The sequence below is a fragment of the Carassius gibelio genome, chromosome B9, assembly GCF_023724105.1.
Source record: "Carassius gibelio isolate Cgi1373 ecotype wild population from Czech Republic chromosome B9, carGib1.2-hapl.c, whole genome shotgun sequence".
In the NCBI taxonomy this organism is placed as follows: Eukaryota; Metazoa; Chordata; class Actinopteri; order Cypriniformes; family Cyprinidae; genus Carassius; species Carassius gibelio.
Window position 1 is genome coordinate 14,040,452 of NC_068404.1, and position 72,089 is coordinate 14,112,540.

The 72,089-nt window shown below is 37.8% G+C and overlaps 3 protein-coding genes across 4 annotated transcripts in view; 1 reads left to right on the forward strand and 2 right to left on the reverse strand.

Annotated features, from left to right (window-relative positions):
• nepro (nucleolus and neural progenitor protein) overlaps positions 1-2,351 on the forward strand; it is a 4,374-nt gene extending 2,023 nt beyond the window's left edge. For both annotated transcript variants that reach the window (XM_052566238.1, XM_052566239.1), the window contains exons 6-9: positions 95-462; positions 584-648; positions 1,129-1,361; positions 1,481-2,351. In XM_052566238.1, the coding sequence (XP_052422198.1) occupies positions 95-462; positions 584-648; positions 1,129-1,361; positions 1,481-1,850 (1,036 nt within the window). In that variant the 3' untranslated portion in view covers positions 1,851-2,351. The remainder of the gene's footprint in view (positions 1-94; positions 463-583; positions 649-1,128; positions 1,362-1,480) is intronic.
• Positions 2,352-2,718: 367 nt separating this feature from the next.
• On the reverse strand, positions 2,719-5,811 carry slc10a2 (solute carrier family 10 member 2). The gene is made up of 6 exons (XM_052566240.1): positions 5,225-5,811; positions 4,600-4,718; positions 4,421-4,509; positions 4,155-4,330; positions 3,849-4,006; positions 2,719-3,733 (listed from the first exon to the last, which is right to left on the reverse strand). The coding sequence occupies exons 1-6, from the start codon at positions 5,605-5,607 to the stop codon at positions 3,561-3,563; spliced, it is 1,098 nt and encodes a 365-aa protein (XP_052422200.1). The 5' UTR covers positions 5,608-5,811; the 3' UTR covers positions 2,719-3,560.
• A 17,808-nt stretch (positions 5,812-23,619) lies between these two features.
• LOC127964448 (membrane-spanning 4-domains subfamily A member 4A-like) lies at positions 23,620-43,850 on the reverse strand. The gene is made up of 7 exons (XM_052564661.1): positions 43,548-43,850; positions 26,580-26,760; positions 25,886-25,996; positions 25,720-25,788; positions 25,329-25,519; positions 24,960-25,116; positions 23,620-23,767 (listed from the first exon to the last, which is right to left on the reverse strand). The coding sequence occupies exons 2-7, from the start codon at positions 26,733-26,735 to the stop codon at positions 23,753-23,755; spliced, it is 699 nt and encodes a 232-aa protein (XP_052420621.1). The 5' UTR covers positions 26,736-26,760; positions 43,548-43,850; the 3' UTR covers positions 23,620-23,752.
• Positions 43,851-72,089: the final 28,239 nt, after the last annotated feature.

Consider the following 72,089-nt stretch of genomic DNA (forward strand, 5'->3'; position numbering starts at 1 on the left):
ATATATATATATATATATATATATATATATATATATATAATATTTATTTATTTATTTATTTTTATTTTATTTTTTACATTTTATCATTTCTTAGGGTGTTCTTCAGAGGTATTTTGAGAGCCCTCATCCCAGTGTACAGAAGAACCACTCACCTCCTCCAGAAGGTGTCTCAGTCTCAGCCCATGGCTTACCTGACTGACTTCACCCTTCCTGGGGAGCTGAAAGACTTCCTCTGCCTCTCATACCCAGATCTACTGTTGGAAGAAGGCACCAAAGACACTTTAAGGGCCAAAAAAGGGAAACAAAAGTCCAGCTTTTCTCTCCTTTCCAGGTTGTTTGAGGGTAAAGGGCATGAAGAGGGTAATGAAGAAGAGGAGAGAGAGATGATGCCAATAATAGCTGCTGGTTATGATGAAGGTTCTAGTCTGGACCTGGGGGCAGCAGTTTTACAGCGACGGCCAGGTTATTATTATATATATATATTTTTACCAGTTATGTTCTTGTGTAATTTATACTGCTTTGCTTTTATATGCATACATTATATGTTAATGTTATGTGATCATACTTGCTTGTAATTCTCCAGATATCTCATCCTGTGGACTGAACATTAAGGCTGTGCTTCAACAATCTTGTAAATCCACCAAACAGGTATTTAATCTTGATTTGTATTATGTCATTGACTATTCCTGGGTGTTACCATTTCTGAGATCTCTGGAAGCCCATTTACACCACGTAAGGAAACACACACACACACTTTGGTAACTTAAATCCTTAAAAGTATGAATTATGGCATAAAAAGTTGAAAGTATGACATATGAGATAAATTAAAATTGTCAAAATTTAGATTTTTTTATTTTTAAATCTCATAATTTCAATTTAGTATGACATTTTGGTTTGTTAACTGATTTTTCTTTTACATAATTTGTACTTTAAAAGTCATTGTTCATCAAAATTTGACTTTACATCTCATATTTATTGACTTAGAAAAGCATGTTTCTTAGTTTTATTTTGTGGTGGAAATGGGCTTCTGTACAAATCAAACTGAAGTACATTTTTGAGAAAAAGATAATATGCTGCATTATTATAGAAATGCAATCACTGGTTAATTTGGATACATTCTTCCCAAAGTTGTCTCTGGAGACAGAGATGAAAACGGACATCTCAAGTCAAGCTGCAGTCTTTCAAAAGAGGAAGTTCTTGAAGTCACTGAAGAAGGTGTCTTCTTTCAGAAATATGGCTGCCCATCTGAAGGAAATGATGCACTGGTGCCGGAGCTGTAAGTTCATCCAAAAACGTAAGCACCTGGCCTTCTTGCACCTGAGATGTCTGAGAATGGAAAGTCTGGAAGCTGAAGGTGTCAGGTACAAAAAGATACTCTTAAATTCAATTTGTGTTTCTTAGTCAAAATATCAATTATTTCAGCAGGGGTGTATATTACAGTGTATATCATATCTAATCATATATATGTTTTTAAACTCAGGTTGGAGAAGAGATTGAAGAGGTTTAAGTTAAAAGTTCAAAAGGCATTGCTGCTTCAAAACACCTTGCCACAAAAACATTCCAGTTCCTTCATTGCACTTTGGAGAACTTGGAGGCATCATGGAAGCTTCATGGCACGCTACAGAACTGCCAGACGTAGATTTACGTTGTCCAGGAAGTGTTCTAGACCAGTTAAAGGCTTGTTTGTTTCATTGAAACCCAGGCCACTGCAGCAGACTTCAAAAGAAGAGGTATCAGGACACAATAAGGTACCTGGAGCTGAGGAAAAAATGGACTCACAGACTGCCTTGCAGAAACCTAATGTGCTAAACGATGATATTGATGATATTTTTTCATCGTTAGGATTTTAAGTGGTTCATAGCCTTGGTTGAATGCATGCTTTTTTTTTTTTTCTTTCTTTTTTTTTCTTTTTTTTTGACAAACCTGGGCACAAAAATTGACCACATCACTGTAGTAAGATACATTTAAATAAAATGGTGTACATTGTAATTTTATAGAAAAAAAAGTTTTTTAATTTTGGATTGACAAAAAAACACATGATTGACAATGAAATGTGAAAATCCAAAGAAATAAACAAAGAATAAAACAAGTCAAAAGGAAGTTTATGAATAGTTTGAAAATCACTCGAATTTGAGTTTTACTACATAAACACAAATGTTCGGTTACACTTTATTTTCATAGTCAACTTTTGCAACTACATATCTACTAACTCTGAGTAGACTCTTAGGTTTCTGTTTGCAAATTATATTAATGTGTGATTAATGTATGAGGGCTTAAAGGAAAGCTGAATCATCATTTGTTATTCAATGTCTTGTCTTATATCGATATTAAAATGACACAATGGAAATCAATAGGCAACATTATTCATCAAAATATCTTCTTTTGTGTTCCACAGAAGCACAAAAGTCATACTATTTTGGAACAACATGGATGTGAGCAAATGATGACAGAATTCTCTTTTAGGTTAAAGTTCTGAAAGAACATTTAGCCATTCTGAGCTGATTATTATTTAACATAATTTTATCAAATTCCAACAATTTGTAATATTTATTGGACGAAGGCTAATGAAACCTTAGCTGATTTAAGAGCAATCTCATAAGAATTCCCCTTTATGGAGGGTATAACACATGCCCAACATAATCAGCTTCTGGTGTAGTAAAAAAAAAAAAATACAAATCATGACATTTAAAAAATGCTAGGATCAAGATCTGACAACACTTTTTGAATATTCATTTTTTTTATTTATGGTGTTTTGCATATAAATATAACCAACAAAATAAAAAAGGGAAACGCACTGCATGAAATGCCAGTTTGACAGTTTTGAGAGCTTGTAAGCAATGTAATTTAAAGCTTAATTTGAAATAATTTGTGCTTGACCAGGGGAGTTCTCGCACTCTCTCCCCACAACTTTGTTACACTTCTTTCCTGCCCCCAGACTAGAAAGTGGGAACATAAAAAAAACCCATAGAAATCCCTACTGTTTTGATCCCCATTTATGTAGAAAAGTACCATTGCTCAAATATGGTTAAAAGTTTACAATTTCAGTATACATTTTCTGTATTATACACATTTTAAAAAGAAAAACATTAGAAGTCCATTACAATGATCTGTATACAAAAAAAACATTTAAATAAATTAGCTTACATTCCACCTACTAGACATATGTAATATATGTTTCCTTAAATTATTAAATATTTCACTTTTATTACATTGGTGTTAGAATTACTAGCATTTTTAGGACATTTGAAAAGACTCAGCGTATTTCAGTAAATATGCTGAAACTAAGGTATTTGAACTGAAATTTGCAGACCAAAGAAAAAACATAACACATAATACTCAGACAAAATACAGTGTTGCGTTAGTAAACCTGTCAGCATACGCATCGTAAAAAAACTTGTTTGAAATATTTTTATATAATGTGGGAAAGTGCATCCACTTGTCTTGACGGGTTGAGTTTATCCATACTCTGGTTGAGCTTGAATAGCATATTCAAAGTTCCTGCCTCCAGAAGGTCGGTGCTGACCGCTCTGGTCAAACAGGCTAGCAGAATAAAGCTTTGCTCACAACTTTGTACCTTTGTCCTTATTCTCAGTGTTGCTATTCTCATCACAGTTGAAGCCACCATTCTCCAAGGTGTAATTCTCCTTATCCTGATCCTCAACTGTGCTCCGTGCGCCTTCCCCATCCTCCTCTTCCGATGTCCCTCGCCTACAGCGCTTCATTGAGTGATAAACTGCAAATACATAAAGGGACATCATGATTTAAAGTAAAATGAATGATATGATTTCCAAAACAAATAATCATATTCCCAGTGAGTAAATGCAGAGTGAACAAGAGTTTCTTCTTACGTCCTATCGCAATCCCAGCTACAACCAGTTGGAAGATACTGTAGATTAAGGGGAAAGCGAACATGAGCTCAAGCTCCGCAGGACTGAAGGACAGCTGGGTAATAGTACTGGCCAGCTGGGAGTTCTGCATGCCTGTTTCTAAAGCGATGGTGCGGCACCTGCAACACATTCGTGAGAAATAAACCATCACAAAGTGTTTTTCTAAATACTTTTTGCCAGATTTATTGATCCCTTACAGGATGTTCTCTAACTGTTCCAACAAACCATCTAATGCCTTGTGGAATGACAAAATTGACAGATTATGACCTGTTCCAAGGTTGTCCCACAAAGCGTGCCAGGAGAAAGCCCAAACTAAAGCCAATAACTGGATAAATGGTACCGATGATCCAAAGTGAAGGAGCAATAGTCCATGAGGACTGATACAAAACACCACCTATGACTGCAATGATGACGATTAAGAGGATTCCTACCACAGATCCCACCTATAAATACAAAACAAAGCACACGTGAAGCTACATTGAATGCATAAGAGTTTACAATATTAAACACGCAAACACACAAAAAAAACTTACCTTGAGGATCTTTTTGGCTGCTTTGGGCCACCTGTGTTTTGTGTACATCCCAATACAGACAGGCACAAGTAAAGACACTAGTGTGATTCCTGTAAAAATCATCAGCAACATAAGACTTAAGACTTAATATATACATAAGACGTAAAATCATGAGAACAGGTAATTTGAGGCTGGTTTACCGATGCTGTTGTAAGGGATCTGGATAGCATCGCCTGAAGTCCAGACTGTGGTGTAGATGAACAGACAAAGAGGCATCATTCCCAGAGCCAGAATTGAAGAACATGCTGTCATGCTGATGCTATAGGTGGCAGAAATCAGCATTTAGTTGTGCTCTAAAAATTCTCATTCTGTCTTTATAAAAATGCATAAATGGATTAAGATAAATCTAATCAATTTGCAAGTGCTGTTGAAATAATTTGGGTCTAGTTATGCAAAAGGAAAACAAAGTATTTTAAAACTTTCTCAGATATACTATAAATTACAACTTCTGTATTATTTTACTTACTATTATACTAAAATACTAAACACAAAAATATTACAAAATAAAGAACCTGAAAATGATTTTGAAATTCTACATAATTTTAGAAACAAGTTTCATCTATAAATATAATTTACTAAGCAGATAAAATATCAAACAATCTAGTTCAGCCTAGTAGACGTTTTATGCAAACTATTAAGTAAATCTACAAAAGATACTTTTACATTTATTTAAAACCAAAGAGCTGGTGTTTACAAAATCTAGAAAGCCTTCAGTGTTACAAGAAACATAATGATATCAAAAAGTGAACAGATTGATAGTCTTACCTTAGGTCCATGTCTCCATCAAGCCAGTAGCAGAACACATTGGAGCTGGAACCTCCAGGGCAACAGCCCATGACTATGATAACTATAGCTTGGACTGGAAGCACGTCAAAAATCATAGAAAGCGCAAAGGCTGTGAAAGGCATGATGCCAAACTGGCACAGGAAACCAATGATAATACCCCAGGGCCTGCGGATGTGCTTCCAGAGCTTTCTTGCTTCAACAGTGCAACCCATTGAAAACATGACCAAAGCCAGCATGATGGTAAGCGTGGTGCTCATCACCAAGTTGAGGATGTCATTGAACGGATCATAGGGCACCAGACAGGACGTGCCCGTGCAGATGGTGGCATTTACGGGGCAGACGGGTTCTGGTTGCTCGCACATGTTGACAAAAGTGATTTTAAATGAAGTGGTGATGATATAAAAGTAGGATCCTGTAGGGAAGATGGTTATAGATTCCAATCGAAAGGTTTCTTCTTTGAGAAAATGAGCTAAGATTACAGATTGTTTCTATACATTTTCTGAAACACCTTCTTTTCCCCTTCAGTTCCCTCTTTCCTGCAATCCAGGGTCACAAAAAGTGAACTTTTACCTGTCTCTAAGAGCTTTAATATATGTCTGTGGTCTATAAAATTCAGAGAAAAAAAAAAAAAAAAGTGTTGAAAAATAATTAACTTGCTGCAAATGTTTTATGGGGTCAGTGTCCAAATACCAACACATAAAAGAAAGAGAGAAAAAAATGTTGAAACCAATTGGCGAAACCAATTGTGGTTAAGTTTAGACACAATAAATGCAATTGCACCATCCTGCCATTTTATAACACTGTGGCACTTAAATTTTATTGTTTTTCTCCAGGTATGGCCCTGTACCATCACCACACCCACTTTGTCTAAGTGGAGAAGACAGGATGCCTACCTGACCCAAAACTGTATGTGCGTCATATGAAAAAAAAAAAGTCATAAACTGTATGATTCTTTTTAAAGGACCCTTTATAGATATAGGAGACGATAGGAATGCATGATACCTCACTCACTTTTCTTTCAATACAAAAATGCACACACACATACAGTATACCTGTACCTTTGGTCACAGCATTAAATAAAAATAACTACATAAACAGTATAACATCTGTAAGCACACTTAGGTGCAAAGTACATTGATGGAATTGGTACGTACTGCTCTAACAGGGTATGTAAAAAAATAAAAACATAAAAACATTAGCTTGTTTAAGGCTCTTTCAGCTGAAGGTCCCTTTTAATTGCTTAATTCTATGTCCCAATTGTAACTTTAAAAAAGGTCTGATTGGTATTCAACCTTGCAACCTTCAACCTTACCTTAAATACCAAGCAGTTATTACAATAAGAGATGAATAATCTCTTAATCTTTTAAGATAATGAAAATTCTAAACATTTTCAACTTTGATTTCTAAAGGTAAAAAATGTATTAAAAATCCCATTATTTGAAAATAAATAATATGAATAATAATAACAATAATATGAATAACAATAATAAACACTTCCTGAATATGTATGTAGAATACTTGGCAAATTTAATGGATTTTAGTGTATAAGCAGCAATTGAAAAACCAGCTGTGATATGCTTTAATCAATGATAATGACCTTCTATGCAATAAAAATGTTAAACCTTGGGTGAAATGGCACCCCCCACCCCTTACCACAATTAATCTAGGAAGAGTAATGTCCAGAAAGTGTATAACATAGACCACAACACACCAGGTTTACAACAAACAAGGGAGAGATCAAATTCAAGAAATCTTTTTGTTATCCATTCACTGGGTTTTACCCATTCACTGGGATTTAGGCACACTCACGACTGTTTAGCGTTAAACTGTAGATTGCCTGTTAAATGTGCTACAAAACACCTGAGCCGATACATCCCAGAGAACTGGACTGAACTGCAAGTAAAAAGAAGGAAAGAGAGAGAAAACAAGCTATGTGTCTATATGTTATAATGTATGCTACTTATCACCTTATCTGTAAAAAAGTGACTTCCTGTATTGACACACAAAGCAAATGCAACTGTTTCCAGAACTCCTAACCTTATCTTATCAGCAAGCTGATAACCATCTGATCACATTAAAAGAGAGAACCTTTCTCGTTTTTATAAAATTCCAGGCCAGATGCACTGATATATCTGTCTAACAGGATTTATCTTATTGCTGGTGATGATCAAGAGTACCTCAGCTGCACACTCACATAAAACTTAAAGAAGTGACGAAGGATGAGTGTGCATTATAAACTCATCACCGCTCATATGCACATCAGAAATATGGCATGTGGAATATCTTATTACATTCCAGTGACGCCGTAATTTTGTAACAATCCATGAAATGGCTGATGAGGCCGAAATGCAGACACCCACGGCAGTGTCACTTTCAGCAGCTATTACTCAGTAAACATTTCTTAATCTTATTACAAAAGAGAGTGTGTGTCTGCACATCTCACTTTACTAGAAATGGCTGTGGGAAATGTGTGCTGGTTTGATCTTTAATAAAGTCCTGAAGCTGTAGAGCAAGAGCCAATAAAGTACCCAATCGGGTTTTGTCTATTTTAGTTAACACCAGCTAAAACATGACAGAGAGAAAACAAAGGTTATAAAAGACAATAAACTCATTTGGGAACACAAAGAGGGAGAAATCTTTGAAACAAGTACTTTTGGCTTTGTTCACACTGTAATCAATATATATGTATATATACAGTGCTGCTTGCTTGTTTGTGAACCCTTTAGAATTGTCTATATTTCTGCATAAATATAATCCAAATATAGATGAGATGAAAATATACCCTTTGTCATTTATTTATTCAGGAATCCAATATTACATATCTGTGAGCGGCAAAAATATGTGAATCTCTTAGCTGTCAATTTGAAGGTGAAATTAGAATCCATCTGTTCAGAGGTGTTTTTAATCAGTGAGATGAGGGTATCAGTGCAGGGATCTCTCAAAGTCTGATCATGATTCATGTTGAAGAAGTGTTATCATCATACAGAAAAGAGTTGCTGTTGTTCATCGGGCTAGAAAAGGTTACAAAGTCATCTCTAAAGAGATTGGACTCCACCAATCCACGTTAAGACAGAGTGTGTACAAATGGAGGAGATTCAAGGCTGTTAACCTCCCCATGATTGACTGACCAGCAAATAACACTCTAAAAGCAGGACATGTAAAAGTCCACTAGGTTTCAAAAGACTGCAGGTTAACTTCTAAGCAACTAAAGGTTAATTAAAGGTTAATGATTATGAGCCCATCGTCGGGAGAACACTGAACCACCATGGTGTTTCCATGGCAGAGTCGCAAGAAGAAAGCCAATGCTCTCCAAAAAGACATTGCTGCCCATTTGTAGTTTGACCATGTGGACAAGCCAGAGGAATACTGGAGAAATGTTTTGTGGATGGATGAGACCAAAATAGAATCTATCTACTGTATATATCTATCTATCAAATGCATTGTTTCCAATGAAAAGACAATGAAAAAGTAATTTTGGTTTTGTTCACACTGTAATAAATTCTGATTTCTTTAAAACTCCTTCATTAGGACTGACTCTCCTCATAGGTATTTTACAAGAAATTATTATTATTTTTATTTCAGTCAGTGACTACATCTGTTGCCGTATTAAAACCAGAGGCCTCGAAACACATTGTCAAGATACTTTCTCTTGCGCTCACTGTCAAAAGTACACAGTGAATTTTTGTATTTAAAAAAATCTGACTTTGAATGGAATTGAAATCAATGTGTTTTGGATCAAGCTTGTTGTTGTGGTGTTTTTTTTTTTTTTTTTTTTTTTTTGCTGTTATTTCCTACAAATAAATATATATATATTAACTATCTTAAACTAAACGTAAAATTGTAAAAATTTAAATTCACAAAGTCATAAGATTTAATTAAATAACAATTAATTACTATTCTAGGTCTAATCTATGTCTAATCACACTTTAGCCAGGTTACCTCAAAAATCTAGGTTTTCTACACAGTGTTAACCCTGGTTCTTAAATAAAACAAGAACTGTTGAGGAGGTGAATAAGAAGAAGAAGAAGTGTTTTAGCTTATTTTGATGCCTTTTATTTGAGGCCTTCTGATTGCAAACCACTGATCTAGCAGAGATGTTGATAACAGCATACTGTATAGTACTCTATCGACCTCTGTTGAACAGTCACAGTAAGAGCATAAGAGACAAACTCACCAGCTAAGGTGAATTGAACTCCTCACACATCTTCACAGCAACTAAATCTTCCTTCTGCAGACCTGCACCTCCATCCACCAGCAAGAACGTCCTCCAGGACACATAAATGAGGCTGAGAGCCCTTATGAAACAAAAATATATTGCAATATATTGGAAAATATCATGTAATATATAGGCATATATTCTTATATATATTTATATTTTTCCAATATATTGCAATATATTAAAAGCGGCAATCATTTGTATATTTTGCAATATATTATATAATATATGTATCATCAATATATTATTAAATGTATTCAAATATATTAAATATTAGAAAATAAAAAGGGAAAATGATATATTACAATATATCACAATATATTTTAAGAAATATATTGGTAAATATATTTTCCTTTTGTAAGGGAGTAAGTCATTTCTGAGCATGGAGGACTGAACGGCAGAGAACATCCATGACATACAGACTCACCCAGGGCCGTGCACAGACCTTTGGAGGGGCAGGTGCTCAAAGTATAAACGGGGCACATGGAACAAGGTTTTAAATGGCGCTGTTCAAAATATCAATACAGCTATATATTGTGATGCATTCCTTGCGGATTCACGTATTGATATGGATGGTTATGTATTGATACAGCAGCAAATGCTTTGAAGCAAAGAAACAATAGAGAAGACAATTTTAAGTTTAAAATAATAACAGCTCTGGGATTAGAAACTGAAATGTCTTAAATTGTCCCAACCTGATGGCTTTTTCTTCTCTGTTTCAGCATGAATCTATTATTTTAACCATCACTACTACTCTTGCACCTAATCAATAAGTCCACCTTAAATATTGATACTAAACATAAAAAACTGATCCACTGGAATATAGTGATTAATATTATTATTACTGTTGTAGTTGTTATTGTCTACAATTGAACACCTTTGCAACGTAAACAAATGACAGGCTACATTTGTTATTCATATCCTTCACACTGCACTTTGATGTCAGGTATATCATGCATTTTTTTATTGACATTGATATTTTTACATTTATTTCTAGAGATATATTATTGAGTTTAAAGGCTAAAGTGGTCTTGCTGTTGTAAACACTGTTGCTATTGTAGAAAAAAATATATATATATATTTGCGTCACATTTAAAATATAATTATATAATTAATTCCTGAATTTTTATAATGATAATTCAGAGAATGAGAAAATCTTAATAATCCTTACCAGTGTTTTGATAATTATTTTTAAGGCACTCAACGTGTTAAAAAAATAAATAAGTACTGTAATATAATAAAAGTTTAGTCAAATAACATAAAAAAGACCAGACCCCTCGATGCCTGTGAAACCTTTCTCCCTCAAACAGCACGCTAGTGTTACTACTACAGGCTACACACAGCAACTTATCTGCATGTTCTCACATCATATCGTTCTTGTAAAATAATAATAAGTAAATAAACATCAAATTCACTTAGCTGAGAATGAAACACCACTTACCAGCTGCCACGGTTCTGAAAATACAATTAAAAATGCGCGTGCGGCCTGAAGAATTTTCCCGGTCAGGTGAAAGGTCATCATATTGGTCATTTATTTACGACTAAATTATTATTAATAAATTGTAATAATATTATGATTGGGCGCTGGCAGGCATTCACAAAAGGGTATGTTATTACAAAAAAAAATTCGAGGAAATTTTGCTTTGACAAAAGGGCACTTTTGGGGCAAAGGAGCAGGTGCTCAAGTGAACCGGTTCTTTCGGACAATTCGATCAAATAAACCATTTGAAAAAAAAAAAAAAAACGGTTCACCGGTTCTTTTGCGCTCGATGTAATGTCATTAGCGATGACTGCCCTTAATTCAAGCCTTCAGTTTACACGCGCTTATAACATAAGCACAGAATCAGTTCAGAATCAATCACCAAAAGAATCAGTTCGGTTCAGACGAGCTGTGAGTCAGTCTGCTTCACACTGAATCACACATGCGCATTATCATCAGCTCCTCGGTTCTCGACGAATCAGACGCGTCTGACAGAAACGGTTCTCAATGAGCGCTTGAGAACTCCTGACCTGATATTTAGATATACTATTCTTCAATAAATATATTTGTTTGACAGGGAAGCTGTGCGCAAACAGGAATATATATTATTTAAAAAATAAAATAAAAAAACACCCCAGAAAAAAGGGCACTTTCTCTCCAGGAATAAAAAGGGCAGGTGCTCAAGCCCCCTTTGATGTCTATGTGTGCACGTGCCTGGACTCACCGGAGTTTTAGAGCCCCGCACATCTACCTCTGGTGCAAGAGAGAACAAGGCATGGATGAGAGATTTCCCCACAAGACTTCTGCCCATAAAACACACCTGCAATACAAAAAAGCACTCAACGCAAACTTGAGACACACTTTAAAATGTCTAGTGCAGTGGTTCTCAACCAGAGGTCCAACGGAGGATCTCTCGAATTATTTAAAATAAATATTATAAATGTAATTACACGTTTCCTCTGAGACCTCCAGTACGGTCCCGTATTCCCCCGTGGGACTTGGTTGTGGTATCAGAGGCTCTCTGCAAAACTCCATTCGAGCCAATTCAAGATATTTCAGATAGACATCTGACCCTTAAGACTGCCCTGTTACTGGCGATTATGTCTCTAAAGAGAGTTGGAGACCTTCAGGCCCCCTCGGTGACCCCTAACTGCCTAGACTTTGCCCCTGGTATGGCCAAAGCATTCTTATATCCTCAAGCGGGTTATGTTCCTAAAGTTCCCTCTGTTACACCACAGCCACAATCGTACTGCAGGCCTTCTGTCCTCCTTCCTTTCGGGAGCGAGACTAGCAGAAGCTAAACTGTATGTGTCCAGTGCGAGCAATTGTTTGTTCGCTACGGTCCTCCTAAAAAGGGTTCCTATGCCTCTAAGCAGACCCTTAGTCGTTGGATAGTCGAGGCTATCAACGTCTCCTATGAGTCCTCTGGTCTTCCCCTTCCTTTGGGAGCCAAGGCTCACTCTACTCGGAGTATGGCCGCCTCTAAGGCCTTTCTAGCAGGCGTGTCCATCTTGGACATCTGCAACGCTGTGGGATGGTCCACGCCTCTACATTTGCCAGATTTTACAATCTTGATATGCGAGCCGCTCCTGGCTCTTCTGTCCTCTTGCCTCAGCTGTGCTCTTCGGATACACACTAGGCAGGGGTTTGGTAGTCTGGCAGCGTTGGCACATCGTTCCCCAAAAGTGCTCGACGTGGCTCGAGTTCCTGAAGAGGAACGTCCTTCCTGGTCGCTACTTCACCCCGGCTGTGATGTCACACTCTTCCATTGGACTGACTGCACACGATATTCAGAGTTGCTCTTGCCAAAGGCATTCCCCAAAAGCGATCGACGCAATGTCTCATTCCTTCAAGGAACTAGGGTTACATTTGTAACATAGGGACGTTTTTCATAATTATATTACTTGTAGAAAAACTTTAAACACAATTGTATATAAGTATAAAGAATGGCATTGGTTTTATTTTTTGTTATAAAAAGTGTGTGTCTTTTTTTTAATTAGCATATTTTTGTGTTTATCTTCGATACCGCAATTTGTACTGAGAACCGATCTTAAATTTTGGTACCGTGACAGCACTAGTCACAGCCAACATATAATAATTCACTATTAGAAACATATCTAACAACACAAACAAATATGAATAAGACATATGCATGTCTTTACCTATTGGACTGTTCTCAGCATCCAGGCCACCCTTTTCATTGGCCTCTTCCACTGATGTTCCTGCTGGGTCGCTCAGATCTTCAGACACCAACGTAGGGCTCTTCAACTCTGAGATGCTGTCGTTCCTGTTCATCTCTAGCTGCAAATCATTCACTTTACAGACTGAGATGTTGTCACTAGCATTAACCTCCAGCTGCACACACATCTCTCCTGGACTGTAGTTTCTGCCTGAGACATGATCCACTGTTACAACCTCCAGCTGCACATCTAACTCTCGAGATGCTCTGCCGCTGATAAGGTCGTAGATGTCACCGGTGATCTCAAACTCCAGCTGCACATCTTTATCATCTGGTGATGCCCAGTAGCTGTCACCGAAGTAGAAGGTGTCGTTGACGTAAACCCCCCAGAAGGACCTCTCTCACGTCTGTGGACATTGTGTCTGTGGTTCTCATAATGACAGATAAGCAATACGTATCTGGTAATGTCAGATTAAACTGTAATGTTATCTGATACACACTGTCTGTACAGATTTAATATATCTTGATCTATACGGACTGGCGTTTGTACAAGTGTTGCTAAGTTTGTATTCGCAGAATTCACTCTGTCTCACGTCTCAGTTGTGAACATCACTCAAATACAGAGATTGATTCTGCCAGGGTGAGACCTTTTATACAGACTGGGTCTGTGACATCATGAAACAGTGATATATATAATAAATAAATAAACATAAATGCATAATGAAGGGTCATTCCCATCTTGAACGCATTAGTGTGTGCACTCTCTCTCTCTCTCTCTCTCTTCATCTCTCTCTCTCTCTCTCTCTCTCTCTCACACACACACACACACACACACACACACACAGTAGGCTATTTTCATTTTTTAAGTGATCTTTGGTAAATATTCTATTCAAGACAGTATTGTGTGACTGTTTATAGTGGATCCTTTCATATTTAACATTGCGTGATGAACTTAAAGTGGTCAAACGCATCCGTCAAGCGCTATTCAACAAAAACTCAGGGCAAACATGCATGGGGGGGGGGGGGGGGTGGTTGACTGGTATGTGTACTGTGCTAGGCTAACTTGTATACTCAATGATCATGTAAATACAGGTGTTATTTTATTATATATATATATATATATATATATATATATATATATATATATATATATATATATATATATATATATATATATATATATATATATATTTTTTTTTTTTTTGCATATTTTGTATTGAATAGCTTCGTCTAGAGAGTATTACAATTCTTCCTTTGTATCAAGAGTCATTAAAATGTTAAATGTTGAACAACTGATTTATTTGAAGGCTACAGTCTAAGTTACGAAACCTCTACTGAAAAAAAAAAAAACTGACTCTTGTGGGGTTTTTTTTATTCAGCAATGGAAAAAAAATGTGTAAAGTTAAATAAAGTGAAATAATAAAATAAAAATAGAAATAGCCTAAAAGCTACTTATAGTTGTGCTGTTTGTACTGACATAAATCTGACCACTAGGGGGCAGCAATGTATATAAAACGAGTTTCTCTTCTCAGCACTTTATACAATTTCTGAAGCCCACGTCTTGTTGCATTCTACAGCACACCTAAAACAAATATTTCATATTAACATTCATACTGGCTCTTGTAAATTACGTATTTTGTAGAATTCAATTGTTTGTGCATATCTTTACAGTGCATGATTATATTAATAGATATATATCACAAACTAATTTCTTTATGCTAAATCTCTGGAACTCAGCTAGGTTTATTGCTGGACTGAGTTCAGCAAGGTGTCAATCTGACAGTCACCCTGACGTCACCCTGCCCGACCTTTCACTGCCAGAAAATGAATGGGTATAGTTGTGAATTTATCCCTGGTAAGAATGTGAGCTGTAATGGCCTTTAAATCAGTATAGGGCCGGTGAACATACCACAGACAGTTGAAGGGAGCATTTATGGGGACGGTTATTGCCCACAATCTAAAATATTTATAGAGCTGTAGGAAGACAACAATAAAGCCGATCCTGGAACACCCTTCCATATCATAATTCAACCATCAGCCATTTCTGGATAAACAAGCATACTGACATGAGATCAGCCGGTGTGAGCTGCATAACCTTAGAAGCATTTATAGCTTTCTTACAAAAATGATTAATAAGTGATACACACATTAGATTAAGCTTTTTTTATTGTCTGAACTGACCTCTTTGCGATCCTTCCAGAGTGACAGAGATTTTTTGTGTGTGTAACTGCTACAGAAAAGCGCTAAAGAGATGCAGCATTTAATACCCCATCACGGAACAAGCACTTGTTATATGACAATGAGTGATGTCCACCCTGACCTCTCCTTCTCTCTCGCCTCATTTGCATGTTACGCACAAAAGGACACACAAAGGGACGTCTGCCACCCTTAATGCCTCTGCTTCACCCCTGTTCTGCTCCGTCTCCGAATAATGAAGCCATGTGCAGTTAATTTCAGATGACTTCACACAAATCAGAAGGGTCAGTCGTTCAAACAGCTTAATAGACTGATAGAATGTAACTTATATCTGACATACAGGCTTTAATGACACCCTGCTGACAATAAAAATGAAATAGTGACACACAAGACAAAGACTCGGTCAATGCAATGAACACCTATAACACAACTTAAAAAGGAGCTTCTGCTCCAGCCATGTCCTCATGGTGTGTTTTATAAGAGGAGAGGGAACATTGAGGAAGATATTGGGGGAAGCATCTTATCCCTATAACTACAAGGTGTTCAAAAGTTGACCACAGTCTGGCTATGTTCAGAATGGAATAATGGTAAAAACTGTGCAACACTTTTTACCATTATTCCATTCTGAACATAGCCAGACTGTCTGCCTGCTCTTTTTGTAATAGTATGTGAAACACAACACATGAATATGCCTTTATAAATATTTTACACTGCAGTAAATTGTAGATACATGACCTCATTGAGTATTGTCTATGCATCATCCTGGATACCATAAATATAGTATCTTAAATTCAGTTACTGATTAATTACAGTTGAGAAGGATATGTTGCATATTTTGGCTAAAAAGCCTCCTAATGTGATATGATATAGTCTTCCAATACTACTACTAATACACTACTACTACTACTAACAACAACAATAATTTTCCAGCAGTCATTACCTTCTTTTCAGTATGCAGAAATGAGAAATGAACAGTGTTACTTTAATATTTAGTCTTATAGTTAAATACTTGAATTTGAATACTTCTAAATAATTTTATTTCAGTTTCAACTTAATCTTTATTCAGTAGGCATGGCAACATTTCAACATTTACTTTTAGATTAATTTTCATCTAATGTACTTTTTTTTTTTTTTTTTTTTTTTTTTTTTTTAGTTATAGTTAATAATAACAACAATGTAAAAAGAAGAACATATTCTCTGGGTGATGTATCTACATGAAAAGACAGAAACAAAGGATGGAAAAGGGGCAGAAATAACTATTTGGAACATCAGCAAAATCAGATTAAGGTTTATCGTCTCACTGTCTCCCTCAGTGTTTTTGAGACATGGTAGCATAAATATTTTGGCAGGTGGTGTTTAGAGGGTATTAAAGCTCAGTGTTTGGGATATTGATCAGGGACTGTGTGCCAGGATCTGCAGAGAGAAAGGGAAGAGGAGAAAGAGAGAAAGAATGACCTTGAAGCAGGAGGGTTGACTGGATAAATAAATTACAGGAAGGAAATGCTTGAGAAAACTAATTTTGTGCCACCCAGGAACACTAAGACTGTCCCACATATACTTGCTAGATGAGAGTCCTAACCTTTGTGTGTGTGTGTGTGTGTGTGTGTGTGTGTATGTTAACACTTTAGTAGAGGGACCAATTCTGACTATTAACTAGTTGCTTATTAGCATGCATATTATTCATATATTGGTGGTTTATTAGTACTTCATATATTCTGTATGACCACATGCTACATCCCTAAACCTAACCAAAACCTAAATTTAACAACTACGTACTATTGGAAAGCAGCAAATTAGGAGTTATTTAGGCAAAAGTTATAGTTTATGGTTTGTTGCATAAAGAGGCATACATAGGTAAATAAAGGATCACCTGCAAGTGAGTGTGCGGTCTTAGGACTCTTAAACAAATCAACAAAAGAGCAATGATATGCAATTGCGATATCAAGTCTAAGTCAGCTTAATGCAGTAAAAGTAGCAATTTTTTTTATTATAATAAATAAAAAGAAAACTGAATAGAGAAAAAATAGAGCAAGCTACTGTTAGAGACCTTTTTGCTTTTGCTAATTTTATAATAAATAAAAAGATAACAAATAGATAGAATACAAAAGATTGGAGAAGCAAGTGTTCTTGAGGTTTTTTTTTTTTTTTTTTAGAAAACGTCTAAGGTTATGTATGTAAACCTGGTTCCTCGAGGTAATACATTTAACATTTAATCATTTAGCAGAAGCTTTTATCCAAAGCGACTTACAAATGAGAACAATAGAAACAGTCAGGTCAACAAAAGAACAACAACAGTATACAAGTGCCATGACAAGTTTCAGTTAGTCTAGTATAGAACGCATAGCCAGGTGTTTTTTTTTTTTTTTTTTTTTTTTTATAAATGAAAAGACAAGAAAAGGAAAAGTGCTAGTATTAGTTGGTTAAGTGCAGGCAAAAAAATATGAGTCATTAGATGTTTCTTGAAAATGAGTAAAGACTGTACGAATTGAGATTGGGAGGTCATTCCACCAGCTGGGCACAGCCAAGGAAAAGGTCCGTAAGAGTGATTTTGAATTTCTTTGGGACGGCACCACAAGGCGCCGTTCACTTGCAGAGCGCAAACTTCTGGAAAGGCACATAAGATTTAACCAGTGAGTTTTGGTATTTTGGCGCCATGCCAGTGGTCGTCTTGTAGGTAAGCATCAGTACCTTGAATTTGATGGGAGCGGCTACTGGTAGTCAGTGTAACCTGATGAGGAGAGGAGTAACATTAGCTTTTTTTGGCTCATTGAAGACAACCCTCGCTGCTGCAATCTGGATCAATTGCAGAGGCTTGACAGTACATGCAGGAAGGCCCGCCAGGAGAACATTACACTAGTCCAGTCTGGAGGGAATAAGAGTGGGCGCTTTGTCTGAGAATGCTTTGGAGACCACCTCTAGCATGATGACTCTGAACTACATGTGTAATCAGTCCAATGTATGGGCGAGATGTCATAGGCGGGTGACATCAGAGACCAGTAAGCATAAAAGCACAAGCGGCGAAGCTTGCATTTAGTCTCAAAGGATGAAGCAAGAGCATGCCAGAGATTCCGGAAGTTTGGCACTGCCACACAGCGTCTCGTAATGACTTCAACAAAAAACGCTCGATCATGGCTGCCTCCTAGTACCTGTCAACGACAGAATTAACAGGGTCATGAACAGGCCCGAAGACACTTTTTTCTTATGTCAGACAGGGTGAGCCACAAATGTCTCTCTGCTGCTACCATGGCTGCCATAGACCGACCAATAGCACGAGTGGTCTCTTCGGTAGCACGGAGAGACAAATCAGCAGTCCTCCTGAGCTCTGTGATATCCTCAGATCTCATGTGATCTTCCGCTTCAACGGAAGCGGGACCAGCACCGCGGGGAACGCTAGCAAAGGCTTCCTCGGTGAAGAGAGCCCTCCGGGACCAAAGAAAATGCAGGGCAAGCCGCTCACAATGCTGTATAAAACTGTATAATCCCCACCTGAAACGCTGCTTTTTTTTTTTTTTTTTTAGCCCAGGTAAGACGCTGTAGAGCATCACTGTGATCCAGATTCCTAAATCGGCTCTTTAAAATGCTGAAAGTATGCTTGACTAAACTGTGTGCCTGGATATGTGCCTAGCTATAATAGACTACTCCATCATTTGGCATTATCACTAGAAAATGAACACAAACATCCCTTTTAAATAAAATTTTGTTAACACGCAGCTTGGTGTGGGTGGTAATAGTAGAGCGTTAATTGCATCAGGCAAACAACACTGACAGTTGAATTCAGAGCATTTTATAATGATTCTAATTTGCATAGAAATAGCCAATAGCCTTTTGGTGCTTTTGGCAGTGTGGGTAGGTGCCAAATCCTAAGAGGTGGGTAGTAACGAGTTACATTTACTTTGTTACATTTACTTGAGTAATTTTTTTGGGGTAACTAATACTTTTTGGAGTATATTTAAAGATGGGTACTTTTACTCTTACTTGAGTAAATTTTTTTGGAAAAATCTGTACTTTTACTTTGTTACTGTGGGCTACGCTCCTCTCGTTACTTTATCTTAATGCAATAAATGTTAAAAATGCTTTAGTTTATTCTAAACGCGCCGTCTACTTTTCTCTGGACAATGAGCGATGCCCATTCGCGAATGATTCATTCTTTTGAGTCAATTCTGTTCAAAGGCTTGATCAAACCAATTGGCAAACGAGTGAATTGGTTCATGAATCAGTTTGAATGATTCGTTCAGTTCCCTACCGCACGCGCTGAGCGTCTGAAGTGGTTCAGCTGTAACGTTTAAGAATATCAGCAGCGTTGAAAATGTCGCTATGGAACTGCATCGTATTGAAAGCAAATCTACAAAGGCTATTATTTTCTTGCGATGGAGATACTTATTAGATGAACACCGCATGTGCTGTTTAACTGGTAATAACTTGGGCTACATTCGATTAGAGTACACGATACCACTGTGACATTAGTTTGTTGTGTGTGTGGCTTATAACAAAGGGGAGTCAAGTTGAATGCAGCTTCCAAAAGACAAAAAAATAGCCGGTTTAGAGTAAAGTAGTAGTAAACAGACAGGGTTTATAATAAATAACATAAATTGGAGTAAAGGCTGATGAAATGTATACATTTATACACGCACACATACATTACATACATTTTATCTATACATCTAAATAAAAATAGGCTCAGTATATATGACCCAAAGTAACTAGTAACTAACTACTTGAGTATATTTTTTTTATCATCTGATACTCTTTTACTCTTACTCAAGTAACTATTCAGACTAGTATAAATATTTCTTGAAGTACTTTTACTTTTACTTGAGTACAGTTTTTGGGTACTCTACCCACCTCTGCAAATCCTGCTGGAAAATGAAATCAGCATCTTAAAAAAGCTGGTCAGCAGAAGGTAGCATAAAGTGCTCCACAATTTCTTGGTAAACGGGTGCAGTGACTTTGGTTTTCAAAAAACACAATGGACCAACACCAGCAGATGACATTGCACCCCAAATCATCACGGACTGTGGAAACTTAACACTGGACTTCAAGCAACTTGGGCAATGAGCTTCTCCACCCTTCCTCCAGACTCTAGGACCTTGGTTTCCAAATGAAATACAAAACTTTCTCTCATCTGAAAAAAGAACTTTGGACGAATTGCAACAGTCCATTTCGTATCTTTAGCCCAGGTAAGACGCCTCTGACATTGTCTGTGGTACAGGAGTAGTTTAACAAGTGGAATACGGCAACTGTAGCCAAATTCCTTGACACTTCTGTGTGTTTTGGCTCTTGATGCCTTGACCACAGCCTCAGTGCATTCCTTGTAAATTTCTCAAAAATTACTGAATCCAGTTTGCTGGACAATCCTCATAAGGCTGCTGTTCTCTCAGTTGGCTTTGCATATTTTTCTTCCACACTTTTTCGTTCCACTCAACTTTCTGTTAACAAGACTGGATACAAGCACTCAGTGAACAGCCAGCTTATTGGCAATACATTTTTGTGACTTACACTCCTTATTTGCATGTTACCATAATCTAATTTGTTGAGATCATGAATTGGTGGGTTTTTGTTAAATGTAACACAAAATCATCTCACTAAAAGAATCAAAGACTTAGACTACTTCAGTCTGTGTGCCTTGAATTTATGTAATAAATGTAGTTTCACAATTAGAGTTGAATAACTGATATAAATTAACTTTTCCTTGACATTCTCATTTTTTCGAGAAGCAACTATATATATATATATAGCAATGATTTTCAGAAGTAGGCTGTGTTCTGTACAGTAATCTGTAGAGCATCACTGTGATCCAGATTCCTAAATCAGCTCTTTAAAATGGTGAAAGTATGCTTGACTAAACTGTGTGCCTGGATATGTGCCTAGTTATAATAGACTACTCCATCATTTGGCATTACTAGAAAATGTACACAAACATCCCTTTTAAATAAAATTTTGTTAACACGCAGCTTGGTGTGGGCGGTAATAGCAGAGCATTAATTGCATCAGGCAAACAACACTGACAGTTGAATTCAGAGCATTTTATAATGATTCTAATTTGCATAGAAATAGCCAAGTCACAATACTGTATATCATTACAAACATAAACTGTGTGAAGTGCTCTAAGTTTCATAAGTTTTTGTAAGGGACTCGGGGATCTCTGTCTGAATCTATTGTCATCACATAGTAAAGTGCAAGGACATCAAAAATAAACCATTTCTGTCATTTACAGCTGGACCAAAGGGCACTGCAGGAGATTTCTGGTACATATACAGTACACACAATTATATATATATATATATATATATATATATATATATATATATATATATATATATATATATATATATATATATATACAATTTTATTTGAAACATAAATAATTTGTACGATTATAAATGCCAACATCACTGCCACTTTTGTTTAATTTAAAGTAGGCCTATTTATATCTTTCATAAAAAAAGTAGAATCCCAAATATTTCATATTAAAGAATAAACACTTATTTTTAAGTGTTTATTATTTTCTATAATAAAGAATACAAGAAAGAATCTCAATAAGCCCTTATTTTCCATTTCTGAAGTTAATTGGCAACTCTAATGAGGATGTCATTATCTTTTGACTCCCCTGACAGTGGCACCTTCCTTAAAAAACAAAGAACAAAAAACAAAAACAAAAACACTGAGGTGTAGGAGATATGCTAGCGAATAATAGATTTAAAAAATAATAAAAGTGAATGTTTGGTTATATGATAAAAAAGTTGTGATAACATATTATTAATTAATATAAATTATTTAAACATTTAAATCCTTTTTTATACTAGATTTAACTTAAATTTCAATACTGTTAAACTGACTTTAAAATCTCAAGGAGTTTATATGTTTAAACGGTAAAATGTCACAGTGCATGTTAATTAGCCTAAATTAACTTGTATCTTATATAGTATCCGGAGAACTTGATTGCATGTTAGCATAAAACTGAAAATTTAAATTCTTTCTTCTTCTTCTTCTTTTTTTTATTTTTTATTTTTTTAATTAACAATGCCTGTATAAAATGGGACCGCAACCTTTATATCAAAATTTTGAAATCGTCCACAGCTGAGCAATGCGGGAGGCAGGTTCTGCGCCAGAGCACACAAAGTGAATGCGCACGCACAAAGTAATTTTCAGATGCAAAAAAAAGAAAAGAAAGATGGATAAAAACATACACGAAACTTGTAAATAGTTAACAACATAGCCTAGATTAGGCCCAGACTCTGTTCCTAAGTATATAATGTAAATTTGTTAACCCGCAGTAACATATTTTAACAGATTGATCATCTATTTCGGTTCGCTGTAAATTAAAAACAAACAAAAATAAATTAGCTTTGTATTTCAACAAGTCACTGTGAACAGCTGTTTCCAGTGAATATGAGGTACCAGCGCGATCAAACAGCTGAAACAGAAAATACTAAATTTTTGGTCACACAATAAAGGCATGATTAAAAATGTTTAGCAGTTTGAAAAATCAAGAATAATAACAGAGATAATAAGGATTATTTCTAAATGCTGGACCGTTCTCATTTTGCACTGCATATGGAACCTGAAGATTATTATTTATTTATTTATTTATTTTTACCAAGAATGAACCAAAATGAAAACATTTGTTAATTTTTGATGCATAGACTGTAGCCTAAGAATGTCCCACTTATTTAAAGATAACTCAGTGTAAATTTTCTAATGGTTTTTAAGGATGCTGCAATGTTGTATTACAATGTTATTGTTGTTTTACTTCATCTTCTCATCTCTGTTTACAAACCAAAATGTTATAATTACATTCAGTTTGCAATCCGTCCCTTTGCACCACCTGGCGGTAGTTTCGTGAAAGATTTTAACACGCGACTGACTTGCAGTTAATGCCACAGCCCTGCGGTGGCAATGCATGTGGCGGTATTACCCATTCTGGTTGTCCACCTACTGTATACTTTTATAATTACTCAGTTGCTCAGTTGTGTTTATTTTGAGCTATACTTTATATTTACATTACATGTATTAATTTAGCAGCAGATTAACCTAGATAATATGATAAGAATACCAGTTTGCCAGGCTGCATAAACTAGCTGTTTTTGTATCACTAAAAATATCCGGAAGATGCACACATTCATCTTAAAAATTCTTAGCTATGCAAACATTGAAACACACTTTCAATCTGTCCAAGTGAAAAATATAATTTTATGTTGAAATTAAGAACCTTACACATGTATTTTTTACATTAATTGTGTCATTTATCTCAAAGAAACATGCAAACCAGGGCAATAAAGCACAATATCATGATCAACAAAGCTCTGGTAGTTTGCTTACTTATAAACAAAGCAAATATACAGTTTTTAAGGAATGAAGACTGAATGAGCTGCACAGTTTGAGAGTTTCTCAGGCCAGGGGCTAATCATTTCCGTGATACATGATGTCGTAGGTATCTCATCGTCCCTGATCCTGAAGAAGAACAGACACACTCGTAAATATAAATGATGCCATTGAAGAACCTTTTTTGCCTAAATGGTTCCATAAAGAACCTTTAGCATCTTTACGTTTCACAAAAACTTTTTTTGTGACAAAAGAAGGTTCTTCAGATTATAAAAAAAGGTAAGAAATAAATGGTTCTTCTATGGCATCACTGTGAAGAACCTTTTAAGCACTTTTATTTCTAAGAATGCATATGAAATCACTATAGACTACAATAACAGCACAATATCTGATAAACGTCCCCGTCTTGTTGCTGAAAAACACAAGAGGACAGTGAATGGGAGAAGTGACATTTCTCAGAAGAATCTTGCTCAAGACTGTGGTGTTTGTCCTTCAGCATTAGTCAACAACGATGGCACTTTCTGTTCCTCTTTTTTCCTCTCATCTAATTCTTTCATTCTGTCTCTTGAAGCAACTATGGGGGCATTTTCACAGATTATAAGATTAATATAACCTCAACAAAGCATGTTTATTTGACTGACCAAAGAGGTTTTAATGTGTGTTTGTGGGTTGCGTTTATTTCTGAATGCTTAACAAATATAGCAAATGTTTTTTCAAATATTTGTGCTCTTATGTGTGTCTGTTTAATTATCTATATTTTAAGGATAAATGTATCTTCAGAAAGTGAGGTAAATCTGACTTCACCTCCCATCCAGACATTGGAGTATGAGTTAAGCAGTTGAAACTAGTTTTATATTAAAAAAGACAATATACATCATTATTTAGTTAATGTGAGCTCAGCTATGTTCTGATAATGTTATCTCTAAGTTATAAGGAAAGTTATTTACACAGCAATCATGAGATGTTTTGCCCTTAAGCATTTTAGTTGAACATTCATCTAATTTAGATTTTTAAAATTCAAAAGTTCAAAACAGTTTCATAATGTTTCAGAATGGGAATGTTCGTTCAATGTTCAAATAACAAAGACATTATTATTTTTTTTTTTTAAGACTGACCAAACTTTTTGAACATTCAAAAACTTGATGGGAATGTTACGAAAAAGATTTTGAGAACATATTGCAGTTTCCGTGTGTGTAGTACATTTGTACCTTAACAGGAACTTAAAAAAAAAAAAAATACAAATCTAAAGCCTAGCCTGAAAGTTAAAAGCAGCTGTAAAAGCCTGAGGTTTGGGAACCTATGATTTTGGCTCATTACTCACCTGAGAAGAACAACAGCAGGTTTTACAAGCAAATGCTGAAAGACAGATGGAGATGATAAACTCAAGCACGGCGAATAACAGCAGCACCACCCTGATTCCAATGAAGAGAGTCTGAGAAAAATGTAAACATAACACAAATAAAAGTAACAATATAAATGATAATTACTATTCACACGTGTACACTGAATGCTCAGCATCCAGAATCTACTATCCTTGGGGTTATTATGATAATGTAATATATTTATCATAAAGTCATATACACCTAGGATAGCTTGAGGTTAAGTAAATCATGGGGCAATTTCAGTTTTTGAGTGAACCTGTGTACTGACCACACAGTGATCTTATAGTTATTTAGTTATAACTAAATACGTGTGAGTATAATAATTTCTATATTCTATAAAGTGTGAATGTAAAAGTTGACATACCTGATACATTCCAAATACATAACAGTATGTGGTACAGTAAGGGTATGGCCTCATAACCAAATCCAGTGAAATAAAAATAATGGAGATGCCTGCTGTTATAGTACTAAAAATGTTCATTCCAAGTGAAGCATTCACCTATAGAAAGAAAAACAATAAAAACAACAACATCAACATAAAAGCAATCATTAAATTAGAAAGTAATTTAAAACGTTGTGTTAACATGTTAACGTATATAGAAAAGTATCTGGAGTGTGATTTAAAAAGTACTCTACTTGATATAAATGAATTAATCGTAATAATAATCATGGTTTAAGAACCAGTAGCTGTGTACATACCAAACACAAACTGGAGGGTGAATTTATTTGATTTTCTGCAGCAATGCAGAGTGCTCCTGAGGTAATGTACTGAGAAGAGAGACAAAGGCAAAAACTGAGGTTTGCGTTGGCATATGTAGCTTGTATTATAAAGGGCAGAACACTTAATTGTATAATTAATTCTTACCATGATAGATCCCCAGTAAGGAACACCACTAATGACAAAGGCGGAAAATCCATTAAATGTAGACACAATGCCAAACAGGAGTGTCAGCAGACCAATCATTATCTGGACCGTCTGTTTAAAAAATAATGTACATATGTTCTTTTATAAAGAGGGAACAATGGAAAATACACTATCAATGTATGGCAGCTGTAGTTATGGAGTTATAAGTGTATTTGAAATATATCCCCAAAATATATTCTGCTAGTGTGGAAAACTATCGTGTGTAAATGTCACTGTATTTGCGGATTTGCAAGATATGGTTACTTAATTTTTTTTTGATAGTTTGCAACTTCTAACACATTGCTCTCTGTGACTGATACTGGCTTACTTAGTTGGGGACACTTTATTTACAGCGATTTTATTTTGCACAGATATTATTTAAACTGAACTGATCAGAGATGATATCACTGAATTCAATGATAAACTTCCTTTATCTGTCATTTTGCATTATTGACACACTGTTTTCCTAATTAATGTTGTTCAGTTGCTTTGAAACAATCTGTTTTAAATCGCTATATAAATAAAGTTAATGACTTGACTTGACACCGTAAAGTTGACTTATTTACTCTGTAAATGATAAACCTATGGCCACCAAGTCCTCAAGGCAATATATCCAAAAAAAGTCAATTATTTGTGTTTATGAGACATTTCTCACCCCAAGGGCTTTCGGTTGGCCTTTCAGAAACGCCTGAATTCCCCAAAGAGGCACGGGAGCATGTGTCACCGTCGTAACAGGTGTTGCTTGTGTTGCTGGTTGAACCTGGATGACGAATGTTGAAGAGTTTGTGTTTGCTGGACCAGTGCTGGACATTCTGGTTTCTGAATCTCAAACTGACCTGTACAAAACACTAAATCAAAAAAAAAAAAGTAAATCAAAACAGGTAAACAATATGATTATGGCTTTATTAATGCAATTTACAGTGTATTTATTAAAGCATACTTTATTAAATATTATTGTCATTCATATCTGTATCATGTCACTTGACGAAAATAACAAATGACTCGCACTTGAAGACGTGAGACATGAGCTAAATATTTCTGTTTCCTGTTGAATTGGATGTTGCGCAGGCACAGTCAACACTAAATGTATGAATCAGCCTTTGGAACTTACTAAAGATTTGTTCAAGAACAACCCATCACTGCAGGTGATAAACAGTTCCTGGTTTCCTCCAGACATGATTCTTGAATCTGAGCTGCATAATTTTGCATTGTAGACCAATTTTAAGCAAATATTTGTAAGGGTAATTGCAGAACTGTGTTGGCTTAATTGACATAAATCATGCTCTTTTGCACAATAAGCAAACTAGTATGTATAGTATATTTATTTTGTACATAGTTTAACAGCATTAAGTTGAGAGTAAATATAATTATTTGTCAATTTTAGACAATGATTGTTGTTGTTTGTTCAATACGATGACGATACCATGATAAAAGCTTAAGGAATTATTTTGATACGAAAGTGTGATAAGTCACATGCCTGCACTACTCATATCTGAATATCAAGTTGTAAAATTACTATGTGTGCACAAATAAGTACATACATAACAATTTATTCTATAAAATAATAATAATAATAATTATAATAATTATAATAAAAAACAATTATAATAAATGGCTGTGGCATGTGATACATTTGAGTTGTGATTCCGTCCCTTGTCCTCTCTCTACAACCTAATTTACAGTCTATGTTTCATTGTAATATGTAATGTAAATATTAAATAAATAATAACTGTCTGTTAACAGAAACGCCATCTACTCTCACTACTAGTGGAGAAGGTAAAACAACAGTTGACTCCGAAGTCATAATACATTCAAACACGGTTTTGCAGAAATGCATTTAAAAAATAATGTATGGCATATAAAATACATACATTTTTTGATGATTCATAAACTCATACTCAAGTTCAACATACCAAAAACACAAAACACACATCAAATATTGTGACATTTATATGACAGCATCATATAAATTATTAGAAGGACATAATGGACTTACCGATTAATAAAGCAGAACTTGTAATATGTTGTTTACAGCAGAAATATTGAGATATATCCAGCTGAAGACCCGCAGCACAAAAACTGGTAGTTAGGGGCGGAGTTGTTGACAATGATAGAGCACATCTGTAATGTTTTTGCCATCATATCCTATAAGAAACTTAACCATGTTTTTTTTTGTAGTAAAACCATAGCAACTACATTATACCATAACAACTACATTATACAACTACATGGTCTTTTTAATAAACCATAGTAACTATAAAATTAACCATGATTTTACTGCAGTAAAGGACCAACTTTATATTAAGTGGCCTTAACTACTATGTACTTACATTTTAATTAATAATTCAGTACAATGTACTTATAGTGTACATACATGTTTTTACATTGTACTTATATTTAAAAAAAAAACGACATGTAATTACATCTGTATTTAATTTCTGTAATTACATTTATAATTACACTGTTGACCCATACTTTACACCTTAACCCACCCTTAAACTTACCCCATACCCCCAACCCTCTCCCTAACCTTACCCCATCCCACCTCAATAGCAGCAAAAGTGTTTTAACCTGCTAACTGTCACCCCATCCCGTATACGGGACGCCTACGTTGACTATACTATATTACAATCAAATCTAATCTAATCTTGACAAACTATATATCGTTGGAAAGTTCTAAGACTCCCAAATATATATTTTACCAATATTTTTTGTAAAAAATTATGTAGGAAAGGTAATAGATTCATTTATGACAAGAGTGCACCCTCAGAAATCTACATTGCAAAAGGAGTTTTGACCTTTTTTTAAAAAATAAGACTTCCTCGTTGCCTTTTTCTCTATCACATTTTAGAAATCATCAGAAGTTATAAATTACTGACAACATGGGCACTATTTTCTCTAATACATTAGAAGCTGTTGCCCCGATCAAATTGAAAAAAGTTAGAGAAAAACGTACTGTACCATGGTATAACAGTAATACTCACTCTCTCAAGGAAGTAACTCGTAGTCTTGAACGCAAATGGAGAAAAACTAACTTAGAAGTTTTTAGAATTGCATGGAAAAACAGTATGTCCAGCTATAGACAGGCTCTAAAAACTGCTAGGGCAGAGCATATCCACAAACTCATTGAAAATAACCAAAACAATCCAAGGTTTTTATTTAGCACAGTGGCTAAGTTAACAAATTACCAAACGCCACCTGATTCAAATATTCCACCAACGTTAAATAGCAATCACTTTATGAATTTCTTCACTGATAAAATAGATAACATTAGAAATACAATAGTGAATGTAGATTCTACATCATCTAACACTTCAGTTTCATCCATCGCACCCAAAGATAAACTGCAGTGCTTTACAACCATAGGACAGGAAGAGCTAAATAAACTTATCACTGTATCTAAATCAACAACATGTTTATTAGATACTGTACCCACTAAATTACTGAAAGAGCTGTTACCTATAGCCGAAGAACCGCTTCTCAATATCATTAACTCATTGATCTTAGTGCTGCGTTCGACACTATAGATCATGACATACTCATAGATCGATTACAAAACTATACAGGTATTCAAGGGCAGGCTCTAAGATGGTTTAGATCCTACCTGTCCGATCGCTACCATTTTGTTTACTTAAATGGGGAGTCATCTCATTTATCATCAGTAAAATATGGAGTGCCACAAGGATCCGTCCTAGGTCCCCTTCTATTCTCAATATACATGTTGCCCCTTGGTAATCTTATTAGAAAATACGGAATTAGCTTCCACTGTTATGCTGATGATACTCAGCTATATATCTCAACGAGACCAGATGAAACTTCCCAATTATCTAAGCTAACAGAGTGTGTTAAAAATGTAAAAGATTGGATGACAAATAATTTTCTCCAATTAAATTCAGATAAGACAGAGATACTAATTATTGGACCAAAAAACACTACACAGAATCTTGTAGATTACAATCTGCAACTAAACGGATGTACTGTTACTTCCTCTACAGTCAGAAATCTGGGTGTTACATTAGACAGCAATTTGTCTTTTGAAAATCATATTTCCAATGTTACAAAAACTGCATTCTTCCATCTTAGAAACATTGCCAAGCTACGAAACATGTTGTCTGTTTCTGATGCAGAAAAGCTAGTTCATGCATTCATGACCTCTAGACTGGACTATTGTAATGCACTTCTAGGTGGTTGTCCTGCTTCATCAATAAACAAGCTACAGGTAGTCCAAAATGCAGCAGCTAGAGTCCTTACCAGGTCAAGAAAATATGATCATATTACCCCGATTTTACAGTCTCTGCACTGGCTACCTATTAAGTTCCGTATCAGTTTCAAATTATCATTACTTACCTATAAGGCCCTAAATGGTTTAGCTCCTGCATACCTAACTAGCCTTCTACCACGTTACAACCCATCACGCACCCTAAGGTCACAAAACGCTGGGCATTGGTAGTTCCTAGGATAGCTAAGTCCTCTAAAGGAGGTAGAGCTTTCTCACATTTGGCACCCAAACTCTGGAATAGCCTTCCTGATAATGTTCGGGGTTCAGACACACTCTCTCTGTTTAAATCGAGATTAAAAACACATCTCTTTCGCCAAGCATTCGAATAATGTATCTTTTTAATTGTGAGTGTAGTTGCATCTGATCAAAGGTGCATTTTTATTCATTAGCTTGGGTTAAACTAATTTTACTTTGTTGGATCAGCAGCTATGCTAATGATGTCTATATTTTGTTTCTATGTTTCGCCACGGATTTACACAAGCTCCAGTCTGGTTCCAGAAAACCTGAGAAGAGATGATGCTGACCCCTCAGAGGACCCCAGATGATGCTAACCCTGAATCAACAAACAGAACTAACAATTATTGCCAAATGTGTGACTGAATCATATAATAACTTAATTAATAATATTGATAGTGCATCGTCTAGCTGACTACGTCTTGTATTATTATTATTTTTTTTTTCTAAAATCCTGTCAAATGTGCACAAACAACTAGCTACTACTAAATATTGTAGAAACATAATTTTCTGTAAAGTTGCTTTGTAACAATTTGTTTTGTAAAAAGCGCTATACAAATAAACTTGAATTGAATTGAATTGAATATCACTTGAAAACATAAAATCTCAAAATTCACCCTTCAAAACCCATTTTAAAATCAGACATTGTATTACCATGTAAATGGTACATCAAAATCATGTTACAAAATGTTTTCAGTCATGAATTAAAAAAAAAAAAATGGGTTTGTATCATGCATACTCAAGTCTATCTTCAAAAACGTGAGTGACAGTTAACAGGTTAAAATACAATATGAACACAATAAGTACATTTTACTTATTTTTTTATGTAAGTACATTGTTGTTAAGGCCACCTAATATAAAGTGGGACAGTTGTAAACATGATTTATCTATAGTTTTTGTAGAAACCCATAGTAATTGCAAAAAGAACTGTGGTTTACCACTTCATTTTTCAGTAGAATATATTACAAAATAACCCATGTTCTTTCTACATTAGCTATTAACTACAGATTTAGTTATTTCTTACTCTTAAAAAATTAGGGCTCAATAAAATTATCATAATTAATCTCATGATTTCTGAAAAGGAAATTTGGCAAATGTGTTATTAGTTATTACAACAAATAACATAATAAAACTCAGCTTTGACAAGTTTAACCTATGAATGTAAACGTGCAATAGGCATCCTTTTACAGATAAGACCACCTCCAATTAAAATACTGTCGTAATATCAGTTGCATGTTTAAAAATGAACAGTGAATGAACAACTAAAATGAGTATTTGACATTCGTTTAAACTTCCCAGAAAATATTACAAGACCTTCTTGCAGAATATCATTAATAGGACTCAAAAAAAAAAAAAAAAAAAAAAAACATATGAACATTTTATGAAATGTATTTGTTTCTTTAGATTTATGTTTCAACACACTGTATGAACATGTAAATTTAAGCGCCATGTCAAAATATCTGTATATAAGCAATACAGGGAAATATTTAAAAACATCTGAAGATGATTTATCAAAAGCACACATTTTCATACATACATCTAATTGTCTTCTAAAGCAAATCTGAGCACACTTGCACCCTAAAGAGAGTTGCCCAGAAAATGGAGCACAGCTGGAGGAAAACAAAACTAGAGGTATTTTGTATTGCTTGGTGGGTGTCATGAATCAGGTCACCGGAGGGCACCTTCACCAGAGTATTAACCTTCACCCCGGGCTCCATTTTCCATTATCCCATACTGGACTGATTAGCTGCACATGTATCGCTCATCACTGGCCTATTTAACCAGTGTTCACACTTACACTCATCACAAAATCTTGTTTTTCCCCAGCTGACATTTCTGAGCAATTTCACACCATTCTGAGTTTATTCTGTGTATGACCTTGGACAGTTTAACTTCTCTGATTCTCTGCCGCCTACCCTTTTGATCTTGCCTACTGGAAATTTGATTGTTTGCTTGTTGCCCGGTGTGGCAGGGGGGGCGTGGTTTAGCGAAGTCTGCAGCGGGAGAGAGGATCGGGAGACGAGCGGTAAGTGAGTGGTTTGGGCAGAAATTATTATCACCTGTTTCTTGTTCTAGGAATTGGCGTGGAGAGGGTATAAAACGCCAGGAGAGACGGAAGCAAGGGAGAGAGAGTCGGACTGCTGACGAGAACCGAAACCGGAAACCGGAAAAAGGAAAACGGAAATAGCGCGTGAACGTGGCAGAATAAAAGGCACCGTCTAGTGCTAGACTTTTGAGTTGTTTTGTTATTAAATAAAGATACGTCAGCAGTCCAGCCGACCCCTTGTCCTCTTCCTTGCCCACACGAACTCACTACACTGGTGTCGAAACCCGGGAAGGAAGAAGGACCGTCGCCGCCGCCATGCAAAGCCCGTCCTCCACGCCGCTTGTGGACATCATTTCTTCCCTTGCGCCCTCCGCAACATTTCCGCCAAAAGTGTCGCGGATGCCCTGTTTCGTCTTATCTCCCGGGTGGGGGTTCCGAAAGAAATCCTTACTGATCAGGGCACGGCGTTTATGTCACGTACGTTACGCGAACTATACGGATTGTTGGGCATTAAATCGATTCGAACTAGCGTCTATCACCCACAAACTGACGGCCTGGTCGAACGATTTAATCGCAGTCTTAAATCCATGATCCGGAAGTTCGTTCAGGAAGACGCCAAAAATTGGGATAGGTGGCTAGAGCCCTTGTTATTCGCCGTGCGAGAGGTCCCACAAGCCTCCACAGGGTTTTCCCCCTTCGAGCTTCTCTATGGACGCCAGCACCGGGGGGTGCTTGACATTCTGAGAGAAACTTGGGAGGAGGGACCATCTCAGGGCAAAAACGAAATTCAATACGTACTGGACTTGAGAACAAAACTCCACACATTGGGGCGGCTATCAATGGAGAATTTGTTACAAGCCCAGGACCGCCAGAGCCAGCTGTATGACAGGGGAACTAGGTTACGCAAATTTGCACCGGGAGAGAAAGTACTTGTATTACTCCCAACGTCGAGCTCAAAATTATTGGCTAAGTGGCAGGGGCCGTTTGAGGTCGCACGCCAAGTCGGGGATCTCGATTATGAGGTAATACGGTCCGATAGGAACGGGGCTCGTCAGGTTTACCACCTCAATCTCCTCAAAAAATGGAATGAGGCGGAATCAGTGATGTTGGCAACGGTGATTGGGGGGGGGAGGATGATCTCGGTCCAGAGGCGAACGTCACACCACAATCCCTCGCCCTGGCTCCAGGTGGAGATCACCTCTTGCCGTGCCAACTCACTAATTTAACGAAGTTACAGGCAGAGTTTGCCGACGTGCATACTCAAGTCTATCTTCAAAAACGTGAGTGACAGTTAACAGGTTAAAATACAATATGAACACAATAAGTACATTTTACTTTTTTTTTTATGTAAGTACATTGTTGTTAAGGCCACCTAATATAAAGTGGGACAGTTGTAAACATGATTTATCTATAGTTTTTGTAGAAACCCATAGTAATTGCAAAAAGAACTGTGGTTTACCACTTCATTTTTCAGTAGAATATATTACAAAATAACCCATGTTCTTTCTACATTAGCTATTAACTACAGATTTAGTTATTTCTTACTCTTAAAAAATTAGGGCTCAATAAAATTATCATAATTAATCTCATGATTTCTGAAAAGGAAATTTGGCAAATGTGTTATTAGTTATTACAACAAATAACATAATAAAACTCAGCTTTGACAAGTTTAACCTATGAATGTAAACGTGCAATAGGCATCCTTTTACAGATAAGACCACCTCCAATTAAAATACTGCCGTAATATCAGTTGCATGTTTAAAAATGAACAGTGAATGAACAACTAAAATGAGTATTTGACATTAGTTTAAACTTCCCAGAAAATATTACAAGACCTTCTTGCAGAATATCATTAATAGGACTCAAAAAAAAAAAAAAAAAAAAAAAAAAAACATATGAACATTTTATGAAATGTATTTGTTTCTTTAGATTTATGTTTCAACACACTGTATGAACATGTAAATTTAAGCGCCATGTCAAAATATCTGTATATAAGGGAAATATTTAAAAACATCTGAAGATGATTTATCAAAAGCACACATTTTCATACATACATCTAATTGTCTTCTAAAGCAAATCTGAGCACACTTGCACCCTAAAGAGAGTTGCCCAGAAAATGGAGCACAGCTGGAGGAAAACAAAACTAGAGGTATTTTGTATTGCTTGGTGGGTGTCATGAATCAGGTCACCGGAGGGCACCTTCACCAGAGTATTAACCTTCACCCCGGGCTCCATTTTCCATTATCCCATACTGGACTGATTAGCTGCACATGTATCGCTCATCACTGGCCTATTTAACCAGTGTTCACACTTACACTCATCACAAAATCTTGTTTTTCCCCAGCTGACATTTCTGAGCAATTTCACACCATTCTGAGTTTATTCCGTGTATGACCTTGGACAGTTTAACTTCTCTGATTCTCTGCTGCCTACCCTTTTGATCTTGCCTACTGGAAATTTGATTGTTTGCTTGTTGCCCGGTGTGGCAGGGGGGGCGTGGTTTAGCGAAGTCTGCAGCGGGAGAGAGGATCGGGAGACGAGCGGTAAGTGAGTGGTTTGGGCAGAAATTATTATCACCTGTTTCTTGTTCTAGTAATTGGTGTGGAGAGGGTATAAAACGCCAGGAGAGACGGAAGCAAGGGAGAGAGAGTCGGACTGCTGACGAGAACCGAAACCGGAAACCGGAAAAAGGAAAACGGAAATAGCGCGTGAACGTGGCAGAATAAAAGTCACCGTCTAGTGCTAGACTTTTGAGTTGTTTTGTTATTAAATAAAGATACGTCAGCAGTCCAGCCGACCCCTTGTCCTCTTCCTTGCCCACACAAACTCACTACACTGGTGCCGAAACCCGGGAAGGAAGAAGGACCGTCGCCGCCGCCATGCAAAGCCCGTCCTCCACGCCGCTTGTGGACATCATTTCTTCCCTTGCGGTCCTCCACCGCGAGCAACACCAGGCGCTGCTGGACCTGAGGACCGATCAGGAACGACGGTTCCAGGCCATCGTCCAGGCCCAGCAGGAGGACCGCGAGAGGTTCCGGGGCTGGATTGATCGGGAGGTTCGCGCCGAGGCCGCCGGGGCGCCCGCCGCCCCCGTGCACCTGCCACTGCACAAGATGGGGGCCCAGGATGATCCGGAGGCCTTCCTAGAGCTCTTCGAGAAGGCGGCTGAGGCCTGCGGGTGGCCCCGCGAGCAGTGGCCGGTGCGCCTCATTCCACTGCTCTTCGGCGAGGCCGAGGTGGCCGCCCAACAACTTCCGGTGGCGAATCTCCTGGTTTTCAACGACCTGAAGAGGGCCATCATCCAGCGGGTCGGCCGATCGCCAGAACAACACCGCCAGCGCTTCCGCTCCCTGGACTTGGGCGAGGCCGGCCGGCCCTTCGCGATGGCCCAACAGCTCCGGGACTCCTGCCGCAAGTGGCTACTGGCCGAGGGGAGCGACGTGGAGCATGTCGTCGACCTGGTGGAGCTGAAGCAGTTCATCACTCGCCTCCCCAAGAAGACGGCCGAGTGGGTCCAGTGCCACCGCCCCGCGTCGCTGGACTCGGCCATCCACCTGCCGGAGGGGACAGTGCTTCCGTCTCTCCGCTCTCTCCATGCCAATTCCCCTCTCCACTCCCTGCCATTGGGGCGGCGGGTAGGTCTGGGCTGGCCTGTTGGCGTTGCGGGGACCCGGACCATTTTGTGGACAGGTGTCCAGTGATGGAGGTGGAGATGATGATCCGGGTCCCGGACGACCCACAGGCTACCCCTGGTCAGGCTGGCGAGTACCAAATTCCCGTGAGTATCAAGGGGGGTACATATCCGGCCTTGGTGGATTCAGGATGCAACCAGACCTCAATCCATCAAAGCCTGGTTCAACCGGGGGCATTGGATACAAGCCGCGTGGTTAAGGTGCGGTGCATACACGGGGATGTGGTGGAATATCCGGTCGTCCCAATTTTGATTCAATTTTGGGGACAAAAGCATAGTGTGGAGGTGGCGGTTAGTCCTCGCCTCCAGCATCCAATAATTTTGGGGACGAATTGGCCCGCATTTACGGTTTTATTGGGGTCGTTATGTGCGGATGCCTCTTGGGGAAATAAGGCACGGAAGGAGACCGCGCGGGTTCAGGTGGGGGAAACTGAGCCAGGACCGCTGAGGTCTGCCTCAGAGGAACCGAGTGGAATCGGGAGACTAATTCTCTCAGAGCACGATGACTTTCCTCTGGAGCGGTCTCAGGATGAGACGCTAAAACATGCGTTCCAACAGGTCCGCACCATCGATGGCCAGTCTCTCCAACCTGCCCTCCCGCTCTCCTATCCATATTTTGCCATTTTAAAAGACCGGTTGTATCGAGTGACCCAAGACGCTCAGACAAAAGTAAATACAACCCAGTTGTTAATTCCAAAGAGCCGCAGGGAAATGCTTTTCCATGCGGCTCATTCTAATCCTATGGCGGGCCATTTGGGACAGGCAGCGACACTAAATCGCCTCATGACCCGATTCTTCTGGCCGGGCATTCATGACAACGTGCGCAGGTGGTGCGCGTCTTGTCCGGAATGTCAGTTGGTGAACCCACCGGCCGGCCCAAAAGCGCCTTTGCGCCCTCTCCCATTAATGCAGGCCCCCTTCGAAAGAATTGGTATGGACCTCATCGGGCCATTAGAGCGATCGGCACGAGGACATCGCTTTGCACTAGTCATAGTTGATTATGCAACATGATATCCTGAAGCAGTGGCCCTCCGCAACATTTCCGCCAAAAGTGTCGCGGATGTCCTGTTTCGTCTTATCTCCCGGGTGGGGGTTCCGAAAGAAATCCTTACTGATCAGGGCACGGCGTTTATGTCACGTACGTTACGCGAACTATACGGATTGTTGGGCATTAAATCGATTCGAACTAGCGTCTATCACCCACAAACTGACGGCCTGGTCGAACGATTTAATCGCACTCTTAAATCCATGATCCGGAAGTTCGTTCAGGAAGACGCCAAAAATTGGGATAGGTGGCTAGAGCCCTTGTTATTCGCCGTGCGAGAGGTCCCACAATCCTCCACAGGGTTTTCCCCCTTCGAGCTTCTCTATGGACGCCAGCACCGGGGGGTGCTTGACATTCTGAGAGAAACTTGGGAGGAGGGACCATCTCAGGGCAAAAACGAAATTCAATACGTACTGGACTTGAGAACAAAACTCCACACATTGGGGCGGCTATCAATGGAGAATTTGTTACAAGCCCAGGACCGCCAGAGCCGGCTGTATGACAGGGGAACTAGGTTACGCAAATTTGCACCGGGAGAGAAAGTACTTGTATTACTCCCAGCGTCGAGCTCAAAATTATTGGCTAAGTGGCAGGGGCCGTTTGAGGTCGCACGCCAAGTCGGGGATCTCGATTATGAGGTAATACGGTCCGATAGGAACGGGGCTCGTCAGGTTTACCACCTTAATCTCCTCAAAAAATGGAATGAGGCGGAATCAGTGATGTTGGCAACGGTGATTGGGGGGGAGGATGATCTCGGTCCAGAGGCGAACGTCAAACCACAATCCCTCGCCCTGGCTCCAGGTGGAGATCACCTCTCGCCGTGCCAACTCACTGATTTAACGAAGTTACAGGCAGAGTTCGCCGACGTCTTTTCACCCCTACCGGGCCGTACTAACCTAATTCAGCACCATATCGAGACTGAGCCGGGCGTGGTAGTTCGCAGCCGGCCGTACCGCTTACCTGAGCACAAGAAAAAAGTAGTTCAGGCTGAGTTAGGCGCTATGCTTGACATGGGGGTAATAGAAGAATCCAACAGTAACTGGGCGAGCCCGATAGTTTTAGTTCCGAAAACGGATGGCTCAGTCCGGTTCTGTGTGGATTATCGTAAGGTGAATGCTGTGTCGAAATTCGACGCGTATCCAATGCCGCGGGTTGACGAGTTGCTTGATCGGTTAGGCACGGCTCGCTTTTATTCGACATTGGACTTAACGAAGGGTTATTGGCAGATCCCCTTGTCTCCATTATCCCGAGAAAAAACAGCTTTCTCAACGCCGTTTGGTTTACACCAATTTGTTACCCTTCCGTTTGGCTTGTTCGGGGCACCTGCGACCTTTCAGCGCCTCATGGATAGAATTCTGCGGCCCCATGCTGCATATGCGGCTGCCTACCTGGATGATATCGTTATATTCAGTAATGATTGGCAGCGGCATATGCAGCATCTGAGGGCTGTTCTGAGGTCGCTGAGGGGAGCGGGGCTCACGGCCAACCCAAAGAAGTGTGCGATTGGGTGTGTGGAGGTAAGGTATCTGGGCTTCCACTTGGGGCATGGACAGGTGCGTCCCCAAATTGATAAGACAGCCGCTATTGCGACCTGCCCACGTCCCAAGACCAAAAAGGAGGTGAGGCAGTTCTTGGGGCTGGCGGGATATTATAGGCGTTTTATTCCTAATTATTCGGACCTCACCAGCCCCTTGACTGACCTTACTAAAAAGGAGGTGCCAGATACGGTCCAGTGGACGGAGCCGTGTCAGCAGGCTTTTACTCAGGTCAAGGCTGCTCTGTGTGGCGGGCCGTTATTACACTCTCCTGATTTTTCTCTCCCTTTTCTGTTGCAGACAGACGCGTCGGACAGGGGGCTGGGGGCGGTCCTGTCCCAGGACATAGAGGGGGAGGAACGGTCGGTGCTGTACATTAGCCGCAAGCTCTCAAAGAGAGAGGCTAGGTACAGCACCATTGAGAAAGAATGCCTTGCCATCAGGTGGGCCGTCCTCACCCTCCGCTACTATCTCCTGGGACGGGAGTTCACCCTCTGTTCGGACCACGCTCCGCTGCAGTGGCTCCACCGCATGAAGGATACCAACGCGCGGATCACTCGTTGGTATCTAGCTCTTCAGCCTTTTAAATTCAAGGTGGTCCACAGGCCGGGTGTTCAGTTGGCCGTGGCCGACTTCCTCTCCAGGAATGGGGGGGGGGCTGCAGGCCGGACGGCTCCCCGGCCTGAGTCGGGCGGTGGGGGTATGTGGCAGGGGGGGGCGTGGTTTAGCGAAGTCTGCAGCGGGAGAGAGGATCGGGAGACGAGCGGTAAGTGAGTGGTTTGGGCAGAAATTATTATCACCTGTTTCTTGTTCTAGTAATTGGCGTGGAGAGGGTATAAAACGCCAGGAGAGACGGAAGCAAGGGAGAGAGAGTCGGACTGCTGACGAGAACCGAAACCGGAAACCGGAAAAAGGAAAACGGAAATAGCGCGTGAACGTGGCAGAATAAAAGTCACCGTCTAGTGCTAGACTTTTGAGTTGTTTTGTTATTAAATAAAGATACGTCAGCAGTCCAGCCGACCCCTTGTCCTCTTCCTTGCCCACACAAACTCACTACACCCGGACCCCTGCCTGGTATAGTTTCTGCCTTTGACATTGCTGCTACTGTTGTTTGACCATTGCCTGTTGTTTACCTTGTTTTATAATAAAGTGCTACAAATGGATCCACATCATTGATGAGCGAGTTGATTAAAAATGAGCGGGTGCCTGCGGTCACCCGCAGTTGGTTACGAGTCATCCAAAAATATTTTTCATGATATTTTCTGTTCGCGGTGGGTCAGGTAATTTGAAATAAATGTGCCAATTAAACCTTTGTAATTTATATTGTACTAGACACAATTTTGAAATACATAGGCCTGCACATTATAGGCTGAATAACTGGCGCGAAGATGACACACAAGCTAGTCTGCAGGTAGAGATGGAGATTTTCATTTTGTATAAATTGTATCTTAATTTTTGTTTTTGTGTTTTATCAATCAATTGCCTGTATTTAATAAATAAGAAGCAATTATATAGCAGACAATGTAATGAGGCACCAGCATGATCACTTGCATTGCATGTGAACCGGATGGCTCCGAAACTCAGCTTGTGCCTCACAGATTTTAGAAATATAGGCTATATATTACAGAAAGCTTGAAATGTCTACTTTTAAAAGAAAATATTCAAACCAAAATGAATAGGCTACTCTCTGAATATGTAATCCATATGAAATGTGCATTTCTCTCTTGCATTCATGGCGAGTCCACATGGTCAACTTCATCTTTGCAGCGACACAGAAAACACCAGTTTATTACTAACCAATTAAATGTCTCCTTGCTAATTTAGACACATTCATAATCATTACTTTAACCAGTTCTTTGTGGCAAGCGTATGATTGTGGTCATAACGCTTATTATACTCTAGGCTATAGCCTATTTAAGTAATTAAACTAATATAAAGGGATGATTTGTCCGTCCATGAATGGCTTAAATGAAAAACTACTAGTCAACCAAAAAAATAAAGTCGGAGGCAGCCACTTATTTTCCAACCAGCAGGCCATTCTTGGTTGAGCGATCTACCCCACGGAATGAGCTCTCCGCTCACGAGCTCTGATAGGAACAAACCCTAACCTCCGGGTCCGGTACAATGTTGTCTTTTTCTTTTTATGCGGTCCGTGTTCTGAGTGGGTTATTTGAAAACGTCGGTCGGGTGCGGCTTGTTTATACATTGACCCGCGCATCACTGATCCACATGCTTCTGACCGAACATTCCAGAAGATTTTGACCACCCGGGATCTAGCAGTGGTTTATCAACTATCCTGTGAGGTATCAGCCAAAGCTAATGTTTTAGCATCTCACCAACAGCAACTGAAACGCGTCACATGTCCATGGAGGAACTGGTGAGAACATTGCAATCCATGCAAATGGTCACATTATCACAGAGCCCGACAATGCCTGAGCCCGCACCCACTAATACATCAGCTAGCCCGCACACTGTGAACCCTCGACTCTCCCTACCAATGGAAAGCGGAAGCCTATCATTTCCTTCCTTCAACAAATTCCTTCAGCAGTTTCGAGAGGTATTTGAGCACTTGGCCTATGTCAAGGAGGTTGGCGAACAGTTGCTCACACTTCATCAGGGCAGAGATACTGCAGCAGATGCTCTCACCTACCGCACGCTCGCAGCCCAAACCGGTTGGGATACTGGTCCCTTCTATAACCTTCCTTTTCTTCCATGTGAATCCCGACTGACAGTGGCAGTGCTAGATGGATGCCCCCTGGGCACAGGACTGATCAAATTCCCTATCAGAACTTTCTGTCAAATACCAAGATCTCACTGAGGCATTCAGCAAGTCTAAGTCTTCTCAACTCCGACCACATCGATCCAGTGACTGCGCTATTGACCTGCTCCTTGGAGCGATGCCTATCAAAGGTTGAATGTTTCCACTATCACAACCCGAGTCTGAGGTAATGAGGGTGTAAATTGAGGAGGAAATGGCTAAGGGCTTCATTAGACCATCCACCTCTCCAGCGTCAACAGAATTTTTCTTTGCAAAAAAAGAAGGATGGAGGCCTGTGGCCCTGCATTGATTACCAAAGTTTGAATGATGTCAAGTCAAGTTTCGATATCCACTGCCACTAGTTCCATCTGCTCTGGAGCAACTGCGCTCTGCCAAGTATTTCACCAAGCTCGATCTATGCAGTGCCTATAATCTGATCCATATCCAGGAGGGAGATGAGTGGAAGACCCCAATCTCAAATTCACTGTAAAGGTTGATGCATCCAACACTAGGATCGGAGCCATCTTGTCACAACGTCAGGGTGATCCTCCCAAGCTATTTTCCTGTGCCTATTATACATGCAAACTGAACGCAGCCGAAAGAAACTATGACGTGGGTGAAAGAGAGTTGCTGTCAATGAAGACAGCCTTTGAGGAATGGAGGCAATGGCTAGAGGGCGCCAAAGTTCCTTTCCTGGTACTCACCAATCTACCTGGAGTACATCCGCTTGACCAAACAACAAATTTAAAATCATCTTTAAAAAAATGAAACATATTAACCAACAATGTATATGTTAGACCCTATTCCATCTAAGCTCCTAAGACTCTTAGATCCTCTTCTGACTAGGCCTATTATTAATTAATCATTGTCATTAGGATATGTCTCCAGTACCTTCATATTGGCTGTTATTAAGCCGCTCATCAAAAAAAAAAAAAAAACACAAAAAAAAGTAATTCTTTCTTAGAGAAAAATGGTATCTGTACCATGGTATCTGAGGATTTCCAGTCAGGATTTAGACCGTATCATATTACTGAGACTGCTCTAATTAGAGTTAGAAATGTCCTGCTCTTATCATCTGATTGAGGTTGTATCTCTCTATTAGTGTTATTGGATCTTAACGCTGTGTTCAACATATCACTATCTGTCAATTCTTCGTCATCAGTTAGGAGCCTAGGTGTGCTTTGATAGCAATCTTTCCTTTGAAAGCCACGTTTCCAGCATTTGTAAAACTGCATTTTTCCATCTCAAAAATATATCTAAATTACGGCCTATGCTCTCAATTTTAAATGCGGAAATGTTAATCCGTGCATTTATTACCTCAAGGTTAGATTATTGTAATGCTTTATTGGGTGGTTGTTTTGCACGCTTAATATAGAAACTCCAGTACAAAATGCAACAGCTAGAGTTCTTACTAGAACCAGAAAGTATGATCATATTAGCCCGATTCTGTCAACACTGTACTGTCTCCCTATCAAACATTGTATAGATTTTAAAATCTTGCTTATAAAGCCCTGAATGGTTTAGCACCTCAGTATTTGAACAAGCTCTTGTTACATTATAGTGCTTGACATCCGCTGCATTCTCAAAACTCAATTTGATAATACCTAGAATATCAAAATCAACTGTGGGCGGCAGATCCTTTTCCTATTTAGCGCCTAAACTCTGGAATAACCTACATAACATTGTTCGGGAAGCAGACACACTCTTGCAGTTTAAAGGTACAGGTTGTAGGACCTGCCATGAGAGGGCACACTACCAAAACAATAACAATATCGTGGTTTGATGACACTAAGAAGGAGCGTGGAATGATGGGATTTGTTCTTCTACCCAACTGCTGATGGCTATCAATCAGACGGAAAGATAAATCATGGATTTAACGAATGCAAAGACGTGATCAGACTATGGATCAGACGCACCCTTGCCGGTCTAGAGATGCGATGTCCCGCATTTGGCGTGTATGCCCTATGATACTAATCTTGTTGATCGTTATAATAGCATACGTTTTCTGTAAAGATACAAATCAAAACAACTCACCTGTCGATTAAAACACAAGTGAGATCGGCATCTCTTTCTAGTTGAAGTTTGTCGTGAAGCTCTCTCCAAAATGCAACACCGATATTGATCCTCGCTCTATCTCTCCTCTTGTCCCAAACTCTTCTTGGTTCGGTTGGTTGGCCCGTACATGCTTACGGGAGCTGTCCTTGTTGACAGAACCAGCGGCAGACGGTAAACAGTAATTATGTTCCATAAATAAGTAACACAATCCACCATAAAAAGTGCAAGAAGAAGTAAATAAGGAACTGCTTGAAGCAAGCTAGTGGTTTGCTGGACGTAAGACACTACTTCCGCATTTGTCCACGACACTGTTGTCATGTGGTTTCTACAGTACGTCAATAAAGGCAGTAACAAAGGGTAACTAACGTCATTGACAGGCGACTGCATTGCCCCGTGTCACTGTTTAGAATGGGAATTTTCTCATAATTTACAAGTAGTTGAAAAAATTTGAGATATTGTTAGTAATCAGCTGGACAAAATATATAACACTAGCCTAGTGGTTTTTGGATATTTTAATGCATATAACTTACAAATTGTACCTTTAAATCTACATTAATTGGCCTGGTCTGTATTTGTCTATTACTCATCTGGAGTTGTGTCTGTGAGAAGACGTGCTGAAGAGATGAGGGATAGTGGTGAAAAGAGAAAATAATGCAGCTGACTTAGTTCAAAAAGGAAAGGTTTAGACTGGAAGGAGCCCAATTTAAAGTCTGATCGAGAACCTGTAATTACTGCTGTCCGAGAACAGCCTACAGTCACAAATGACTGTAACAAAGCAGAAGTCACCCTGCTTTAACAACAACACACACTGACACACAATGCTGAGTGAAGGAGCTTCAGAGAGACGTGAAGAAGTTGGTGCATGTCACAAGACTTGTCCTGAGTGTGAGGGAGTAGTTACGCCAGGCCTACCTTGTTTCCCACACAAACATACACGGCAAGGGCATCAAGAAGGACAAAACTCCTGCCACTCAAACACCCATCTCCATTTCTAATGCTCTGAGTCCTACTCAAAAATGTTGGAATTGCCAATAAATGATGAAATGTGAACCCACACTGCTGTCCATTGTGCAGCCTTGGGCTCTGACAGCACACTGAATGCTAACAATGTGTTTAATGGACACAAAAACATGTGGTGCCTCATCTCTACTGCAGCAGTGTGGGGCTTTGTGTATGGGAGTATTAGGGTACGTGTGTGGGCTTAAGTCATCTGGAATCCCAAAAATAAAAAATGTTTTATGTGTCTTGAAGTGAAAGTCAAGTGCAAGAATTGAGTCTGAAGGCAAGAGAGTAAGTAGATGTGTGTAAGGCTAAGAGATGGAGGTCATCAAAAATATATAAAACATTTTTCTTATTAATTTAATGCATGTACTTTATATATGGTTAGGGTTATAAGGGTTATACTGTAGGGTTCAATTGACTAGCAGGTAATTATGCATAATTAATAGTAATCATAATAGTAAGTACATGTAACATGTATTTTAAGGACATCTTAAAATAAAGTGTTACCCAAATATGTAACAATGAAACAATGAAGTCTTTCATTACATTAACAAATTAAAATGCCTTAATTAATTAATCAATCAATCAATCAATCAATCAATAATTCAATCAATAAATGCACATGTAGCATTTAAAATAATTTTATATCCACATTGGTAACTTATCGTTTATCTGCCATAACATTAAAATAATTATCAACTTATCTGTATGTGTTTTAATATTCATACATCTCTAATTTCAACAACAGAAACATACCGCTGTTAATGACAATATAAAGTGTTTACATGCCAGTCTGAATAACCCACTTGTTTCTTTGTAAACCTTCACCTTAATGCTTTTTACCTTGAGATACTGTGTTTTCTCACTTAAGTGAAAGTAACGTGACATACAGCCATGTATGACCCACAAGTGACCCACACTCAGAATGTGTTCTCTCCATTTAACCCATCAAAAGTGCAGAGACACAGCAGTGAACGCATGGGGAGCAGTTGGGGGTTTGGAGCCTTGGTCAAGGGCACCTCAGTTGTGGTATTGCCGGTCCGAGACTCAAACCCACCACCTTAGGGTTAGGGGTCAAATTCTCTAACCATTAGGCCACGACTTCCCCCAGATCCTGTGATTTCTCACTTCACTATAGAACACTTCCAAAACCGTGCATGAATATACCCCAGGGTGTTCATTCTGCCCCTCTTGTCTTCACGTCTGTCCTAGACATGATGGGACGTTCCCTGTGGCCTCTGTCTTGTTAAGAGCTTTGATTGATTAAGGCGGTCTGCCAGTGCAGTGCAAGTCATCCCCCCCACCATCACCTTTCCTCACACATTTTCACTTCCCATCTGCCCACCGTCGTCTTCTCTTCTCACCCAATTTCTCTTGTTTGCTTCCCGTGTAGGAGGGTCATTCATCTCTTGAGTTATGAGAGGGCTTTTTTTGTTAATAATACACCCCCGCACAAGTCAAGGTCTCATGATTTGTAGTACCCTCCGTCTGCAACTTTTGGCATTTGTCTCAATTGTGTGAATCAGTTCTTTGTTAAGGGTTTATAAAAGACAAAATGCTTAAAATTTTTCCACAGAATTTTTTTTTTTTTTTTTTTTTTTTTTTATAAAAACAACAATAACTGTATAAATACAGAAAATAAAATAAACACAAATAAATTGACTCTGGCACTTTTACTACTTTTCTAGTAGTAAAAGTACTACCTGCAATAAAACCAAAAAAAGAAATTAAAAATTCAATCTGAATAGGCTGAAAAAAATTGAATGGTATATAAATAATAATACGAAACACTGTTTGCTCACAAAGGGACTATTATGAATGATTACGGAAGAGATTATGAATCCATGTAATTCAAGGAGAAAAACATTTATCTTAAAATCTTTTTTTTAGTTTCCAAGGTCTTTTAAAAAGCAAGTTGCTATGTAATAACTTTTAAGCTACTTGGAAACAAGTTTATTAAGTTCACATCAATTAAGACTTACTTGCACTTTAATTGAAAATGCAAGTCATATTAATTTCCACATAAGTTATGGCTTGTACTAATTTATGATACTGACAAACAATTATGCAAATTGTGCATGTGATTAGTGAAACAACAGTGCTATAAATATGTAATGAAGATAACAATTGACAGTTCCCATTGCCTCGTATTTTCAGATCCAGCAGGAGGCAGTAGAGCTCTTCATAAAAACTTCCAGTCTCCATCCCCCACAACTGAAGTCAACGCAGGAGATTAACAAAGGCGAAATTTCCCAAGCCAACTCTTCACTTTACCACACTGCTAACGTCTATGATGATGCTCCCAGCAGGGGGCAGTAGAGTTCCACTGATCTCCTGGGATGCACAATTTCCACAGTCACCCCGAGTTGAGTTTTGGCCACGCTGCATGAGGTCCTCTGAGACTTGAGCCTCTAAAGCCTCCTTCTAAATCATGTCTCTGTATCCCTCCTTAACCCCAGCATGCTCCCAGAACAAGGCCTTGCTTTTCCAATTTGAGAGAATGCCATACAGCGAACGTGTAGGAGAGTGGAACTAAGCTAACCTTTCACTGAAGAGTAGGGCCCTGTCTGAATGTCAGAGGGCCAGCGTGGGGACAGACAGAACATATTTCCCTAAAACAATGAATGGAAAGGATTTCACAAAATGGCCACCGTCCAGGAAAGACACGGTGGGCGGCACTGGATGAGAGAAACATGGGAATAAAATCTCATGTTATTCAAAGAGCATCTGATATTTGTGCAGTGTTGGTCCAGTAGAGTCAGAGTCATGTATAAAAGTCACGGATGAGTGAATGCCAAACATCTGGAGAAGAAGATGGCTGGCGAGAAACCGTACTTGCATTCGGTTACAATCTAAACACTGATCCGTGTGCCACTTATTATGGATTATTTAGAAAATATTACACAAAAAGATGGCTGAAGAAATTAACAATAACCTAGATGACTAAAGACTGTGAGCATTTTGTTTATTGTTAGTACTATTACTTAACAAATTGAACATTAAGTATTACCAACAATTCAGACAGATTTTAAAAGAGAAACACAGCTCCTAATGCTAGGCAAAACCACACAACTTTCAGTACATACTCACAAATTCTCTTCTGGAATATCACAAACATAGACAAGCAAAGTGTTTCAAAAAGTGAAATGTCCCAGTGCATTTACTTTGACTAAACAGCAGCACTATAGCACTAGGCGCTTCATCAATCAGATTAGAGGACTGGCAGTAACTACTGCATAGAGTCCAGCAGTTAGGTTCCATAAGTAAAAATCCCATTCATTTTATCCATAGGGAAACTGATTTTTTACAGTGTATATATATATATATATATATACAGTGTATATATATATATATATATATATATATATATACAGTGTATATATATATATATATATATATATATATATATATATATATATATATATATATATATATATATATATATATATATATGTATGTATGTATGTATGTATATATTGGTTCATGACTTTTATCAGGAATTACTACTCCCATATAATAAACATTTAAATGAATAGTTTTATATTTGTCCATCTTTGTTAATATGTCATTAATGGCACATTTAGGCATTACACAAGTACACAGTCATTGTTTATTTATTTACTTATTTATTATTTATTTTTTTCACTTTTGTTTTTAATGTTATGTTTCACCTTAATGTAACTGCTACCCTTTAATGGACACTTTTTTTCTTTCTTTTTTTTTTTTTTTTTTAAATCCCTACGGGAAATGTACTTAAATGTACCAAGGTTGCTGAAAAGATGGGCAAGCACTGTCAGTTGTCATATTACACTTATCTACAAAAAATAAAAAAATAAAAAAATAAAAACACTTCTTTTTCTAGTTTCTATTTAACAGTGATTCAATAGTGAATCACAATTGAATCAAATTTGGTAAAATAACAAATGCATTTAAAATGTGAAAATAATGAGTGTACTCAATTGTGCAACAACAACATGGATCTTTTGAGTTAAAATCTAAGTTTGAACATTCACATGCTTTACTGGTCACACATCTTCTCATCATATGAAACTTGCATTGGCCATAACATTTCACATGCTTATGAATGGGAGTCAATGGAGTGCAAAGGCTTGTGCGACTACAGCAAGTTCGATAAATCAAAAATGAATATAGATACATTCCAGAAACTGTTCACAGCTGGCTCTACAAAATCTGTATATACTGTGAAAGTGTCTCAAGAGAAGGGAAAATGTGAGGCAGCATTTTGATTAATGAGATCATGGTGAGAGTGGTGAAATACTGATGGGAATGGATGAGAAGGCTATTAAACACTGCGTCTCTGGAGTCGAGAGTCGTAGCTCCACAGAGCGCCTCTGAAAGGAGATCAGGTCAGGGGAGATGCATGTGAGGGAGTTCCACACCATGTCCTGGGGGAGGCGACGTGGATGTTAAGTGGGATAGCCTGTGCTGGAGATCTAGGTGGATCTGGTTTGCCTGGGTCTGTCCTACACTCTGTCCTCCTCCTCAGTCACACTCTCTTGGGGTTGAGGAGGGATAGGGGGCGAGAGAACAGAATTCTTGCCCATGGGAGGCCCAGCCATGCCAGAGTAAATCTGCCCTGATCCAGCGACTGTGTGTAGCTACAACCTTTATCTCTTGAGTTCAGTCCAGATGCCACGAAAGAGTGAAGAGGAACAAGTCTGGAAGGGAGAAAGGGAGCAACTGAAGAAAAAAGAAGAGAGGAGAGGGTGGTGGAGCACTTATGAGACAGCAAGAGAGACCGGGAGACTTAAGAGAGGGTGAGATAGATTAGTTGGTACTTTACTCTGAATTCAGATCAGTCTGGCATGAGAGAGACCCAGCTGATGTGAGAACAGTGAACATGAGGCTGAGCTGATGGATACTGTATCTAACTGAGCACGACCCAGCACACAAACACACATGCTGGTTTCATTGTTTTATGGGGATATTCCATTGGCTTAATGGATTTTATGCTGTAAAAACTGTATTTTCTATCCCCTTATCCTAAACATCCCCTCACACAAAACTATCCCCTTTTTTTTAAAGACCAGTCTATAATTTATAAGCTTGTTTCCTCATGGGTACCAAAACAATATCCACACAAGGTCAGAAATTTGTGGTATGTCAGTCCTTTGGGCACATTTGGTCCTCATATATTTGGGAAAACCAGGTAAAAACACACACACTCACACATTGTACAGAGACTCTCAATCTAAAATATATCATTGTGCCTAAATTAATCCAGTTTAGTTAATGAAAGTATGTTAATCTACACCAGGGCTATTCGAATCTTGCCCTGGAGGGCCAATGTGATGCAGAGTTTAGCTCTAACCATGGTCAAACACACCTGAGCATGCTAATCAATGTTTTTGGTATCATTAGAAAATCTCAGGCAGGTGATTTTGATCAGGGTTGGAGCCAAACTCTGCACCGCATTGGCCCTCCAGGGCAAGATTTGAATAACTCTGGTCTACACAGTATACACACATTTTAGACTATATATGTTTCTTATGATCTGAATGACCTTTCTAAATGCTTGAGATCAAAAGCTTGGATTTTTTTTTTATTTTATGCTTTTTTTTTTCAAACTGAAATTTGCATTGCTGTTTTTAGTATTTGTAATGGAAAAACTGGACCAGGGAGAGAAAGGAATGCAGCCAACAAGTTCAAGAGTACATGGAAGCTCCATCCAAGACTCTCAGAAAAGCTTCCCATGTGGACCCTCATGAAGTTGGTTGAGAGAATGTGCAGAGCTGTAATGTAGGCAAAGGTGTACTATGCTGTTTTATATATATATAAATACGGAGCCTCTAATGGGACATGGTGGTGGAAAAAAATTCTGTGTGGGAGGAAAATTTTCTCTGCATTCTCTCGCAAAACCAATTGAGTTCAGACAAACACTTAGAGCTTGTAAATTAATGGTTCATACAGCTCATATGTTCACAATGGAGATGTTCATAGAGTTTTATTTTGAACTTGGACTCAAGTTCAAATACAGTCAGCATTGCTGCATATAGTTTAATTCACAGTTTTGGGACATTTTAAAATGCTTCATGTGGCTTAATGTATTATAACAGTGACACTGGAGGCCCAATTCGGTATAAGGTCTAATAAATACTATTAATACTAATAACAATTGTAATATTAATAACTTCATTAGTAGCATAGCGTTAGCCTAATATCAGTAAAGCAGATAGCCATAATGCAATATTTCTCCCCCATAGAAAACCTTTAGGCTATAGAAAACGGTTAGGGGAGGCTAATGAACGTGATCAGATGATCAGTGTCAATCAAACTTTTAAAGTACACTATACATGTATACTATACTATACTACACTATACTATACTATACTATACTATACTATACTATACTATACTATACTATACTATACTTTTCTGAAATCCTGTTAAAAGAACAATAAATTCATGCATTTTTACATTACATTTTTAATGGATTAGTAACACTTTTGTGGAGTTAATCGACTGATATGTCTGCTGGGAATTACAGGAAGAGAGACGTAGTGTTTTGTATCTAAGATTGAGCTTAGCTTAGGTAAATTGTCAAACTCACTTTTGAAAGTGAAATGCTAATTTTTGAATGCTAAATCATGAAATGAACTCTGTCCTTCATCCTAACCAAAACCCCAGTCATAAAATCCAACCAAGGCAATATTGCAATATGTCTGACAAAAACGTCATTGCAAGTTCCCCCAAGTGTGGCAGCTGTGGTCTTTGAACCCTGGCCCAGGATAAACACTCTCCAGTATTACATCTGGATTTTAGAGCCATGCTTTTAGGACTTGGAAGTAAGGGTGCTAGGTGGTTCCCTGGCAGCTCCAATGGGGAGCTGACTCACATGGCTGTACAAAATCCTGGGGTTTCTCAAGCAGGTCTTCAGAATTCAAGCCAGTGGAAAGAGCTAAACCCTCCTCAAGCCTTCCACGCTTTCAAGAGGGAACAAATCCTTTGAAAACACAGCCAACTTGATTTGTAGTTATTTATTTTTATTCTTTGGTCAGATGTCCCTAGCCAAGACAATGACATGACAGATTTGTTCTCTTCAGAGAGTAAAATTTATAAGCAGAAAATTAAGTGGTGGTTTTGTGGCCACTAGAGACCCACGATCTGAAATTATTATCTGGAAGGAACACTGGAGACTTACTGAGAAATACTGGCTGGTGATGTTCTTAAAACTCATTACTCCTTAGAACTTGAAATGATGAAATAACATGCATTATGTGACGTCTACATCAGCTCATTACCAGCGTCTTCTCCTCCTTGAATTTTAACCCTCCAGCCCTGTTTCTCACTTTGTCACAGAAGGATCCTCAAATGACACATTTTCATTATCAGTTCAGCTTATCCACTCAAGTAACTGTGCAGACACTTTATGATGGGACTAAGGTTATATGTGTGAATACAGAAAAGACAATTTCCTAGTTTGTTATATATTTATACTGTATATTACTGTACATAGTTTTCTGGTCCTGGATGGTGAGTACCTCCTGTTGTAAAAAACACCAGGCGTCACACTATATATCAAAACACAGCATTCACGGATGCCAAATAACCTTAGTTAACATGTCAGGGACTATCTAGAGGAAGGATGGCACTTAATTAATTTGCTTAATGAAATAAGGTTCTCAATAAAATGGTACTCAATCATAAAACACATTTAGGCAAAGCATTATTCATATGGATTTAGTAGGATTTGAGAAGGGTACATGGTTCGATGATATAAAGGATGTTCAGTTCACTTCTATATCCCTTGATGCTGAGAAGGATTTTGATTGGTTGGATGTTCTAGCTGCATTATTGACTTAATCTGGTTTTGGACCCAGTGGCTAAAGGTTATGTGGTAATCCAACAGCAGCCGTAATAACCATGGTTGTCATTTACTGTATAAGACTGAGTTAAGTGAACAAATGCTTTCTTATTATATTGTTTTGAATTTAATCTAATACATATGCAATATCATACATTATATCAAGATATAAACATATCTGTCAAAAGCTGTATATTCTTAAGAGGTACTCTGAATATGGTGATGCATTTCACTTTTAAACAAATTATTAATGAGATGAAGTACTTAGAAAAATATGCCCTCTTATGTCTTAATTTGTCCTCTTCCATTTATTAAACTTATTTAAAAAGATGAAAAAGGAAATAAAAAAAGTCATCCCAATTTCAGGGGCAAGGTTAAAGCTATAACAAAGTAAAACATTTTCAATTATTATACTGCCAGTGCCCATCTAAACCAATAATGTAATGAGCTTATTGGGAGGTATCTCTGGGAAAAGAAAAGACCAAAAATTAATTCACATAAAATGTGGAAAAATTAGAGGAAATTGGGTCTTTTGGAGGCTTTAGAAATAGCCAACTTTTCAGATTTTGGGGAAAACACTCTTCTTGACTGAGAAGCAGCAAAGAGAGGTCAAACTTAACCATTTTATGCTGTTTAAGTTCTACAGGAGAATCAGAAAGATTCAAACTAACTCATTTCCAGGTAGGCAGAGAACCAGATTCATAATTTTAGGCATTAAACAATGCCAACATCACTATATGTGACACATATGTATGACTTTTGTACAATCCCCTTTTTACAATTGATTGTAAAAAGAAAACAATACTTGAAAGGACAGATCAGTGGTCTATATAGTGAACATATCATGGCTGAAAGGGTTTCAGGCATTCCACCCTTAATCGTGGCTATATTCCCATACCTTTTAGCTCAAGAAATACATGATAATCATGGAGGCAGAATTAGGTCAGATTTATCACAAAAATTCCAGAGATTGTGTTTAAGCCCATTTACATTCAACATTAATTCAGGATATAAATTTTACTGGCGTATCACTCTGGCCAGGGTTCAAGAGCTTCATTACCATTCCATTCTGTCATGTGACCGATGTCTGTGACATCATCAGGAGAACTGGAATGTTTGATCCTTGTCATTGTGATGATAATGAAGGCGAAGCGTGTCATCACTCCCTCCTTTGTTAATATTATTCATGATATATTCTGAGAGTTACACATTTCTCCGTCTATAAATCATTTCCCACTTTCCCTCCAGATCCATCTCTGTTGACTTTTATCACAATATAGAGACAGTATTGAAAGGCATATGTGAAAATCAGTTAACGCATCATTCAGAATCGAGGTCAAGGCAAAATAGTTCTTAAAAAAGTTTACACAGAGCTCCCCCTCACCCAGGCTGGAGTTGTGAGTGGTTTGCTCTGGGGGAAGCTCAGTCATGAGTGAATGACAAGCCTTGGACAGCTCCATTAGGAAAACAGATGGAGGGGTAGTGGAAAAAAGGCTATGTAACAAATGTAATATTGTCTGAACGCAGGAGGCTGCAGGACATGCTCACAGCTTGAGCTCTTGGCAAGAACTCAAACCATCCATTTTGGCCAGCAAGCGGCCGGCGAACGGTCGGTAACTAGCCGAGGCACAGGTTGACTCTCATGGTCAGTAGCCAACTTCTCCACGTCACGCTTCAGGTAGTTATCTCCACAGCGCTCATGAAGTGAGACCGTGCCTGGCCAGCTGTCTTTGAGGCCACACAAAAAGAGGAGGAACGTCAGTGAGAGGAGAAAGATTCCTTCTGGCACTGCCTTCATTTAAAGAGATATGACAACTGATGGAGGTTAGTTAGTCATTTCCCCTGTGTGCTTTTTTTTAAACTAGAGAAATACAGTTTTGTTCTCCTACATCCATCTATTCATGAGGCTATTTACCTCAAGCTCTGTACTATCAATTCCCTAGCATGTCAAACAACAATTTTGTCATAATTTACTCATCCTTATGTTGTTACAAATCTCTATGACTTAATTTCTTGTGTGGAACACGGAAGAAGATGCTTAGAAAAATGCCTCTTGTGTTTTTATTTAGTCAATGAGGTCCATAGGGGCTGTTTTGAACCACACCGATTTTCATTTGTGCACAAAAACAGCTGAAATGTTCTTCAGAATAGCTTATTTTGTATTCCACAAAAGATGGGTTGGAAATGTTGTAAAAGTGATTAAATGATGACAGAATTTCCATTGTTGGATGAAATATCAGTTTAAGAGACAAGATATGGGATAAAAGGCAACTAGAACTATGAGACTGTAGGTCATTCATCTCCTTATTTCATTAGTATTTTAACCCCAGCTTTAATCCCAACTATTTCAAAAGCATGGAGTCAAATGATCCCGAAGTGTTGTCCCCCCACCCCCTCATGGGAAGATGTATTTCAGTGGGTCATGCTGTTATTGCAAATGTCACCAAACTACGCCGAATGGCCTCGCATCTGCGACTCATTAGTCAAAACGAAGCACAAGATCACTCTACATAAACATACATCCTGATTAATACAGGGAGTGTTGGCGTGTGACAGGATAAGACAGGGTACGGAGAGAGAGACACAATTACACGCTCTTACAGTCTCATTTCCAGAGAGAAACAATGGCAGTATACCCTAAAACACTAATAATGTTATATTTGTGCTTTAAAAACAAGACCGAGGCCAAGTCCTGGCTCTCATTAGATACTCTGACTGTGTGAAGGAGAATAAGGACAGAGCCGCAGATAACAGAGCCAGGAGAAATCCAGCCAAGTCCTTCAAAACTGGCCCAGCGAGCAGGAGACACCTCCCTGGCTCACAACATCCAAAAATATGCCCATTTATTTGTGTTTAATCATCTTCTACATGGATCCCAAAGGAAACATCGAGTGACATTTTACACATCATCAGAAACAATCAAAACGCACTACGTTCATTAGACTGAAGAGCAATAACTCTGAAATAAAGGAAAGTCACTGCCATCAGAATGAAATTGCCACCCCAAAATTGCAATTGGACCTTAAGTGCCTCTCTGTGCTATTTTTAGCATTCTAGAGTTCTTGGAAAAAGTGGTCACTCAAGTAAAGTCTGCAGTGCCCAATGCCAAACTCGAAATGGCCAAGCAAAACCGCTCTGGGATCCGTGGAGGTTTTTTGTTGGGCTTAACGTGGTTTGACTCAAACCAACCCCATTAGTGGTCTCAACTGAGCTGTGTCAACTTCCTACGTCACGTTACACTGGACATCACTTGGGAATGTAGGGGAAAAATCATAAGACATACCCATTAGGAAATCAATGAAATATAATGGGGCAATGAAAATTCGACACCTCATCTCAAATGAAATGAAACGGATACAGACTCGGAACTGGTTTACCGATCCATCTCTGTCTTCCTCTTTCCTCATCGGTCAGACTTTGGATGTATCGATTTGTGCCCTCTGAAAAGCCAGCCTTGTATTCTAGGTGGTATCTTGAACCATTACAGCTTGGCACCCTGTGTGGAGGAAACAAGGGTGATCAGAGCAGTAGACCCTGCCACTCTCCTTCATCAGATTTAATGACAGCCTCACTGACATCCAAGACTCTTAAAAAAATGACAGCCGCATGAGAAGGAAACTGTATATATATATATGAATACACCACATTATAGTGAGGAAGATTTGTGCAGGTTGTTTTTCTCAAATTACCTCTCAGGCCATCAGATCAACGAATGCCAACGCAATCATTGGAAAGAGTTGGCAGTATCATATTATTAGCTTCATCTAAGACACTAGTGATTCGTGTTTATTTTCTGCAGAACCGTTCTGCTTGTTTTGAGCACAAATCTAACAAAGTGTATGCTTATAATTAAAACAACAACAACAAAAGACTTTACAGACAGACTTTTCCCAAAAGGGTAAGACAAGGACTTGCTTTTCAAGTCTAATTATCTTAAACAATTTTGTTTCTCAAACAAACATATTCTGTTTTAAAGATGTTAAAATATTTTTGCTTGAGAAGAAGACATAAATACTTAATAAAAATGGTCAATTGTCCAAACGACAAAAAGAAAAATGCAGCAATATGATAAAGCTCATTCTGATTCTGATTTTGGTATGTATGTATGTTATGTATTAAACATATAAAACAAATTCAATACCATTATGGCAAGACTTAATGTAAAATAAATAAATAAATACATAAATAAATAATAGCATAGTAAGGCAAGGCAAGGCACATTTATTTATATAGCACGTTTTACACAATGGTAATTCAAAGTGCTTTTCATAAAATTAAGTAAAATAATCATGAAGAAAAATAATCACAAAAATAAAACAAGCAATTGAAAAACTTTGAAAATGATTACAAAAATTACTTAAAAATGAATTTAAAACAGTTAAAAATAGAAAATGATTTGAAATAATACAATGAATACGTAAAATAGATGTAAAAAAATTAATGTTAAATAGATAGAAGATGTACTATCATATTAGTTAGTGACTATACATATGCCATGAGCATGCAAATAAATACAGGAACAAAATTACTCATATAACTGTTAAATTGAGTTGCAATGACAAAACCACATCACAGCATATTTGAGTGGTGGTACTATGGAGAGCACTGATGGCATCAAAATGTAATTCAATGTTTCTTTATGGCGCTTTTCCACTGCGTGGTACTGTATGACTCGGCTCAGTATGACTCAGTACGATACGGCATGGCGCAACTTGGCTCTGTTTGTGTTTCCACTGCAGTTTCATATTGCTTTAGAGTGGGCAGGATTATTCACATATCATTATTGTTGCGCCGCCTCTACTGCCGCCGCTCATGAAAAACCTTTTCATTCCGCATCGCCCAATCAAGCTATTGTTGGGTCCGCTCCTCTGCTATCGATGTCTAGGGATGTCTGTACTTCCTCAATATACAATGACAGCCATTTTTGGGCTGTTAAAAAAAGGTGCATTCTTTGCTGGCAGTGATTATTTAAATCTAGTGGTTCTTTTGTGTCTGTGTAGCAAGTTCAGTGATGCAGGTAGTGAAGATTCTCTTTGGCCAGAGAGTTTACATGTCACGTATTGGTAACCGAACTGTACCGTGCCATACCATACAGTGGAAAATCGCCATTAGTTACATGCTAATCCAAAGTATTTCAAACAATAATAATAATAAAAAAAAAAAAACCTGGCAGTAACATGCTGCATCGTGTTTAATACAACCAGGGTAGATTATTTATTTCAAGCAAGAAGCCTCAGGAAGTGGAACCGAGCTCAATTACACATTCAGTGTCTCTGAATTATCTAGAGTGCAATTTCATGTATGAAAACAAAGTTAAAAGGAAAACCACATATCTCCACATTCAGTCCTTTAAATCAACTTGGACTTGACACAGCTCCATTTTTATACATTTATTTTCGGTCTGAAAATATATTCTCCATTTCTGCATAAATAGCAAACATCAGTAAGTGTTCCAGTTGTGCTTATAGCCTAGTGCTCAGTGACTTCAACTAAGTATCTCACCTTGTTTTATTTGCCTCCAGCAACATCTCACATTGGAAAGAGACTCTTGTTCACAAACATAACAGAGTGTTAATGAGTTCCTGAAATCACTACCTAAGACCTGAGGCTGGGCTTGTAGAGGCTGACAGGTAGGATGATGGAAACCAGGTGTGTGTATTTGTGTGTTTGAGAGGGTCTAAAAAATGGACTTTGAATGACTGAATCGTTGGCTAACTAAAAAAAGTTTTTTTTTTACAATCTGTTAGTTTAGATTATATATTTGTGTTAAACACTGAATATTAAGATAAACCGTTAATGATAAAGATTACATGACTCTTATGAGCTTGAGTGGGCAGAAGCCTTTGGCTGTATAAGTTTCTTGTGAAGGTCATAGCCATTAGTTTGACCTTTGACCTGCAATGCCCTACAGTGCTACAGCATGAATATTCTCTGACTGGGCTGGGAGGTATTCAGCCGACGTTCTCTAGAGAATATGGACAGAGAGAAAAAAAAAAGAGACTGCTCATTTTTCTGGTGGAGAGATTATACATGGTACATACACACACATGGGGTTTCTTTATGTTATGTTTTTATGTTACATGTGTGTACATGTTTGTCTAAAAGTATATGGTAGAGAGATAGAGAGAGAGAGAGAGAGAGAGCAAAAGAGGGCAAAATGTCAGTGCCCATGTCTTTCTATTTACAGTAGAGCTTGTTCCTTGTTTTCATTTTTGTAATCAGACCTGCATTAATTCTGAGTTGCCTGCTTTGCCACTGCTGGAAGCTACATGACCTCTAACATCAGGAACTGTCTTACTGTTTACTATTGACCAATTAAGACTGCCTGCCAATCAATAAAGAGCAAAAAAGTGTCCAAAATAACTTAAGAGCAAAGTTCATAGGTTATAATAGTGATCTCCTAAACCCCAAGATGGTAGAGATAGCAATGCAATTATAATTATATTTTTATAAAATATATATATTATATATATATATATATATATATATATATATATATATATATATATATATATATATATATATATATTTTTTTTTTTTTTTTTTTTTATCCAATAGTTTTTTAGTCCTTAAGTGTAAAGATATGAAACAGATTTAGCTCCATGAGAGATGCTTCAGGTATATTTGACTCAAGCTAAGTAGGGCTATTAAATAATTAGCTTAGCAGCAAACCAGAGCCAAGATGTTTAGCATGATATATTCATTTCTAAGAGATAGAACATTAGAGTGTGCTTCAAAAAGGTTTCATTCACCACTAGCAAATGGGAAAATTTGATTGGCTAGTTTTTTATGACAAATGTAGAAATCAAAAAACCTCTACTGTATTACAATACAGAAAAAAAGGGCATTCTATGGTCTCTGCAGGAACGCTTTTCTGCTGTCCAATTCATATAATACACATGCACATGACCTCACCATTTACACAATTTTACACTGATAACAATAATGTTATAATTTTTAAATACTTGTGCTTTGAAATCCATTTTCAAAACTTTGCATTTAAAGGGCCTGACTTGACATCTCACTTTGAAAGTGTCAAAGGAAGCAACGGAATATTATTTTGCAGAAATGTTACAACGGGCATGTTTTCTATGAGCCAGGATTAAAAAAAAAAAAAAAAGTTGACAGTACAAAACTGAAACATTATGAAATAATATCATATATAAACCATATTTCAGAGGATGTCAACATGGGCTCGAGTGAGATAAAAGACTTTGAGTTCAACAGGAAGGCAGCATCTCTTTTACAAAAAATAGCATTGCAAAGACTATTTGATCTCATATTTCATAATATATATATATATATATATATATATATATATATATATATATATATATATATATATATATATATATATATACTTTTTTATTTTTGAATAGTTGATTATTTTTCTCATTCGTCTTTAAGGAGGTGCACGCCTACTCTGAGAAAACGCCACTGGGCGCATACATGATAACTGCTTTCAAGCACCACAGCCATGCTGCAGGGTTGCCCGAGGTACCTGAACTCACATAATGGCAAATCAATTTCATCCTGACCACTTGGGTGAAGTAAGTTTAGGGCATAATTGCTCGGCCAGAGAGAAAAAGAAACGGAACTTGAGACAAAGAGACAGAAAAAGGAATGCAACAAGCGGAAAAATAGGTGTGACATATCGTAGAGAGAAAAGGGTGTATGAAATAGGTGGGTAAGAGTAGGGGATTGTGAGTAAAAAGGACAGTAATAGAAAAGGCTTGCTTTGTGAGCTAATCCACTGTTCTCCTCCTGCTCTTGTGCTGATGTGAAACCAATAGTGTTATCCAGGCAGACGCACCATAGCATAAAAGACACACACACACACACACACACACACACACTTTGAATGTGTAGCTGAGACAGCGGCACTGATGTGAATAGCACCGTTTAATCAGATTCCTAATACACCGCCTGCATTGGCCGGATTTGCCGAATTATCTAGCACTGGGTCGCTGAAGTCCCTGGACTATGTGTGGCTGTATGTGTATGAGAAACAGATGCTTCCAAGGAGCAATGCAGTTGCTATAGCCAGCATCAGAGCAGACTCCTCATTCACACAGATACGCAGAGCTGAGGGAAACACTCGACTAGACACTAGACCTTCTTTTGCAGATAGATTTATTCACACACCACCTTTAAGAGAAGATGTCATCACTGGCTCCATCAAATGTGTTGATAGCAGGAAGGAGGAATGAATTTGGAGGATGCTTTCAAGACATGTTTTCCTCATCAGATATTCACCTTCAAATGTTATCCTACAGAGTGGCTTCATTTTCATCCATGTTATTTCGTTTGCACAAAATCAGAATAGTACAATGATTCTTATGGATCATGTGACATTGAAGGAGTAATGGCCATTGGAAATTCAGCGTGATCATCACATGAATAAATTACATTTTAAAACATATTAAAACTGAAAACAGTTTTTTTTAAATAATAATATTAATATTTAACAACATTACTGCATTTTTGATCAAGTAAATGCAGGCTTGGTGAGCATAAGAAACACACGCACATCAGTATGATCCTAAACAGACGCTGTCTTGATTTTCTGATTTATGAATAAAACAGAATTAAGGAAATTCCGCAACATTTTAATTGCAGCATGTGCAGTATTTTAGTGTATCAGAATTACCAATCACTAAATAATTTACTTTTTTTTCTCATAATTGTGCCACTCTTCTGTACACAGAATCCCTAATGTGCATGTGAAAATGTGAAAAAGTAGCAAAAGGCATCCAAGGTCAGAAAAAAAAACCCCACAAAAACAAAACACATAAAATCAATTTCTGAGCAAGTCAATTAATTGCTTTCAATTCCTCATAGACCCACATCTCCTCAATTTCCCCCTTTCACCATCTCTTTTATCTCTATTCCTCCCCATTCCTTTCCGTTAGCATTTCTCCCAGGGGGCTTTTAGGCTTTGCCCGGTTGGGGTGGCGACGTACTTTTGTGTGTGTGTGCAAATACAATATGGGTTTAACATCTCTGAACTTAGGAGCGAATCCTGGATGCCGCCAACAAACCCAATTAAGCGAGAGTCAATAGAGAGCAAATTAAAAAGCCTCTAGGCTTTAAACGGTGCCAGAAAATGCCAGCCGTATCAAGATGGTCAGGGCCACAAACAAAGACGGGGACGGCGCCGGTTTCATCCATCCGCGCTGCAGCTCCGTGATTAGACGAGAGAGGTTTAGTGCTCTCTTTCACAGGGCAGGAGGAGAAGGGAGTTCATTCACATAGGTCTATGGGTCGAACAAAATGGCAGCCATGGGGGCGAAAGCCATTGAGCTTGTTCAGCGAGGTGTAAATGACCACCTCTCAAGAACCACAATAAGGAACAAGCGGTGATTGAGAGAAAAACCTGTGAGGAACTTTGACATGGATTAAGTGACAAGAAATGAAAAAGTTGGTGGTTAGTGCCACTCAACGTGGATAGATATTCTTTTGAGAGGAAACACAGAGGTGGAGTATATTGAATGAAATTTGTGTCTGAGACTATCTATCTATCTATCTATCTATCTATCTATCTATCTATCTATCTATCTATCTATCTATCTATCTATCTATCTATCTATCTATCTATCTATCTATCTATCTATCTATTATCTATCTATCTATATCTATCCTGTATGGTTACTAATGTTTCTAGTATGACTCCATTAATACTTAAAATGAGACAAATGAGCTGACAATATTAGCAGGTAATGCAAAATAAAAACTATTGTGAAAAAAAAGGTTGATTTTGACTTTTTTTTTGCCTGATGAATGAATGAATGGAAGAACTAATGAACAAACAAATTAACAAACTAATGAATTAATAATTTTGTAAGCAGGGTTAGTTGTTCTAGAATTTTCTGTATGATTTTGAGTTGTAAAAAGATACACAACACAACTATATGTACATTTTAATTGCATTGATATTACATCAATAACATTTTAGTTACAAACAGTGTCTCTTACATTCTCCCAAAATAAATGAAACAAAAACTACTGAGTGCAGGAGCAATATCATTGTTAGCCCCTGAAATATCGTAATTTACACCCTCATACGTATGATGTTTTCATTTGTGAAACTTGTCTGCATTATTCCATGTATTGTGAAATCATCAGATCTTTTCTATCTCTAACAAGAAGAGTCTCTCCAGTATGATGACATGACACTTATATAGTCGGATTCATGTCCTTCAGTGCGCCACTTAAATTGCATTCAATATTTCTGGAAGGTTTTCCTCTCTTCAGTTGCAATACAATAGTGCTCCCCACCTCTCGCAGTATCTAATTTAAACAGTTCTTTGATGAAGCCCTTCATGTTCTCAGTCATGAGGGGTGATGGAAGGTTCTTGCCTTCTAACCCATCTAAAAAGGATTGGAACTGATTCCATAGCTTCTACCCTACCTTTTACTACCGGGGACTTAATGCAGCCTCCCCCCTCCAGTGGCATGAGAACTGCGTGAAGACCCTCTCTCCTGGCGCGAGGTGAAGTGAAGAGGGCTAAACTAATTACCAGACCTGCTTCTCTAAGCCTGGAGCTCAAGGAACACAATGGAAGCTTCTGCTTCTCTTCTATTCGCTCTCTTCCCCACATGCTGCCATCACCACAGCCAACAAAAGGACTCCATTAGAGTAATTAACAGCTAAATGAAATGCACTCTTGTTTTGTATGTTGAACAAATTTTTTTCACCCCCCCTCCCCTCCCTTTCCAACCTTATTCTTTCCTTGCGTCAGAAAGACGACCTTTCAGTTTTTAGTTTTTGGGATATTCAGCACATTGAAAGCAGCCAAAAATGCAAATGCAAAGCTGTGAGAGATTGCTACAGTCCCTTTTCACCACCATCCTGCGATGTAGTTTCGGTGTGTTTATTATTTGTTTGATATTCTGTCACTCTGCCACGGGAAAGTAAATAAATAAATCTGCCATAACAGCAATTATTACTCAAAAGACATTCAGGGAGCCTTAGTCTCGATGGCTGGATTTCCATGGATCCATGGATTTGGATAGGGTCTAGAGATAATTTATTTTCACATCGGTACAGTTTATAATTAGCAAGAGTCTGACTACCTAGAAAACCATTCATTTACTGAATGTAAAAACAATCAGAGGAAAAGAAGGAGGCCTAGGATGGATTTTTATCATTGTTCCATTATATTGTTGAGAAAAGAATTGGGGCTAATTGTGGAAATGTTTTGATAAGTTCTGTCAAACTTACTTCGAAGGGAACAAAGAACACATTTATTTGACAGATTGATGTCCTCCTCCTGGAAGAGAGTTATCTGATCCTGAATTTTCAAATAACATTAATAATTATCCCGCTGCCAGTGATTAAGTATTTTAAATAGTGCATTTAACCTCAGAACAAAATTCATTTTGTTTTAATTAGGGATTCATTGATATAAAAATTCCTGCAGATACCTATAAGCTGACAATTATTTTACTTTATTACTTTATTATACAAAGTTATGACAGGTCAGCAAATGGTTTATTAAAATTCTAATTTGTAAAAATCAATACATATATATATACAGGTGCTTCTGAATAATTTAGAATGTCAAGGAAAAGTTCATTTATTTCAGTAATTCAACTCAAATTTTGGCTGTAGCCAAATTCCTTCTGTGTGTGGTGTTTCTTGATGCCTTGACCCCAGCCTCAGTGCATTCCATGTGAAGTTCTCTAAAATTCTTGAATCCAATATGCTTGGCAATCCTCATAATGCTGTGGTTCTCTCAGTTGGTGGTGCATCTTTTTCTTCCACACTTTTTCAGTTCCACTCAACTTTCTGTCAACAAGTTTGGATACAGCACTCAGCATCCAAAGATGCAAACAGTTTAGGGGAAGGAAGTGAAGATGAAACCATTGCATTTGGCCGGGAGGGTGAAAGTGTGTGTGTGTGTGTGTGTGTGTGTATATATATATATATTTTAATGTTTTTTAATGTTTTTTAAAATGTTACTGTTGTTGCTGTTTAAGAGTTTGCTAATGCTTCTTTAGCAAAGTGTGGATTTACTTCAGCAATATTACAACCAACAGAGGACACACATCATATACAACATAAAATCGTCACTTCCCTATGGGTACTGTTTATTAACTAGTTGACAGCACCAACTATTGGCCTGGCATTTGCTAAACATAGTTTTTAGCCTTTTTAGTGGATATGTATAGATGCAAATCATTTTGAAAATGTTTGATGAAAAAAACGTAAGAGAAAAACTTTTCAGTTTTTGACTACATCATTGTCGTTTAAACGTAACCATAATTAATATCTCTAAAAGCAACCACAACTACAAAATCTGTGGTTCTAAATTTTAAATACATGCTCAAGAATAAAAGGGAAATCAAAGCTGCTAATTATTTTGCATGTTGTACAGCTGTTCTAGTATTGTATTAGATACCTGTGGAGCAATTTTGACATCCTCATTTTCAAGAAAAAGTCTTTATCTTATTCACAGAATTCCAAGTTCAGACAACTATGGCTGTAATGGCTAATGAAGCACAGATATAAGAGATAAATTAATGTAAATGTACTTGCATTATGTTTATTTATGTTAATGTAAGCTTTCTGTGTCTCACTTTGTCCCAATGAACCCCAGGCAAACACAGCAGGTGCTGAGAGCTTAGCAGACATCCAATTTGACAGCTACACACCCTCCAATCAGCACTGAACTGTGGGATCGTGTGCATTTGTGCTTGTGCATGTGATTAGATGCAGGTGTGAACTGGGTTGGCCTTCAGTAGAGATGTCTTAAGTAGTCAGGTTAAATGCACACGGTCCTCTCTGCGGTAGGTCGTGTTTTACAAATGTGATTTGGTGTGCTCCACGCACTTCGTCAACAATGCACAACACACTGTCAACACTTCAGTCTCTGTGCTCTATCTGTGTGACAAAAGTATACTTAAGCCCTCTATATGCTGATTATTAATAAGTAGCATGAAAATCAAATAAAATATTAATTCAACAATTAGATGTTTTGATCGCAGCATAGTTCTGCTCTAAATGACTCTGGGGGTTTCTAGAATGTTGAACTCTTCCAAAGCCATGTTGTGTTTAGTCTGATATATTTGTCCCTTAAGGGCCCATCAGAGCATGTTTTCCTGATTTGTTAGCAGGCAGAGGTAGGAGTGGATGCACACCTGTGTGTCCATTGCCAAAATGCCCTTTTCCTTAACACTCCCACTTGAATGTCACACACAAATAGATGTCACACATATTTTCAACCGTTTACCCTTTCCCCCTTTATCACACACCCACACACATGTTGGTACTCCTATAACTATGAGAATTTTCCACGTGCATATTTGTTTTATTAAACATTGTTTATTTAGACACTTTAATTACTGGAACAGTTGTGATGCAGTTATATACTGATTTCCATTTGTTTTCGGAAGTCAGAAATTCTAATTTCACAGTAGGAACATTTAACTGGTAAAAACTCTCGCTGGATTTTCTCCTCTGCTGTCAACAAGAGGAACATCTGTACTTCCTCAACAGACCACGAAACTGTGCACTTATTCAAAACAATTGCGTTCAATGCTTTGCTGGCTGTGATGATTTAAATGTAGTGGTTCTATTGCGTTTGCAGTCCGCTACTCGGTACGTAAACGAACGCTGCACTGCTGCAGACGCAACGCTCCTGGAACGCAACTGGAATCTGTTAACATGGGTGCGTAAAAAAATACGCATACGCACTGCAGACGGAGTATGTGTGGAACAGGCGTACGGTTGTTTGCACCTTGTGCAATGTGGAATTAGCTTACAGCTTTTTCAAGCAGTTTGTGATGCATTTTGGAAACAGGAAATGTACATTTCTAATGCACCATCTAGCTTGATAAACCCCTTCTCAAAGACTTACTGTTTGGGTAACACACATATTCTGAATATCTATATATATATATATTTCCTGTGCTCCAAAGTAAAATTCTTATATCAACATTTTTATTTATTACATTTTCAGTGTGATATTTGAGTGAAGTTTAAGTTTTAAACCATCTCTGAAAAAAAAAAGTAGACTTCACTCGAAAATCACACTGAAAATGCATATAACCCTACATTCCCCAACTCACCAATGGCCTTGGTGTTTCCATTACAAAATAATGAATCTGACAGGATAAATGCTTCCAAATCAGTAACATCTGTGTTTGATGAAAATTTGCAACATTCATGCTTTGAAGCAGAAATATGTTAAAGAAAGATAGGGAGAGTGTTTATAGTTTTGATGTTTTAATCTCTTCTTAGGGATGCCCTTGGCTATTTACTTTTATCAGAGATGCAATTGAACTTCGCTCTTTAACTCTTTTTCTTTTTGTGTCTCTAGCACACACACACACATATACACAGTTTTTATTGTTTTTAGAGTTTAGCCTTGAAGTTAATGGAACAGCAGCGGGAGGTAAGCCACAGTTTTTTTTTGTTTTTTTCGCTATTAAATGACTGTTTATTTCCCTGGATAAGCTCCCATCCCAGAATTCAGTCCACGAAAGTTATGAGCTTTCCACAGCAGAAAGTGACACAAAAGTAAATCTGTTTCCAGATCAGGAAGCAAGACCAAGACATATGGGAAAAGCACATTGTAATTAAAAAAATGGTAAGAAACACTATATACCCATGATGCCTGGTGCAAACTTGTTAGTCTAAAAGGTAGCAAGCATACATTTATCTTCATTGTTTTTCCACAGCTTGTGTCTCTAGCTGCCTTGTTTATCTGTTGTTTTCCCCTAGTAAACAATTCCTATGCATATATATATTCTAACCTAGGTCAGTGTTTTACTACAGGTCTCCTGTTGTGGGGTTGTTATTTTGCATGCATGCAGATAGGGGCTGATTCGGGGCTCTAATTTCTCCAAAGTGATAGACTGAGACAGCGGTACGGCTCCCTCTGATAGTGCAGGTGGAAAACAACACTCACTTTATCAGAGTCAGGATGCTGTAATCACTAGCCTGAAATTACCTGTCCTCTGTCAGGCCTCCGGTGACTGCACACATTAACTCACATTCTGTTTTTTTGTCTCTCTCTCTCACAACTAGAATCTAAGGCTGCGTCTCAATTCCTATATAGAAAGTTGCTTCTTCAGACTCCTTTAAACAGGTGCTGTTTGTCTTTGTATGTAAACATTAAAATACTGTTCACAGACAAATATCTGTTAGCATACAATTCAGGATTCTTTAGCATTTTATCGTCAACAGTATGATTTGGGATGGACTGTCCTAATCTTGAAAGTTAAATATGATGGATGATATGCAAACTGGGATGCAGCTTGTTTTGAGAACTGTGTAACTGTAAAAAAAAAAATGGTGTGCTTAATTTTATTGAACGTGTACTTACAGCCGAAATTGTGCTTGAAGGTAATCGAATATTAATTTAATATAAAGGCCACATAAGTGTACTTAAAAAGAGTACACATTCTTGCCTGTTTCTTGATACATTTAAGTCGTTTTTTTATTTTTTATACATGCACTCAAATTAAAGTTTTACTTTAAAATAAATCATTGTTTTTAAAATCCATTGTCACACTTTAAGTATTCTTATTAAAATTGCAGCTTCATAATTACAAATATGAAATTAAAAATATTCTGTTCAATTCATTTCAAGTTTATTTGTATAGCGCTTTTTTATGATACAAATCATTGCAAAGCAACTTTACAGAAAATTACGTTTCTACAATATTTAGTAGTAGCTTATCAGTGGTGACTGTCAGTTTATGTTCATATGACAGACATTTTCAACCAGATGATGAACACTAACAGCAATTATTATATGATACAATTACATACGCAATATTTGTTAGTTCTGTATGTTGTTTCAGGGATAGCATCATCTGAGGTCCTCTGAGGGGTCAGCATCATCTCTTCTCGGGTGTTCTGGATCTAGATTGGAGCTTGTGTAAATCCTAGCAAAACAGAGAAACAAATAGAGACATAATTAGTGTAGCTGCTGTTTCAATCAGGTAAAATTTATTAGTTTAATTCAAACTAAAGAATAATAATGCACATTTGATCAGATAGAACTGCAGTCCAAAATTATGAGATGCATTATTTGAATACTTGGCCAAAGAGATGTGTTTTTAATCTAGATTTAAACAGAGAGAGTGTGTCTGAACCCCGAACAGTATCAGGAAGGCTATTCCAGAATTTGGAAGCCAAATGTAAAAAAAATATATATCTCCTTTAGTGGACTTTGTCATCCTAGGAACTACCAAAAGTCCAGCATTTTGTGACCTCAGGGTGCGTGATAGATTGTAGCATGCTAGAAGGCTAGTTAGGTACACAGAAGATAAACCATTTAGGGCCTTATACGTAAGTAATAATATTTTGTAATTGATATGGAACTTAATAGGTAGCCAGTGCAGAGACTTGAAAATTGGGATAATATGATCATATTTTCTTGACCTGGTAAGGACTCTAGCCGCTGTATTTTGGACTACCTGTAGCTTGTTTATTGAAGATGCAGGACAACCACCTAGAAGTGCATTACAATAGTCCAGTCTAAAGGTCATGAATGCATGGATGAAAAATATTCATATACAAGACAATAAGTCAGTATAAATAACATTCAAGCATTCTATTTTAGTTTGCCATAAATGTCAGTACATTTGGTAGTACACTTTACATTTACATTTAGGCATTTAGCAGACGCTTTATCCAAAGCGACTTACAAATGAGAACAGAAGCAATCAGACCAACGAGAGAACAACAAAAGTATTCAAGTGTCATGACAAGTCTCAGTTAGTCTAGCACAGTACACATAGCTGTTATTTTTATTTTAAGTATGTGTGCATGTATGTTTTTAATGGATTGATTTATTAATTCACACAAACATACAATAGAAAAAAGAGAAAAATAACCGCATATCTTAATCCTTAACTTCACTATGCGTGTTTTGTTTTTGTTTAGTTTTTGCATGTAAATATAAATAAAGAAATTGGTAATCTAATTCCTAGAATAAAGAGAAAATGTATCAGCTGACATTCTAAGCCAATCAGCATGAGGCTGTGCCGTCAGTCAGTCGTTTCCTCTCTTACTTTGATCAGCACAGTCGGTGCAAGAGTTTTTTTTTGGCACACGCCAGCATGACATCAGAGCAAGGCGGACGTAACTCGGACACTTTTCTACCGGCATCCATCTCGCGGTGATCACCAATGATCAATTTGCACAGATTTTGCTCATCTCAAGCAAGCCTATTCAGAGTCGCTCAACCTAAATGCATTCCCCATAGCGTTTTGACGCAGCTCGAGTTTTCTGAAGAGGAATGCAAGCTCCTGGAGGGCATATAACTTTAACCATATTTCAAAAATAATAGTATTCATGAAATTACATGTAAATATGCATTTAAGCCCTACTTGAGTGTGTCAGAAAGACTCTTTAAGTTCGACTAATTTTTATTTAATTTTAAATAACGTGCAATTAAGTGTCTGAAAGCATTACATTCAGTTTGCACTTACATTTTTTTTTTTTTTTTATTCTAATAAGTTTCCTTTTAAAAAGTATGACTCGTTTAACGGCACTGGGACATTTTATGGACAGAAATGCTAATGCATGGTGCTGACAAAGAGTAGTATGACATGATTTCTGTCCTGCATATACCCTCAGATCACACCAGTGACGTGATGTTAATGGCATACATTAGTACAAGCTGAGTGTAATGTCTTCAGGAGGAGAAACTGCTGCAAGGAATGGAAAGACAAACAAGATTACTGCATCCAAACTAGCAATTTTGCAGCACAAGGTATAATAATGCTGCTTTTATGCTAACAAGCCACAGTGCTTGTTCATGATAAAAGTCAAAGTTGTTCAAATCTCAATTGTTTTCCAACGAGCAACAAAAAAGATATTTGACATTTAGTTGACATTTTCAACTGTAATCGGTGCATTCAAAGAAGGTTAAAGGAATACTTCACCCAAAAATGAAAACAGGAATTTAAGTCATTGAAATGTTTCCCTCAGAGATTGCTCTCATTAGTATTGAGGATTTTGATTTGTTCAGTGAAACTATGCAGAAATTATTTATGGAAACAATGATTCGTTAAAAAGCACTGAGATGTTCACAACGAAACAAGCCTTAGATTTTGTGATCTACGAATGTACTAAGAGACTTTAGTGCCGTGTTTAAGCATCGGTTTCAGTAACATCCTTACTGTGTGATCGTATTGTAGTTATGAGTCACATTTATGCATTTTGAATTTATTCCATGATTGTTTTTAATTAAAGTGGTTAATCAAGCAATACAATACATTTGAGGTCTATTATTATTATTATTATTATTTACAATTATTTGATCAATACAGTAAAAACAGCAATACTGAAAGTATTATTGGAGTGTTTTTTTTTTTTTTTTCTGTGATTGCAAAGCTGATATTTCAGCAGTCATATTCAGTGTCATGCTTCAGTGTCACATGATACTTCAGAAACCATTCCAATATGTTGATTTACTGCTCAAGAAACATTTTTTTTTTGTTATTTTACATGCTGAAAACAGTTAGTATTCATTTTGCTTTAAAAATAAAAATAAAGTAAAAAAAAAAAAAAATCTTACTGACCCCAAACTGCTGAACAGTAATAGATCTGCTTTCATCGAGTCAGTCAGCAGACCCTGGTTCACAAACACGATGGCTAATTTGTTTATTTCCTCCATGAATGAGATGCACATTCAGTTTATTCACAAATAACAGGTCATGTTCACACTCAAATCAAAAACAGCATTTAGAATGACACGAGGGTGAACAAGTGTACAGAATTTTCATGTTTTGGGTGAAATAATATCTTAAAAGTGGACTGGCTTTTATTTATGTTGCTTTGTTACAGTGTTAGGAAGACTAGGAATGATGGGTAATGCCATTCTCTCTGTATGGGAGATGAGAAGGGAAATTTAAAAGGTTCTTTAGAGCTCTCCGAGTTACCCCAGCTGAGCTGCAAACAAAGGACAGAAGAGCTTTTTTGCTTGTTTTCGCTCTGTCGCTCTGTGTCTTATGATGTTCCTCTCTACTAATTAATTGCTAAATGCAAAGAGCAGATAAACCCTCTTTAAATGCATTCAACAGATGAAAGACATGGATTATGAAGAAAGCACCGGGATATTAAAGGATGCCTTTCTAATGAAAACTTTCATTTTCCTCTCCTGCAGTTTCTCTGTTAATTTCTGTCCATTCTTCTGTATTTTCTCTTTTAGAGAACAGAGTTGATGTTTAAGTGTGTGTGTGTTGGGTCAGTAATAACTGGCCTCCAAGCTCTTTGCCACTCTTTCCAGAATCTAGTGGCTCAGCTGTATCGCCCAGTGCATGTCATGCTACCGTTACCATAGAAACTCTCCTGGTTGGATTTGTTATTGATAGAATGACAAGGCTGAGCATGTCCTGTATGTGAGAAATCTGTGAGCAAAAAAAAGAACTGCGATTCACACAAAAACATGCATGGAAATTCAATCGACACAAACCAAAGGCTTGAGGAAATATTTCAAGACAACAACAAACATGAACACAAACTGAAAATAGTAATAATTTATTAATAGAGTAGGGCTGTCGCGATATTAGATTTTTCATATGCTATTGTGGCCAAAATAATTCACTATATCGATAAAGCACTATAGATGTATCTATAGAAAACCTCACTTTTTCTTCAGGTCAAAGCAGACCTGAGACTTTGGCTTTCTTTAAAGCTCCCTGTGAAATAACAAGATAGAAAATACTGTCAA

Excerpts from the sequence above, each read along its gene's own strand:
- slc10a2 (XM_052566240.1), bottom strand. The coding sequence starts at position 5,607 with ATGTGCGAGCAACCAGAACCCGTCTGCCCCGTAAATGCCACCATCTGC. Across the intron at positions 4,331-4,420 it reads CAGCCAAAAAGATCCTCAAG|GTGGGATCTGTGGTAGGAAT; the intron begins GTAAGTTTTTTT and ends TTGTATTTATAG. Across the intron at positions 4,007-4,154 it reads GTGGGACAACCTTGGAACAG|GTGCCGCACCATCGCTTTAG; the intron begins GTCATAATCTGT and ends AATGTGTTGCAG.
- LOC127964448 (XM_052564661.1), bottom strand. The coding sequence starts at position 26,735 with ATGTCCAGCACTGGTCCAGCAAACACAAACTCTTCAACATTCGTCATC. Across the intron at positions 25,997-26,579 it reads GCCAACCGAAAGCCCTTGGG|ACGGTCCAGATAATGATTGG; the intron begins GTGAGAAATGTC and ends TTTTTTAAACAG. Across the intron at positions 25,789-25,885 it reads CTTACTGGGGATCTATCATG|TACATTACCTCAGGAGCACT; the intron begins GTAAGAATTAAT and ends CTCTCTTCTCAG.